Below are 58,396 nucleotides of genomic sequence, written 5' to 3'. Positions count from 1 at the left end.
AAAATTACTGTGAATATAAAATACAAATTTTGGAATTAACAAAACTCTTCAAACTTCTTTTAGTTTTAAATCTTCTATATCTAGTAGAAAATTAAAAAATATGCCATGAATAAAACAAGAAGTAGATACAAAGCAATTATATATTTTCAATTTTTTATCATGCAATTTGAGAAGAGATGTCTTCTTGAGTAAATAGAAGTGAATTCAAAATTCGTTCAATGTTGATTTACACTTTTGTCTATTTCATTTTTTCCGTTGGTTGTTATACCAATTACTAATTGAGTAAAGGGGTATAATGTAAATCAGATAGCTTAAGATCATACATCGTCAGCAAAAACTGATGAGATCTCGATCTTTTCATCAATTTTGCTTCAACCAAAGTTGTTGCATATAATTTAAAAGTGGTTAAAGGTTTCTTCAACTTTATCAAAGACAAATCTGGTATAAAACAGTCAGGTATTATCAACAGTCGATGTTTTTTTGGTCTGTAGTAAAATTGAACTGCAGTAGGTTATCCCTTTTCCGGTGATTTCTGCTCTGTTTTTGCTTTGGTTTTTCTCTGTTTTCTTTTTTTTGGCTGCGCGACATTTGCACAGCGATTGTAATCCGATTGGAGTTGGGCAAAAGGTTTGAGGTAAGCTAAAAAGCAAACGAGTCGTATGCATGGTTCCAGAACGTCATCATCATCATCGAGGGCATCTGATGAAACCAAATCATTTGAGTGCCACACTGCTGCAATATAGAGAGTCTGTTTGACCATGAAATTAAAAACGTCAGCCATTCGCGCTCGGCAGCTGTCACAAATTAAGAGATAGTTTCAAAATCAATAAGCAAGTCCTATTACATGACAGCAGCACAACTGATAGATAAGAGAAACCTCAATTGAAAACTAGTGAATACAAAAATCTAGTTTGTGTTAAAGTAGCCTCAGAGTCAGCTGGAAGATAGGTAATAATAGGTGACCCCAGCAAAATGCCGCACAAGATATTTGCCAAACAATATTGTTGCTTTTCCTCTGCTGCTGCTCTTATTGCTGTTGTTGTCGACGTTGTTGTTGTCGACGTTGTTGTTGTCGTGCGCCTCTTAATACCGACACGTTCTTGCGGTCTGCGGCAGGCTGAGAAGGCGGCAGGATATCCGGCATTCATTTCGCAACAGCAGCATGCTTTTTATGTGTGTTTGGTTGGTGATAAGATGCATCCAGCTGGCGGTGAGGACAGTCGACAGCCGACAGTAGGCAGTAGGCAGCAGTGGCATACGGTGGCCAATTCAAATGGGAAATGAAAGAGATTTTTATCGCCTAACGACGCCGAGGATAACGGAAAAACATAAAGAATGCTCTCACGGAAATCCACTTTATCAACTTATTATAAGAACATCTGTCTGCGCTCGTCTTTGTGTGTTGTGCCTGTATTTTCTTCTAGCCGTAGGGCAAAATAAAAAAAAAAAAAATGGAGAAAAAAACAAAATTAAATCTCCAAAGATTACAATTATTATCAAGGGAGATCCGGTTTTTCACTTTACTTTCCTAATCGCATAAGTAGGTGCTAGCATTTTATTTTTGTCATCCGGATTAATAAAAAGCATAAAAAAGTGTATTGGCTGACGGTAAAAAAAGAAAACTGCCGGTGGATATGTGAACCAGAAATTGTTTTTCTTTTTCAGAGCAAGTTGCGGGTCTATTTCTAGTCGTAAGGAATTGCATTAATAAAGTTCTAGTTATTTAAAGCTGCCTTGTCGTGGGTTGCGGAATATTAATTTAATCAAGAAGAAATTGTATAAATCGAAAATAAATTGAAGGAATAAAAATAAGCAATAAAGATGCAGTCGAGTGTGCTTGATACCCGCTACGCATTTTTAATAAAAGCAAAACTGTCTGATACTATTTTAAAAATATACTAAATTAGTGTACCCAAAATGCTAAAAACTATACCGAAAGCTATATTGGTATATCGGTATAATACTATTATCGCTTTTATTCTAAAAATGTATCAAATTAGTCTGCCCACAAAATGTCAAAATATATACCACAAGCTACTATTGGTATATCCATATGTTACTACGTAGTCTACTATTGTATAAAGAATATGCCACAAAATGTTGAAATATATCAAAAGCTACAAATATGTTGATATAATAGTACACAGTCTGGTATTATAATAAAAGCATACCAAATGAGTGTAGCCACAAAATGTCGAAATATACTGAAAGCTACCGCATTAAAAATATACCATAGAGTATAAATCCAATAGTTGAACACCTGAAAGTATGCTACAATTTGCAGTCAGTGTCAGTGACAGACAATTGCAAAGCCAGGCCAATTACTTTTAGCGCCCATCATCACTCGCGGCTCAAGTGTTTACCATAAAATTTAATTTTAGCCTCTGGCAAAGACTGCGCACACAATAATAGCCCCACACAATCATACTAATCATCAAGCAAGGCAGCGACAACTTGGCACATAAACAGTTTGCTTTATATTTTGCTGGTTGGTTGGTTGCTGCGTCGTGGGAGGAGCAGGGTAACAAATCGACGAAGGTGTGACAGTTTCAGTTGCATGTCAATTGTCATTGACGCTGGCGCAGTTTTTTTATGGCAACCAAAAAGAAAAAAAAAAAGCTTGAACTGAAGAAGAAAAAAGATAAATAATAATAATAATAATGCGAAAGCGGAAAACATGCAAGTGTCGTATTCACATTCGTATTCGTATTACCCGACCTGAACCGAGATGATATTGAAAAAAGTGTGGAACTAATGGCGTTACTTTTTTTTGTTGTCACACCCCAAAAATACGACAATAACAGCGACGTTAATCGCTCATATGTGACATAGCCAAGGAGCGAAGAGGGAGAAATGTGGAGCGTAAAGAAAACAAAACAAAAGTAAAGAAAAGAAACGAAATAAAACTGGCATGACAACCGTGTGTGCTGCTGCTTCTTCTTTCATTTCTTCTTATTCTTGAATGAAGCAAGAAGCAGAAAGCACCCAAGCCAAGTTTTCTTTCATGTGTGCATGCTAAGCACTAAGCACTTGATGAGTTTATTTGCCAAAAAGTATAAGCCGAAATCGTCAACATTGTCGAGCTGCTTGCTCACAGTGGGCGTGACAGCAATCAGGAACAACAACAACAACAACAACTCGACAGAGATAATCAATGTGTGTGCCAATTAGCGAAACTTTAAAAAAAAAAGTTGCCAACTCCTGATTTTTTTGTGTCTTCATGTGACAGCAGCATATTGGCAAATTGGTTTCATTGAGCAATCGAGCATGCTATTAAATCGCTTCTCCCTCTCACTATGAAATGCATCGCGAATTAAGTGTCACTTAAACCGATTAATGATTATCTTCGATTGCACTTCATTATTAATGTCAAGTTTAACCCTTTCTTGCCCATGTTTTCGCAGCCTTAACAGAGCTGCGCGAATTTTTAAATCTATCGCTTATTTTAATAATAACAACCTATTTTTTATATTCAACATAGAAATTCAACTGCTATTTTCACTAAAATATTTAAAATTGGTACTTTGCATTTTAGAACGCTGACCCTAAAAATATAAAAGATATAAAAAAAAATTTATTGTATTTTAATGGGCATTGCGAAGTTTTTAACCAATTAAATATTAAAAGTTGTACCACATTTTAAAATAGATTATTGCAATTTCTATTATTCGAAATGGGTATCATATATCCCACCGTCGAGCACACTCGTCTGTAGCTTACATATTTGTTTATTAGAACAATTTATTATCTTAAAGATGTATGCAAATATAGTATATGTCTGAATTAGTTGGGTAATTTTTGGTGCAAAGGGTAAATGATTTTTCGAATTTAAAAGGAAGAATGGCCAGAATTTAAAATGGTTTCTCATAATTTGATGACAAAACAAAATATTCGAAAAAAAATTGAATTTTTTAACATGGGTGGAACAACATATTTTAATAACCAAATTCGAGGCAAATTTTTCACACTAACCTTCGCCAATTTTTTAAACTAAATATGATTTAAAAGCAAATTATGTAAATATAAAATTTTGTTTATATGATCTGATTCTATTAGCATTTTTACTTGTTTATTTCTTGATGCTACGAAATAGCGTATTATGATTTATTATGCTGATATGAAGGGATTCTTTTGAAGCTTTACGACTGTCCATGGATTCGTCCACATAAAAGTATCACATGCTGGGACAATTTGGCCATTTTCCGGTCGCTAATATACGAGTAATCAAATTTTAGCCTAGGCACAGTTGATGAAATGAAATTTAATTTTATGACTCATTATTTTTCACGCGCGCACACAACAATATCAACACGGTAGTAGTATTCTGTATGTGTGTGTGAGAGGGGAACCTTGGTAAAATACTCTTTGAAGGCACGTTAAATAAGCTTTGTCACACTCTTCGGGGTGCGTTTGTTTGACTTTTTTTTTTTTTTTGGACGATGTCAATATGCCGGCGTGGCAGCAACATCCTCAAAGGCTCAAATGCCTTCTGCGCCTTCCAAGGTTGCAGCTACTAGAGGCTCGTAGCTCTAAACGCAAAAGAACACTTGAAACACTCTCATTCCACTGTTTATTTGGCTTATTTATTTCCCGTCGTTGCCGACGTCGTTTTTACGTTTACTTTCAATACAATTGCCGTTTGGCGTTTGCCGTTTGTCGTTCCCATTGCCATTGCCGTGTGCCAAAGACACCCATGCGGCTTTTGACGCCACACTCACACACACACACACACACACACCCAACACACACACTATATGGCAACAACAATAGAATGCTAAGAGGAACATTGGGACCGCGGCTGTGGCTGGGGTAAGGGCACATGACCCAGGGAACTGGCATGTCTATTTAAATCGGTGAGAAATCAATTTTGGCATTCGAGTTTTATGCAGACAGAAAACATAAAATGTGCGCATGAAATGCGTTATCCTATTTAAAAAGCCGATTGGAGCAAAGGAATAAACACAACGAAACGCAACCAGAGAAAAAAAAAAAAAAAAAAAAAAAAAAATCAGCTACTGGCTTCATGCTGATGCATACACATTAAGCACTGAACTCATATGGCGAAACATATTGTAGGGAATTGAACAGCGAGTTGTGTGTGCGCTCGTGTGTATTTCTCCCCCTAAGCAAAGGCGTATCTCGAGAGGGATTTAATGAACGTGACGAACCCTCTCTTGCTGTTACTAAGAACAATAATGTGAATGCTCCACAATTGACAAGTTTTCACTCAATACCTTATCTACCCAACAGTTTTAAGCAAATCTTTGCCAGAAGTATTTCAATTGAATTAGAAAAGTACAGAAAACGAATCGCTTTTTTGCAAATACTTACAAAAATGTGAATTCTGGGACTTCAAAATTAAATGTAGATGTTAAATAAAATATAAGTATGTAGAAAGTTTTTTTTGAATTTGTCTATCTTTAAATATTTTTGTCAATGTAATGTTCTATTGAAAAGCGTTGTGAATCGGTTGCCAATTTTTCCGTTTAGTTATTGACCTCATCCACATATTATCCTATTATCATATTTAAATCGATGCTAAACGGTTAAAGTTACAATCTTCAGATATGACAGCGAAGTCAGTTTCAACTGAGCCTCTGACAATTTCAAAAGTAACTGATGACACTCAGCGTGAGTGTGCATGTTTGCGTGAGTGTGTGAGTGTGTGTGCAAATGTGCATGTGTGTGTGTGTCTGTGCATGTGTAAACAAAAATAATCACATTTCCGATATGTGATTAGCGTGCGATAAAATTGTTGCAGGTTGCTTAGTGGAGATTCTGTGATTCCTTTTGGTTCGCCCCCGATGTCGTTATTGTATAGGACTTCGCTTCTCCCTCTATGAAACAGACATAACACACTTGTTAGAGTATGTGTGTGTATTGTTCATGTGAGTGGGTGCTTGAGTGGTGGATTATCCAAAGAGTTTCTTGCCGCTGTGTACTCATGTATGAATACAGCAATTTTCATTCAACTGAATTGGAAACTTCTATATACAGTTATTTATTTAGCTTGAGCATTTTTCTCACCTTCAATGCACACGCGATAAAAAAATGATTTCACTTCTCTTTTGTTCAGTAAATAGTACTTATGGCACTTTTGAATTTTGATGTTCACATCCCCAGATTTCTATGCAGTAAATGTATTTCATTCGTTTCAATTAAAAAGTTTTACTGCAGCCACTTCTGTGGCAGCAATGACTGGGCCCCTGCGTTCCTGAATTATTATTCAAAAGCCTGAATAAATGCTAAGATTGCAAAGTCCAAGACCGATGACATACCCATTGTGCAAGAAATTGTACAATTGTCACGGTACATTTTATCAATGCTCGTTGTTGGCTTTTTCCATTCCTATTTTACTATATATATTTCCTCCTTCTTCCGCCTCTCTTTTTGTGTATGTGTGTTGGGAAGTCAAGAAAGGACTGTGCAGCTGGTCTGTTAAAGGCATTGGTCAGAGTCTGATGCTACTACTGACAGTGTCCCGGAGCCAAACAGGCGACAACATTATCGCCAGTAACATTATTCATTATCGCTGCCAACGCCTCTTTCACCCGCCCCACAAGTTGCAAGTTGGTGACATTGCAACAGATACTTCTGCTTGGACTCGAATGCTGCCGTTTCTGCTGTTTCTGTTGCTGCTACTGCTGCTGTTACTGCTGCTGGTGCTGCTTCAAGTTCTGCATTATCTTTTGCTAGGTGCCCCAAGAAATCAATGAATCTACACGGTGGCCAACGCAGCCTGCTCCTTCTCTCTTTACCCCAATTCTCTACCCTTTTTTGTTGGCCCCCTTGCATCTCTGCCCACTGTGCACTGCAAACGCCTTTGAGCCATATGAAAGTTAAACTCTGGACAAAGTTTTGCGGTGTAAAATAAAAAGGAAAGGCAACAGGAAAAGCAATGCCAACATCGCACAGTGACTCGTTTAGCTAAAAACTTGAATGCACTTGATTTAATTTGTGAACGAAACAATTTCCTTAAAGATTTGATTGCATTTGGAACTTTGACACATGGTTTCTTTGCATTGATGATTAAATTACCGAATAAATTGTTAAAGTTAATAAACCAACTTGGACATATTTCTTCAAATTCAATTTGACATTATTACAATAAAAGTCTAGTTTTGATATTATGCTAAATATGAATGTTTTAGATTTAATGAATTTAAAAACGTTCTCCACTGTAAGACATCCACAACTTATTAAAAAAGAAAAATATACTACATTGCTTTTTTGGTACTTTGATATACAAGTAAGTTAAAAATATACCATACTTTTAAACAAAGCGTCTAAGACTCGGATGTCGTTTTCTGTTTATTGAATTATTTCTTAAAAACCTTCAAAGATTTTTCTGTGATCGCAACTAATATAAATTATTCTATCTCACCCTTTTCTTTTCCAGTGCCTGGCATAACAAATTAAGAAATTAACGCTTCATGTTGACATTGTGAGTGCAAATTGAAAATCGATATCAATGTTTAGTAGAATAGCAATTTCGAACTGCACTGAGACACTGTGCGACGTGAAGCAGCAACGTCTAGTCGGCTGCCGGCTCAGAAACTTCCGCTTCAACTTGTGCGCCAGCAATTGCCACCTCCTGTTGTTATATCCTGCCAGCTGAGAAGCTAAGAGACAACCAAAATGGTCATTAGGCTGGCACTGCCGCGCCCAATTTACGCCCAGTCTAATGGGAAATGCACGCATTTTCCCACAAATGTGATAAACTAAAGTTCACGTATTTTGTTGAGAACTTATCAAAATTCTATCACATCATCCATCTTATCGAATTATTGCAAACATTTCTCACTCTTCAACTTTACTCACTTATAAGAGTTCATTGCAAGTCAAATATTAAAATTAATTGTATTGCATAGGGAATTAAATTGTAATTACAATTATTTTCGATAACTTATATTTAAGAGTAAAGAGAAGCAACAATAAACGATCGATTTTTCTTTATAAGCTGTTAAAATAATTCTTCAAGCTGTAGAGTTTAGTGTCGGTCAAAGAAATAATAATTTCACAATAATTTGTCTTGTACATTATTATTATAAACTTTAAAAAATGTTTTATATACTATTTTTATTATTAAAAGAAAATCTGAGTGCTCAGTAAAGATAAACAAATTTAATAAATAATTAAGACCACAGCATAAAAAATGATATATACAAAATTACATTTAAAAATGCGTTTAATTTTACATATAAAATTTAATGTCTGCACTTAACAATTAACAATTTTAAAATATTTATTAAAATCTATAAGGAAAAAAAATTAAGATAAAAATGACTAATAAACATCTACATTCCTTTAAACCAAGTGAAGGAATTAATAATTTTTCGGTGATCAAAGAAACAAACTTCAAGTTGAAGATGGAAACTGTTTAGAGAAAGTAAGACATTAAAGTCAGAAGTCATCATAAACTTAATTTTCCCTGTGTGAAAGAGTCTTACACTCAATCACAATATGTAAGCATCATATATCTTATGTTATGCTCGTGCTTAACTTTTGTGTATCGCTTGACCACATACGTAACATATAGTATACGAAGTGTAGTACATATGTTCGCATATATATTTTTGATCAGTATCAAGAGTGGAGAGTCGATTAATCTCTGTCTGCCCGTCATAGTCATAGTCCCAACACTCACCTCAACATTGTATACAGAAGCAAGCACTACTTTGATGTTCATCTCGGCAACAGCGCAACGCAAAGTGATGTAAGAGCGGACCAACGTTTTCATCCGGTACGGAAATTGAGTAAAGGGAGACAGAAGGACTCAACGCTGAAGATGTCCATCCACAATACGACGTATGCAAGCAAGCAAGCAAGCAACAATGCAAGCAAGCGCTGCCCTTGGCCATTGACCCAAATGCACTTTTCAACTGGCAGCAACACGTTGCGACGTTGGTAAACATGCGTGTGTATGTGATTGTGTATTGGTATGTGTGTGTGTGTGCAAATTTCATGGGATCATGTTGCTACGAACGAGCAGAGTAAAAAAGATTTTTGACAATGGCGGGCGGGCGTTCCACAACTGGGAAATTTCGAAGCATGTACTTACGAGTACACTGCACATACTATGGCACAACTTTATGTCCGTTAAGTATGTACATATATACATACTTACCATATATATCGATGGAAGGCATATTGCGAACGACCTGATTACATTTGGGCGAATTAAATGAGTTGCCGTTCAATCTGTCTATACTATCTGACAATTCCAAATAAAGTGTCATTTAATATAATATATGTATATATACGCTGACTTTCTATAGTTCGACAAGTCAATGGATAAGGGCAAGATTTAAAGAAACCATTGCTTGGGATCGACTTCTATATACTCATTAATTATGTGGTAAAAGCAGATGCAAAATGAATTACATTTTTCAAAGAATTGAAAGTTGAAAGATCTCAATCCTGTACAACTTACGCTCTAAATAAATGTTGTTGATTGATCCAAGACAACTTTTTAAATAAGTGGCAATTTCAGATCGAGAATGAGTGCTACAAAAGGTATTGTATATATATATTATACAATATTATATCATATAAAGAATTTATATACACACGCTGTTGATGAATCATAAGTATTATGAAAATACTTTACAATTTTATTATTATATTATATTTTTGCAATTTTAAAATCCTTTTTTTTTTTTTTCTTTTTTTTACCTTTTTTCTCACCTTTTTATAAAAAAAAAACACGTTAATAATGATGATTAATTTTTGTAAATTAGAAATTTCGTAATATTACAGAAAAAATTGTCGCAAAATATTGTTGTCAGCTTAATTAAATCTGTTTGCTGGCAATTTCTAATTATACTAAAGCTTTGCACAAAAGTAAATAAGCTCGTTGTATAATATTAATTTCATTCAAAAGAATATCCTAAAGTGCAATAAAAACTTTATTCTTGATGTCTTGTTGCCAATTGTTGGCCATTGCCTTTGCTGCGACCTTAGTTGTTGTTCTTGTTGCCATGGGAAGTAAGCAAAATTTAAAATCTCGAATCCTGCATATGGACATATGCCGGCACACGCCCACCGCCCACTGTCCACTGGACTGAGTCCAGCATATTCATTTCCCCTTTTGTTCCCCGTCGTTCATTTCTCTTTCTCTCTCTCTTTCTCACTCTCTTTCACTTTCGCTCCTCGCTCTTCTCTTCACTTCTCTTCTCGCCGCTGACAGCTCTAACAGACAGTTGCTTTCGGTTGGCTTCAGATTTTCATGGCTCGCATAGTTTGAGCCTTGCATATATTTTGCATTTATGCAAAGGCGCTGGCCTCTGCGTCCTGTTCCCTGTTGTCATACTCTCCATACAAAAAGCTAAATGGAGCGCAGCTTGCAGCACACACACATACACACACACACAGACAAAACGACGAAAAGAAAAAAAAGGGGGCGCAACTACCACACCCACTGAAAAAGTTTAAACTTTTGTGTTGAGTGCGGTTTTTTTGTGACATTTTCGTAGATTTTGCTTTGGGCCAATATCCCCCCTTCAACCCGCCTTGCCGACCGAATGCCCAATCTCCTCCCTCTGCGCCCTCTTTTCAGTCCCCACCAGCAAGCGCAACAACTTCTCCAACAGCATCCAGCTGGTCTCGTGTGTTCTTTGCCTGGCTTTATGAAATTCTTGGATGTCTGTCGCCTTTTTTGAGGTCGCCGCCGCTCGCCGAGCATTTGTGGTTAATGAATATTTCTTGAAAGCCAAACGAAACTTGTATTTTTAATAGTCCAATTTATAAAGGCAGTCGACTCGAGTCGACGGCATGGAAACCAACGAACTTGTCCCTCAAAAAAACTGAAAAAAAAAGAAGATGTCTCTCTTCTCTATGTGCAATCTTGTGAGATTCAATATATCAAATGCTTTGACTGAGGACAAAAATAAAGTAAGGATTATACCAAGTCCCAAAGCAACTAACAAGTAAGTGAAAATTACGTAAAGACCATGTACTTAAAGCTTACAAAGTATCTGCTAAGAGGAAGTGATTACTGCACCTTCAACTCTACAACTTAATTGAAATACGAAATATTAATTTTTTTTTTAATTGTTAAAGATCTTGTTAGCTTAATAAGTACAAAACTAATTTGATTTTTAATTTAACATTATTTCATTAATTTGAATATTCCTTGTTTGTTAAGAATTAAGGCATGATAAAGTCACGGAAGAGTCGCGGGAGAGTTTTCAGAAAGAGTTTCAGAAGAATCTTTTGGAAGAGTTGCGGAAGAGTCTTCTGAAAGAGTCACAAGTCTACTGGATGAATCGCGGAAGAGTCTTCTGCAAAAGTTGTGGAAGAGTCTTTGATCATTGGTCGATTTTCTGGTATCTTGCGATGTAAATATTCATTAAATTTATTATCTAATTTGACAAATCCTGTGGCCTAAAATATATAAAATTTAAATTTATACTTCGGCATCCCCTGAATTCTGGTTAAGAATATACTTACACTAGTTATTTTACTTAACATACTTGATGCTATGCTGAGAGCGTTTCGTTATTTTATTCTTATAAAATATTTAATACTTTCTGATAAATTCAATTGAAATCAAACCTGAGGCGAAGAAGATAAGACTATCAAATTATACATTGATGATCTTCCTCAATTGCAGCTTTTGTTTTTTGTTATTATAAATAATATAATATAAGTTTGCTTGGTCCGCAATCGTCTTCCGCCTTATGAACGCTTCGACTGGAACTGTGCAGTGGCAATGGGAAAAAGCTTTAATTTGTGATTGCGAGTGCAATAGCAGCGGGTTTTTCCTGTAATGCTATGTGGAATCGAGCTATTGCAAATGCTAATCACAAAGTATGAGAGTCAGCCCACCTTTAGGTCGAATTAATAGAGATCGATTGAGCAGTCGAGAGCAAGTTTTAGTTCGAATCGGATGTGTAGTTGCATTGTCAATTAGTACGAGTTGAATACTATTGGCAATTCAAGCGGCTGGCTGTGCAAACGAGTTTCATTGTTTCATAGCAAAGCTTTTAAACTAACGCCAGCAAAATCGTAATACTATAATTAGTTACTGAAGATGACACCCATCTCGTTGTTGTTCGTTGTCGTTGTTTTTTCGCTGGCAACTCTGTGGCAATTACTCCTTGCTGCACCCAATCCAGATAGTCGAGGTAAGTGCGTTACGATTGCTCATTCATACATAGTTTTGCTCTAGTCTTTGCCAATTTTCTTTCATAGCAGCACAGACACACTATGGCAACTGTTACACCGCAGACTTTGGGCATGGTCGCTGTCTCTTGCGCAGCAACTGTGATTTCTACGATACGAATGTTCTGGATGCAACGAGCAAGCGGCATTGCAACTCACAACAGAGACCCAATTTGGTAAGTAGACTTCTTCTTTGACCTAGCAGAAATTGTTTAAATTTAGTCAGAATATGTGATTGGTGTATAAGCAGATGCAATACTTACTTGACTATTTGAATACTGAGTGTACTATATATATATGTTGTGTACGAGATGATTTAGCACAAAAATTATTGAAGACAATTAGGAATGTCGACAGAACAATCAATATAAAATGTCTCAAATATTATATTGTATAGAAAAGTATGTTGTGCAGTATATTGGAGGCTATAATATGTAATAATATGAATGTTTATGTAATGTGAGAGTTTGCTTATAAATTTTGTAGACCTGTTTAAGAAATAATATTAATTTTTTACGTAAAATATGATATGCCTAGAATAGTATTTATAAATATAAAATTTGTTCATAATTTTTAAAGTTTCCAAAATTGTAACTAAAAGAATTCGTTCTTTAGTTACAATTATGGAGGCTATTAAAATTATTTCAAAAAAATCATGCTGAATACGAAAAAGAATATATTTAGTTACAAAGATTCATATATTGATTAATACTGAGGGAAACACAGACGAGATATTAGCTTGACTGACGCTGATTAAACATTAAAGTCTTTTGAGGTTTCTGTTCGACTTTAGACTTTCTTCTTAGAAATAAATAAACTCGAATAATCATTGCTACGAAATTGTCATACAATTCCGTGTAAGTGTAAGGCAGGCACAGGCGTATTGAAAATGGAAATTAGTAATGCTTTAATTATAGGTCTGCTGTCCACGCGAAAAGAATGCGTTGCCTCTGGTCGCACCGCGTATCGATAACAACACAAAGCTAAGCACAAGTGAAGTAACTGCTGCTGCCTCCCATGTGGCAGGCAATTTCAACGGCGATCAGCTGCCCAAGCATCCGAACTGTGGCACATCGTTTGCCTTTAAGGTGTACGGCGGCAACAACACCGGCCTTAATGAATTCCCCTGGACAACGTTGCTAGAGTACACGGTACAGGCAACGGGTCAAACGCAGCGTATTTGTGGCGCCTCCTTTATTGCCGGACGCTGGCTGCTCACAGCGGCCCATTGTGTGCATCAAAGTTTTCTGGGCAGTGGCCGCAAGTTAAGCGGCGCTAGGCTCGGTGAATGGAATCAGACAAGCAATCCGGATTGCATCACGAATTGGAATGGCAGACGGGAATGTGCACCACCGTTTATTCAGGCCAGCTTTGATCGCACAATTATCCATCCACAATTCGAGCTCGAGAACTGGACCAATGACATTGCTCTGCTGCGGCTCACCAGCGCCGTCGATTGGAGTCAGCATCACCCCTTGGAGCCTGTCTGCCTGCCGCCGTCGTCAGGAGCTGGCGGAGCAGCTGGCAGTGATCAACTTGAGGGCAGTGCCGTTGATGTCTCGGGCTGGGGTCTCACTGAGAAAAACAACGAGCCGAGCGCGGTTAAACGCAAAGCGGTGCTTCTCGTGCAGTCGCAAAGTCAATGCCAGGCCACATATAGGAATGAGGGTTATTCTATCATTGATAGTCAGATTTGCGCTAGTGGCGGTCGTAATGTCGACTCGTGTTCCGGTGATTCCGGTGGTCCGCTCACTCTCGAGACTTATACGGCCGATAGGAATCTTTATGTGTATCAGGCTGGCATCGTGTCGTATGGCAAAAAGCGTTGCGGCCAAGCGAATTTTCCGGGTGTTTACACCAGAGTCAGCAGCTTTATGGACTGGATTGAGCAGACCATACGCAACAACAGTGATGGGTAGTGACGTCTGAGCGGTGACATTTAGTGACGGCATTGTGTCAGTCTCTGTCTGGGACTTCACCGAGAGTTGTGTGTGTCCATAGTTCAGCGTAATCGTTGTGAGGTTTTTCCTTTTTCTTCTGTTGTTATATTCCCCCGCTGTCCATTGACGTCACTGTCACTGTATGTGTGTTGTCTTGTCTTGTCTTGTCTTGTCTTGGTCATGATATCCGTACAATTAGGTAACCATGTTGTGCAGCTTAGGAATCTAAGACACAATCAAATATGATTAAATGTAAATTCGAATTTATAGCTAGCACTTGTTATCGTACCTTCATTTACACAGTAGTAGTAGGCAGCTAGATAGAGAAAATGATCGTCAAATAAGTACTAAATTAAGTAAAGTACATTTTTATGTTTACTTATTATTGAGTGCAAAGAGTGCGAAAAGTTCCATGTTCTATATTTGTCGCTTGCATAATTTAATCGCATCTATACGGTTTTACGACCAGTGTAAAGAGCAGAGGAAAACATTTTCTATACTTGTTGATTACGCAGAGAGCACAGAGCATTGTATAGTCGAGTACTTTTGTTTTCAATATGTAATTTTAATTTTTACTATGTGCAGCTTGTTTACGACAATATTTCTTTTCTATTTATGTATTTACTATATTTTTTTTTTGTGTTTTTCTATTGTAAAGATTAGACGTCATAAATTTGCATACTAGCAATAATTTAGCATTGACTTTCGTGCTTGTCTAGATTGTAGATTGCAGTTGCTAACATATTTTGTTCAGAGAGCAACACCGACTGCATTTGCACACTTATTTAACAAACATAAATGAGAAACAAATATATGATGTAGTATAAAGTATAGAAGTGTTTTTCTATTTAATGTGTATCCAATTATATAAATTACAAATATTAATAAATAATAACTTTACATGACTACAGCCACAATTGGCAATAAATTATCGCTTAGATCTAGGAAAATCCCACCTCGCAGAAAAAGCGAAGTGGCGGTTTTTTTGTTTTTTCTCTTGCTTTTTGGTTCGTCATCACTTGGGACGTGCAAAGATGACCGCACGACGACAACGATCACGATGATCGCGCATCCTGCCGGCTGGACAGGGACGCTTAACACGATGAGAGATGAGCAGTTGGCCAGTTAAAGTTTTGCTCTGCGGATTGTAGAAGATGAGTCGACGCGCCTCTATCGTTTGGCTGCATTGCGCCAACAGCACTGTTAGAATGCAGCCCACCAATAGAATTATTCGTTGCAGTTGCATCTTGATGTGTGTTTTGTGTCTTTGCGGTTTTTTGCGTTTTACGTTTTACGTTTGAGTTATTATTCGATCGATCTTTTATTCGCGTTGCGTTGACACGCGTGCTTCTTCGATGGCCGATGGATTCGGTTTGCGCTCGCTTTTATGACTGTGACCGCTTGGCAATGTTGTTGCCATAGTCGTTGTCTCGATGTCGTCGCAGTCATCGCCGCCGCTGGGCTGGAGGTGCCGTTGGCAAATATCGCGGCGTGTTTCGATTAGATAACGTCTACAGGCCTATGCATTCCATAGCAAGCGAGCCATCGTAAGATAAGATAGCCGTCGTTTCATACCCGGCATCCGAAACAGTTACGCGGGTTGACTACAGAATAACCATGTTGCTCCGTCCGTCCGTCTATCCATTCATCCGTCTGTCTGTCTGATTGTCCGTTCAAATGAGTATCTCGGTAGAACTCGGTAAGTGCACAACAGCTTGATCAAGCAAATTTTGGTGGTCATAAACTTCTATTGCCAACAAATTGATTTGCCATACTTGCCACACCCATTTTCATTTACAAAAAAGCAATCAAAGTCGCGCACACTGAGTTGAAATTTGCTTTTGACACGCGTCGTGTCAATGCTGTCGCGACTGCTGGTAATTGGCAATAAAAATTCATATTTATATTCACTTTATTTATTTATTAGTCAATTTTTAGTGCTGCTCAGGTTTAAGTTTTTAAAATAGTACACTATTGATAAAGTGTTATTGACATATTAGAATATTTAATAGAATGCAAATATTATTATTGTTCAAAAAGTTTTAGAATTAGTTACTTCAAATATATTAGCCATTATTAAATTATGTTAACAAATTTTATTTTTATTATATTTAATTCAATTATATATTTAGCTCATATTATAAATATTTATATTATTAAAATAAAATGTGTGATTGGTGTATGTTATTTGAAATATTTATGTATTGTCTTTGAACTTATTTAAATTATTTTGATATTTTGTATTCTAATAATTTCAGTTTTTTAAAAGTAGCTTAGGATTTATTTCATCCAAATAATTATATAGAGATATCAGGTATTTTTTAGTGTGCCATCTTGATAGAACTTTTTTCTGCTTGGCGATAGGGAGAGGCGGACTGGGCATGGAAAACCTAGATTATTGGCATTACGTTGGAGGGGGTTAGGGATTCAATTTTGGTTCTTTACCATTGGTAGGTGAGCGATCGAGGTCGAACCGGGTTCGTGACGAAAGCGAGCTGGAATTTAACGAAAATTCCGCGGCAATGCGTTGCCGACGCGAGTCGACGACGCGACGGTGCCAATGACATCGTCATAAATAATAGATCACTCACCAACCAGTCCAGTCGCTAATCGGAGACGCCACTTCCGGACTCACTTCCTCTTTGGCGTGAAGAATTTTTCGAAGAGCGCCTCAAATTATACTTTAAAACCGAAAAGTACGCTGGCTATAGTAAATAGTCAATTTTATTACCTTTTAGCATTCCATGAGCGAGTGCTCAACACTGGAATGAGTTTACGATATAAATAAAGTCTACGCAGTGTGTAGCTTCATTAATCTTATCGTGTGGCATTATCAATTGAGGAGACTTACAAATCGAATTTAATTGGAATATAGGAAATGTTCTAACTGGTGGTAGTTGCATTTAGAGTCATGGATAATAATACATTATCAGAAATGCAAATCCAAATACATACAATTATAAAATATTGATCGTAGCATTAGGTTATGTTGGGATCATTTTCAAAATAATTGTAGAAAGCTATATAATTTAGTGTCTACTACAAATTTATAAAAGCCTCTAGTCCGTGAAAATTTATTTAAAGATCGGAATTAAAATTTAATTGAAAATATACCATCTGATAGCATCTGCGACAGGCTACAAATTCTAAGTCATTAGACAAAATACCAGGTACCAGGTAACATAAGTAGGCAACAAGCTGAATCACCTGAAATTCCGTTACTCTAAGTAGATGAAATTGTTGCTGTTGTTACTTCAATTTGCCATGAACGGTTAAACACTGTCATATCGGCAAGTAAAATACCAGGGGAACATAAATCAGCAACAAGCAAAACTAGAAAAAGTCAATTGCTCACTGAGTCGCGCCATCTATTGCTTGTTTTTCTGTCGTTTGCTTTCAAATGTTAAATTTTAAATTGATACGCGTCATGACGCGTCAGCTAAAAAATGATCTAGTTTTGTTGCATAATTTTAGGTTGAGCTAATTTAATTCGTCATTCGCAGTAAACACGATAGATGGCGCCACACCTTAAGTAAGTGATTTGCTGTAATTTTGCTTGCTGCTAATTTATGATCGCCTGGTATTTTATCTACCCACATTTTCCTATTTAGAAATTCATCAAAAATTTAAGTGACCAACAATAACAATAACTGCATCCGTTTCAAGTTAGCGAATAATAGATGATTCTATATGCTACTCACTTATGTTCGCCTGGTATTTCACTAGCCAAATCATAATTTGAAATACCGTTCAAACATAAATCAGCAGTAAGCAGAAATGCAGTATATTAGTTCCTTATTGAGTGGCGAGGTCTATTATTTGTTCAATCTCAATAAAATGTAGTCACAAAAAAAATATATATTTTTTTAAATTTTGACGGAATTGTTTTTTGATCGATTGTCTTCAAATTTAAAATTGGCGCAAGTTCAAAAATGTGAAATTTTGTGGCATACTTTGACGCTGTACTAATTTAATTCGTCATTTGCAGTAAAACCGATAGATGGCGCCACTGTTCAACAATTGACTTTTAGCATTTCTGCTTGCTGCTGAGTTATGTTCGCCTGGCATTTCATCTACCGACATTGCCATTTTTTAGCCTTGGCGATGCCACGAGAAGTAACTAAATAACAGATTATTCTGCTTGCAGTTCTTACTTATGCCTGCTATTTCATTTTATAAATTGACACTTTTTGCATTTCATCGCATCAGTAGCACACAGAAGTATTGTAATTAAGAAACCTCTTGAGTATTGCCTTCTGCCCAATATTTATTATTGCCACAAAGTTATAAAACCCTTATAGTTTATAGGTAGCGGTTATACGAAACAAAACTAATCTTTGACAACTTCGAAAAACGGAATCATATGACATAGCAACAGCATTTCCGATAATCTCAAATTGGACTTTGACATAAACATTTTCTGTTGAAATTCAATGGAATTCAATTATGCGGACAATTTAGCACCTACATAAATCATCTTAGCAACGAATATTTCTTCATGCAGAGTTTTTTTTGCGTATCATTTTCATAACAATGCTTTGAACAATTAAGCAAATTAGTTAAATGACACTTCTTACTCAACAATGTATAAAATATATTTCATTTGAAACATTTACTTTGCAATGTGCTTAAATATTTCTAAAAATTGGGATCTACTTGGAATAAGATAGTTTTTAAAAACACTTGTATTAGTTTGATAATAATATAATGAATATAATATATCATGCAATATTTTATATAAAAAATAATCATAAATTATACACAACTAAGTTGTGCATAGTATTTATTTGTTATTATATGACTCAGGCGCAACATGTGACTCAGTTTGATTTGATGTCACATTACCTTTGAACTAAGTTCTAATGACACATCAGCGAGCTTGACGAATGGCAATTTCTCCTTAAATTTTATAAAAGGACAGACAGTCAAATAAATAACTTACGCAATTGGAAATCATTTTTCGGACTGGCCACCAAATTTTTAGAAGTGCAGAATTGCTTTGCGAAAGTACCAAAACTTTGTTCAAAATATTAATGTAGCCTACTTTTAGGGGTATCTAAATATGTATGTTTCTATGTGTGTAAGTCCGACACGAGCTGTTTAAATGCTAAAAATTGGATAGCAATAGTTGTAGAGCTTGTTCAGTAGAAACTATTTGAACTTCACTACAAATTATGTGAGAAGAGATGCCTGATAATAACTGCATGCAAATAAGTTTTCGAAAAATGCTGTTATAATTCGAGTGAAACTACATGAAATATCAAATCAAATTAATGGATTAAATCTTGATTGATTAATTGCCAGGCATTTATATTAAAAATACATTTCAACATTTATTTCAATTTAAGTATAAGGTCAAGTATATAACAAATGATTCATTAAAATAGCACATGATTCTGAATTTTGCTCTAGTCCATGACTGAGCTAAAAGTTCATTTAAATTATTCATAACACAAATAATAAATTAATAAAAAAAATTGACCATAAACTATTAAATAAGTAGTGTCTCTTGAATGTCCGAATCTTGTGTCTTGTTTATATTTTTAATAGCATTAAGTTATTAAGTAATTTATATTCTTTTATATTTGAATTTCTGGCACTTTCACACGTTTAATGCGTTTAATACCTATTTCTGCCGAGTGTCACGGCAATCGAATCGCACAAGTTATAACGAAATATTTAACAGAGATAAATCAGTATGTCTGTTAACTCAATTTGGTATTGAGCCGGATATATGAGCACTTCTAATTGTCAGGCACAATCACTTTCACAATCTTAACTTGGCAAGATAATAAATACACTTTTGTGGTAATTTCTGGAGACCGTTAAAAAAAAAACGAAGCAAATTTAGAAAGCAAAGCAATTTAAAATGCTTGCAATGAATGTCATAATTTAATTACGAGACACATAAAAATTGGTGTGAAACTAAAATGTAATAAATAATTTATCGAAAGCGAATAAATAGTCGATTAATGATGCGCTTTTGTTGTGGTAGGTTTCTGATAGAGATTCGGGTTGATAGTCTCCGACCTTCATGTCAACACTTTGCGCCATCTACAAAAATAAAAAAAGAAAGAAAGCAAAATAGAAACTTAGTAGGAGAAAATAAAAAATATCAGCATGATTTGAAACTTACCGGAACTATATGAAATGATGCGCCGACAATTGCCACGATGATCTCGCATATGGCATTTCTGGCAGGGCTTCTCCAGGCCATGTGTGGCCAGTATTTGTCCACGATGAATGCCCGGGGGTGCCATGAAGATCACGCGTCGTGATTCACTCGGTGCCGGAGCACAGAACACAACGAGGGCCAGCAGACAGAAGGCGTATAAAAGTAACTGATGGATACGTTGCAGCATCAACATTTCTCCCTCTCTCACTCTCGCACTGTGTGATTTGTGGAATGCGCAAATTTCGTGGCTACTTGAAATTGTGTAATCGAAATTGTGACTGCTCAACAACTTGATTCTCCTGCTAACTGGCGTGCTCAAAATCTGGCGTTTAACTGATTATATATGATTTGGACAAACAGTTCTAGTCGAGCATTGGCAACCTCTTTAAAATTGATAAACTATACAGGATGCACCAGCGATTTGAGTGTCGAAATCACTCGGCGCCCTATTAAATGGCCTAAAGGGCACCCTGTATTCACGAATCTTATCTAGGCCCCGCCACTATGTCACCCGCAATCTGTGTAATTGAATGTCTTGCTTTGGTTTTTGCCGCCCGCTCTCTCTTTCTTACCTCTTACCTCGCTGGATCCCATTGAAAAACAAACCCCATACGGGCGCAATCAGCGGACAAACCCGAAAACATTTTAGATATTAATATAATTGATATTTAGGTAGTCGAGGGCTACTGTAGAGATCTGTTTTATAGCGTGGACGATTGCAAGTGAACAGTGAAATTAAAAATAACAAATATATTATTTACACACTTCAAGTGTGTAATATACTATATTTTAAGTAAAAAACATATAATTATCATATAGCCTATATTCGATTGATATAAATGTGACGCATATTTTATTATTTTGTTATATTGTAATTCATTTTTGATTAGCTTTGGACATTGATAGGCTAGAGTCGGGGGTCCAAAGGTTGGTGGCACACACCTCTTGAAAAATGTAATAGACTCGTTTTTCGAAATGTGCTAACTCTAAAAATACCTTCACACTTGTCATAAATGCTAATGTGCCTGACTGCAACGTGGGACAACTCACATCTGACGTGTTTCGTGTGTTGTGCTGTCTCGAACGCAATGTCATTAGCATTAACAAAGCTTAAGGAACGATTAAAAAATTAATTGATATACATGTTTTTTTTTGTGCTAGTTCTTAGAACTGTGAATCCAAAGCGTGTGAGCCGGACAATCTTTGGAATTTCCACAATTATTAAAGAAGATCCCCTTAAATATTCGAATTACCTAAGGTCATCAGTTTTACAGAAAAGTAATATCAAAGCAAGGGACTTTTGTATAATGCACGCGTGCTTATATGCTTAACAAATTTTCTTATTGAACAATGGTTTAAATGAGAAATAGAAGCTTGGAAATTGCTAATCAAAATTGAATCTCGATGGTGAAAGAAGAATTATATTAAAGTTGAATTTAAATAAAAATAAATATGAAAGCTACATTACTCATTTAAATCAAAACAAAAGATTGCGGTATTAATTTTTAAATACCACAAAAATAATACAAATATACCGAAGGCTATATTTGGCGTGATATTATTTTTAAAATATAACAAATATACCGCAAAAATACTGAAAATTACCTAAAATTAGTATTTTGAAATATACTTCATGCAAAATATACCATAGAATGCAAAATATGCTACATTGTCTGCTAAAGCTAATAAGACTCATAGTAAGAGTTATTTCCCATATAAAAGAATTTATTGAATTACTTCTAAAATTTTTATCTGATCGCAGCAAAATTTTTAGGGATCATAAAGACTATAGTTGTTATTGTATGTACCAAAAATCTCAAGCATGAAAGTAGAATTATATTTGATTAAAATTTGCTGTTTTGAAATAAATGTACTTTAATTAACTCATAAACAAATAAATTCTTTAATGAGCATTTAAGTATCTATTATAGAAATTTGTTGCAGTTGAGCAGCTTTTAATGATCACACCTAATTAAATAAATTCTTTAATGGGCATTTAAATATCTATCATACAAATTTGTTGTTAAGCAGCTTATAATGATCATTTAGTTGTCAGTGGTCAGGTGCTCGGTATCTTGGCATCATATATTCTGAGTTGTTGACAAATTAAAGCTCTTTCAAGTGTCAGAGCAGAGCAATAAATATAGAATTTTTAAAAATAACTAGTTACTTTGGCAATTCGTATGGTGGAGCTACCAATCTTAAGCATCATATGTTCAGTTATTTCCCAAGCAAAGAGAGGGAAATTATAATGTGATAGTCGAGGGGATGTCCATTGACAGTTATAGGCTATTTATAATGTTTACCGTTTCCTATTAAAAAGACAATCGTACTGTGAGTCGATGATCCAAATTCCCGAAAGCAAGCGACAACGAAAAAAAAAAAAACATAATAATAATCAGCTGGTTTGTGCCATCTCATGGCTTTCCCATGAAACCTTTGGCTACGTCACATGTTGGCCACGAGCGCGACGGTGGCTCCGCACACAATACCGAGTATTACTAAATACGATGATATCGAGGCGAAAATATAGGGGTTGAGTCAGCGCGCCCCGATGACGTCTTTATCTTAGAAATTGGTGTAGTGTTGTCATGTACAAATATTGAGTTGCGGCACATCTTGTGTAGTATCTGAAACATTCTCGCAGTTGCTATTTGTTCACTTCGCTCTTGTTGTATATTTTTTATCTACTAATGTCATTTAATGTTCAGAAAGTTTCAAAATAATTTCATCATGACACATAATTAGAGTTCAGTAGTCGATTCTACATATACTATAACATACAATAAAGCCTTAATGAATTTATGAGCCCGACAACCGGAGTGTCACACAACCTGCAATGCAAATCAATTGAATTTAATTTCAGTTTATCAGTTTATCAGTTTTATAATTTGTTGAAAATGAACTACTTACTCGACGGCACCGATTGCGATGGTCGTACATATAACCGTGTTTGCAATGGGCACGATTAACAGCTAAAAGCATGCTCTTCTCCACTGATGTTTGGCTGGCCTCATTGGCAGCCACGCTTTGAGTATTGTTTTGATCTTTGTAGTATATCACACGCCCACAATTTGTTTGCATTACAAGTGCGAAAAAAACGCATAGTAATATTTGCAGTTTTAAGCCACATCCACTGCACGCTTGCATCTTTGCATCCGGCACTCGATGTTAACACGCTGCTGTTCGACTACCGATTGTCAATCGCAATCACGACCGAATTTATAATTAATCTAACACATAAATGGCGTCGCAGTCGTTAGCCTAATCCGTCGTCTGTTCCGCTACGCGTTATGCCCCTCATTCGGACAACATCAACAGTTCGCCAGTCGCTTATCAGTGTGTTTACACACAAGACTCGATTTAATACTCTACTCTTCGCAGAGTCATTAGCGCAAAAGATGGATTTAAAGCACGAAATATTCTTTGGATATTATTTAAAGGAAATCTAATTTTATTTAAGAGGAGAAATCTACAATCTAAACACCTATCAAATTAAAAAATGTAATTATTATCACAAGATAGATTGTTAATTTTCATTTACATTTCATACGTTATAAGAAAGTTCATTTTATTACTCTTTATAGATTGGTGATGTGCTACAACATTCTGGAATTTCAGTTAAATATTATTAGGTTCATATATCAAATATGTTCTACAACATTCGAGAATTTTAGATTCATATGATGAGCTTTTTCTTAAATGTAGAGCATAAAAATTACCATTTTTATTTAGCTTCTTCATTGCTTGTTTTGCTGAGTGCTCTGTCGTCAGCATCTTGTGAGTTCCCCCATTCTAGATTAGTGATTTCTGTTTATTCATTCGCATCTAAAGCTAATGAATTTTATTTCTCAAAATTGTAGCATAATTTTTGGCTGCATTGGAAAAAGCGGCAGACAAAAATATTTTTAATATCCGCTGATTTGACTGGTATATTTTGCATATTATGGTATATTTTTTATGTATCAATATACCTTAAATAGCATTTAGTAGTTAGTTTTTTTGTGGTTTATTAATTTGGTATATTTTGAAATTAATATCGCACTTTTTAATTTTTATTCAAAATGGTTAACGAGTTTCTCACAGTTGAGCACACTCGACTTATTTGTTCGAATCGAGCTATGAAAAGTTAGCATTTATTTCTGCAATTTGCGGGTCAAGGGCTTTTGATGTTAGTTCAAAAATCTATCTCATTGGGGAGCCATTTTATTTATATTTTGTTTACTTTTTAGAATCAATATGCATATATTTTAAGCACTTTTGCTTTCTGTCTAATGCCATACATATATCTCTCGATAAATGTATTCCAAAATACTAAAGTTTTATATAGGTCAAATAAATTTGATGCTTTCCAAAGAATTAGAAATTTCTGATTTTATGCATGAAAACAATTAAATCGAAACAACAACAAAAAAAACAAATATAATGTACGGTGTCGCAGATTAACCCCAAATACATTTTGCGCACATCATCATGAAAGTTATTGTATGTGCTTTGTAAAAAAAAAACCTAAATTAATATCAATTATTCACTAATTACACTGAAAGCACAGAGAGATGAACAACAAATAGCTAATGTGTGTAATTTAATGTTATATAATACAATTGGCTACTTCCATCTATTGTTGACACTCTGTTTATTTGCAAATAATAAACTAGTGTTAATTGACAAATAATTTATCTTTTGATACATCGCACTAGGTGTATGCTTTTCATTAATATTATTCTGAAAATGGCATAATACGAATTGTATTGTTTGAAAATAAACAATAAGAGAACGACTTGAATAAATATCTTTGAGCTTTGTGCTTCTAAATGAATGTACTAAATAAGTGAAATAAATACCTTAATTAGAAATTGTTTGGTCTTGCTTGAGTTCTCAATGATAATGAAATGTAAAGAATGCAACAAAAAGAACAACCTAATTAATGAATTGATGCATTGAATAAACTCTTACAGTTAAATCAATTACTATTAATTATGTAATGTGAATTAAACCCTAAATAATTTTAATATATCCAAAGTGCCGATGTCATTGCACAGCAAAACAATAGAAATATTTTTTATTTGTAGGTAGATCCTTTTATATGGAAAGTAGTTCAATTCAAATCCCGTTTGTAGCACTGATTTAAATTAAAATTCGCGTTTTAGTCATAATAGTACATTTAATGGTTTATTCAGAAGTGGCATTTTGATGCCGCAAGCACTGTCAACAATAAATCATTGTAGTACGCGCAGATATATCTTTCAAATGTATTCACAGATATCCATATATACACACACTTGCAGTGACGTCATCATTAACTATGAGGTTCACATTCTCTAGCGCGCTGTTGCGCCAGACGATGCTCGATATACACAATTGCCGGGATCCACAGTGATAAGTTCTAAACATTGAAGAAAATATATTAAAATGAGTGAAATCATTTTTGAAGTTAGCGAGACATATCGATTGCTTATAGCAAACAAATTATCGAGCAGCTTTTTCGGATGAATTTCTTTTTGAACTTTAAAAGAGCTTAATACAATTTTCTTCTAATTTTTTATAAATATTAAATACAAAATGCAATAACACTATTTAGCATGAAATTTCAAATACTATCACATTCGATTTTATGAAGAGATTAAATAATTTTTAAAAGATGTTCATCTATAATTTTAAATACAATCACCTTCATTTTAATTAACAGATTAAATTATTTTCAAATACATATAATCCTATAAAAATATCAGCTACCTGTTAATCTCTAAATGCATGGTTTCGAAAGCATAATAAAAAACATACTCACTAAAATTAAACATCTTATTCAATTCATATTTGGTGAATATAGTTTTATTATGCATTTGAAAACATCCATTTAGATATTAAAATTTATTATTTTGAATACTCCGTTGAGTGACTAGTAATGTTTTAATAATTTGTATAATTTTTTCAATATAGTTATATGTTTTGGATACCAATCGAATGAATGCACTTAATTTCAATACTGAATAAATAATTTTTTCCAACTACATATATTATACTATAGCCTTAAGGCCTTAAACGATCTGGCTCATCTCATTGTAATAAGGAATTGTGTTCGTAATTTCAATAAAGTAAAAGATTTAATGAATATTATTGACTCTGAAAAGGAAAAAATACGAATGAGCTTATATCTTTACAGCCATATGAAATTTAAAGTTACAATTTGTCTACTATTAGAGGTAAGTTTGCATCCATAACTAGAATTCTTAAAAACTCTGGCTACGATATAAGTGACTGCTTTGCATCCATAACTAAAAAATGTTACACACGCTAATTTGTTCTGGAAAGTAATCAATATGTAAATAAGATTACACACGATAGTTGGTTCTCGATAGTAATCGATAAATAATCCGATAGTATAGTTACCTGACGCTGCCACGTCCTTGCAGCCATTGCGCTGAGTGCGTCGACTGCGCGCTTGCCTCGCCGTTGCTCGCATCCTCGACGACTGCGCCTCATCCTCGGAGGTGGAGAGCAGCGGCTCGCGACCGCGCTGCGGCTGAAGACGCTGCTGATGGTGCTGCTGGTGCATCGACGACGTGACCGGCACGGCGACAACGCTCTCCGCGGGACTCTGCCCCGTAACGATGGCGGTGGCGGTGGCGGTGGCCTGTGGCTGCAACAGATTGTCGCTGGACGAGTGCGGTTTGTGCCGGCGACGGCGCTGCCGCACACGGCTGAAACTCTCGTCCTTGATGACCAGCGTGCCCGCTTTGCTGGTGCGCAGAAAGTAGCGCGGGACCTTCTCCAGCGTTTGCTCCTGCACGTACTCGGGCGACGAGTGGCGACCGCGCGACATGCTGAAACGCTCCAGTATCGAACGCTGGCCGGAGCTGTGCGATCGGCGATAGCGACGCTTTTCACGTGAGGCGCCCGAGCAGGATTCCCCAGGCGTTGTCAATGTGGAGGTGGACGGTGGCGTTGGATACGCCAGCTCAGGTCTGCTATCCACCTCCGTCGCCTCCAGCTGATCCTCGAAACGTATCCCACGCACTGAGCCGGAACTGCTCGTTGCGGCTTGTGGCCGCCAATCAGGCAGCTCGTGTGTGCTAAAGTCAATGCAATGCTTGTTCGACATGCTGCTCGCCTTGCTCGAGCGGCAACTGGGCGTCGCCTCGCCAATGCGCAGACCGTGCAACTCATGCGGCAGCTGTGCCTGTTGCAAGCTCTGCGCCAAGTTTGCGGTCGCCGCACGTTTCCGCCTCCGATGTGGATCGGGCACACTGCTGGGCCGGGGGCGGTATGTCTGCTCGCGGCTGCCGTCGGCATCGAGGAGCAGCGATCCCTGGTGATCGTAGAGCAGTATGCGTGGCAGTGCAATGTTGCTGCAGCTGCGCGACGTGCTCAGCTCCCAGTTCCAGTGTGCGGGCTTGTGCAGCTGCAGACTAAGCAGATTGGCCAGCGGATCGAAGGGTTCTTCCGGCTCGCCACTGCTTCTCCCATTGTGATGATCTTCGGTTGTGGTTGTGGTTGTGCTTGTGGCTGTGGCTGTGGAATTCTTTGGCTGCCAATGATGCTTTGACATTGCTCTTGGCTGAGTCGTTGCGCTGCTTCCACCTGTTTGCTATATGTTGTGTGGATGCTTGGATGGATGGTTCCCAGTTGCCTGCCTTCGTTATCTGCTCTGCTCTGCTCTGCTCCTCTGTGCTCCTGGCCTCTTGCCAATTTATTGTTTATATCAATTATGTATGTATAGATGTGTCTATGTATAGCATTAATCTATGTGTATTTGTAACATCTATATATTTGCTATATACATATGTAGTATTTATGTACACACACTTTCTTTCCGGTGCTTTTGTGTTTTCTTTCAGTCTTTGCGTCTATTTATAGTTGTCTCTTCGTTGCTCTGCAGCTCCTCCCGTCTCGCGCTCTCTCTCACTCACTTTCGCTCTCTCTCTCTCTCAGTCTCCTGTTCTAGTATTTAAGTGCGCCACTGTGCTAGTTTTACAATTTATCAATAACACAATTACAGCAATGCGAATGCCAGCGCAAAAGCAAGAGCAAAAGCAAAAGAAAAACCAAAAACAAAGCAGAGCAGCAGCAACTGTTGCATTTGCCTTTCAAACAGTTCGATATCGCAGCGCGCACCACACACAGTTGTCATACAGAGTAGAGCAGTGCGAACAGCTCTCTCACCTCTCACTCACTCACTCTCGCTCACGGAGTAATCGCGTATACTACGTATTGCTTTGCCGCTCACACACACGCTGCAGCTGCTGCTGCTGCTGTCTCGTTTGTTTCTATGCAATCGATGATCAGCTGCTCTGGCATTTACCATTTGGCTTTCTCTTACGCGTCCGCCCGCCACCGAGCACCGTGGCCAACTGTTTTTTCGCCAGCGACTTTTGGGACTTAAGAATTGTGTTGTGTGAGGCACTTGCGTCGTCGGCCCGATGTTTTATGTCTACCTTGCCACACACACACACCGACACACATACATACATAGACACAAAATGTGGGCGCAGATACATCTCAAATGGGGTCTGGGGCTTTCAAATTCAATAATGCCCCACGACTTTGCATAATTTACGCTCTCGCGCAATGCCAAAAAGCAAAAAGCAAAAAGCTGCTGCAACACCAACAGCAACATTATCGACAACAAAAGAGTCCGTTCTCAACAAACAGATTTTCTGATTATTTATGTTTTGCTTTTGTTTATTTTGTGTCTATCACAATGCGAAGCGAAGAAAATCTTGAAATCTATTTTGTGGTCGAAACATTCGCATGACAATTTCTTTCTTATTGCTAAAATAACGAGAATGCAATTTCGATATCTTTTATTTTGAATCGTAATAATTATGTTTGTGGTCTATTGAGTGTGTAATTAAATTATAATAGATAGTTTTCAGCAAAATCTTGAAACTAATTGCATTCAAGAAATAAAGGAAAAACAGAATTACGAGTGAAATACTCCCGTCTGAATGTATCGAATAATTAAGGTATTCTACATTATTTCATAGAAAAGTTGAAGAAAAAAGTCTGTCTATTAAGTAATACATTAAAATAATATTGATTGATACATCAATAATTTATGTATTTATTATATTTAATAACAAAGGTAACTGTAGTCTTTTCATAGAATATGTTGAGCTTTTCATTGAGCATCTCATAAAAAAGTGAGCCGAAGGCCTGCCAATCTAATCAAAATGGTTAAGTTGCATTTTTCCTTTTTATTCGCAAGTTGGCATTTCCTATATTTGATTACTAGAGTAGCCAATAAACTTTGCAATTGTATATTAAAATGATATAGGCAGCTTACGATATCTAAATAAATTCTAAACAATTTATAGAGTCTTTATTAGTTAATGAATTTTCCAAAATCTTTTTAAAATAAGTACAGCAGCTGTACAATTTAATAGCATTAACATAAGGTTAATTAATACAATAAAAGTTTGAAAACATAATTTTAAACATTCGAAAGAAAAACGTAATACTGATATTATTATTATTTCTTTAATTTTCCAAATCGTTAAGTGCAGCAGCATAAGATTAATTAATATATTAAAAGAATTTTCAAAACATAGTTTTCAATATTTGAAAAAGGAAAAAACATATTACTGAAAGTCATTAATTGTTGTTGATCTTGGCACTTGGTTGTTACATCTCCGAGAATAGGTTCGATGCTATCCAACAATGGGATACCCGATGCAAATATATATTATCTGATAAAATTGCCAAGACAACATTAAATAATTAACACTTTCGACTGCAGAAAAATTTTTAAATTTTATTTTATTATTTTTGTATTATGGATTATTACTATTCACAATTTGTATTTGTAAAAACTTAGAAACTAAACTTAGAAAACATTCCAAAGTGTTTTATATTAAGAAAAGATAAATGCATAAAAGAGATCGTCAACTTGATCAGCATTGCAATAATATCGTCCTCCTAAAAGTATGCAATGCTTGCGCTGAAGCTTCTAATCAATCGATTGGTTGGGGTCACATTGGGTTATCGAATTTCGGGCATGAGCCATGAGCGCCATTGAATGAGCAGGGAAATGAATGCCGACGACAACCAATACTAGAGACCATTCGGCATGCGGGTTTCGCTAAACCGAAACTAAATATCAGTCTCGCAAACACACCGCAAACGACAGTGATGCAAAAACTAACAACAGCTTTCAGCCTTGCCGCACTGGCCGTGCTGGTTTGTTGCATTGAATTGCTGCAAGCGGCACCAGCATCTGCGCCACCAGCCGATGTCCCCAGTAATCCTGTGTACTTCAAGCGCTATCATCGCATTCGCCCCTCAAAGCGTTATCCCCACCTCGATGTGTTCGAGGTCAGAGAGCTTTACTATGTGCGACGCGCGACGCCAAAGCCAAAGCCTCCGCCGCTGACCAGCGAGCAGCTGGATCAACTCATTCGCTGTGACTTTGATCCAACATTGCCCGAATGTAAGTGAGCTGATAGACTACTTCTGAGTACCATTATCTTATCTGAATATCTTCTCTGTGTAGGTGCACACTTATCGACATCGACCAGCAAGCCATTGACCACATCAACTACAACAACCACAAGCACAACCACGACAACAACAACACCAGCTCCAACAACAAGCACAACAACAACAGAGAGAGAAATCATTGAGGATATACCAATTCTGCCAGTTCTGCCAGTGGAACCGGAAGAAGAGAACACGGAGACTGAGACAATCATACCCGAGGAGGAAGAAGAGATTCCAATGGAGCCCGATGATGAGACCGATGATGATCAGGATTACGATATCGAAAACATTGATAATGCCAACGACGATGACACTGCGTCAGCTGAGAAATTGTTTACAAATAACGGTAGCATTGGCGGAAACGATGTGACCGAATTTAATTCTAATGAACTTAAGAAATCACTCTAAAGCTTTTGAAATGTCAATTCAAATTATTTCAAATAATAATGAAACCTGTGTGTCGTTTCGTATCTTACAACAAAGTTCAATTTCATCTTTATTTTCACCGATATCTTATTATTAACATTCTTCACAATATCTACATTTTTACCGAGTCGCAATGTGATCAAAATGCACTCGACTCAACGCAATTTGACACAAAGTGCGTAAATTGAATAGTTTTCTTTATGCGTCTAGGCGTCTCTCTGATCAAATTGCCTTATCAGGTATTGTGAACAGCCTTGACCAGCACACAGACGACAACTGACACTTTGCTAAGCAGTCTACGCAGTATTCGAGTATGCTCTATAAACTTGTGCAGTGAGAAAAAAATACAGACCAATAGAGAATCTTGAAGAATGCAGAGAAATGCTAGAATGAAAATACAAATAAGATTTCAAAAATTACTTGTAAATAAATTACTTGGTATTTTATTATTATTTTGTATTATTTTGTAAGAATATGTGAAAGGAAATAAAATTAGCAAGATCCGCAAAATAAAAGCAATAATAATAATAAATCCAACTTCGAGCAGAAAATAAATTGTTTCAGGAATATTTTCTTCATAAATAGAGTTTTCATTTTAACAAATTTTCCTATTAATTCAGATTATTTAAATTAGCATACTGCCATCGATGTGAGAGCTAAACCCAATTATACATTAAATAATTATGAGCATGTGTACATCACACATTGAACTTAGAGATAATTTAATTTTCTGCGGCTTCAATCTTTTTACTCTTGTATCTCATGAGACATTGAACAAACACATTCATTAAATATTATGAATAGAATATTATATATTATGAATAGAACATAAAATAATTACGGATTGGTATAAGAATCTTATAAAAGCTTTCTTTATTAAAATAGAGTATTCACTGAAGGCAACTCACTCAAAAATAATATTATATATTGAAAGCTTTCTTTATTCAAATAAACTATTCCATGTAAGCGTCTCACTTAAAACAATATTTTAATGTTAATGAAAGAAACACTTAATTTTTAATGTTGCAAAACTTAATTTTAATTATTATTTCAAGCAATAAAATGTATTCAATTCTATTGAGCTCCATTCCATACGAAGGGATTATTTCTCACGGTGTAAAGTATTTGTATCTGTATCTGTATGTATTTAGAGAATTGAGATTAGCGCACAGCACGGAATCAATTGGCATTTGTTCTTTGTTGATGTGGCTTTTGTTGCCGTTGTTGTTCTTATGATGATCGTAAATTGAATTTGTACTTACGAATAAAGAAAAGCAGGAAAAAACAAGTGCGTCACCACTGTCGTTGCCGTTGTCGTTGACTTCGTCGACTTGAGGAGGCAGCCGACAAATTGAATTAAGCGAAAAGCCAAAAGGCATTGAAGCACAGCAAAAGCAACAACAAACAAACAAAACGCCAAATGACGACAATTTTTCACAAATAACGAAACGAGGCTGGCTTTTTTTTGTGTTTGTTTGTTTGTGATCGCATTGCAATGTTGTTGTTGTTTTTGTTGTTGTTAGTGTTTCCCGTTATTGTTGCTGTTGTGCCTTGGCTGCCCAGGGAGAGTGTAAAACTCTTGCGACATTTCTCGCCCAAAGTCAGTTAAGCGAAGACAACGTGCAGGTGCAGTTTGGAAGTCAGTCAGCTAAAGGATTTAAGTTCAACTCGCACTCGTATCCTTCACTTTGGAATATATCATTCATTCAACATGCGACACTTGTGCAGCACTTTGATGTTTGTGGCCGTGATGCTGCTGCATGCATCCTGCTCTCAGGCAGATCTCTTGGACTGTGAGGAGACGGTGCCATCTGTCATCTCAGATATTGGCGACAAGATGTCCGAGATAACCGGCAGCAGCAGCAGTTCGGAGCATGAGGTGCGTGATTTCTTCAAGAGTGTCGGCTGTCAGATCAAGAACGGTGCCAAGAAGCTAAAAGAGAAGGCCAAAGATCTTGGCACCGAGATCAAGGAGGGCGCCAAGAAGCTAGGCGAACGTGCCAAGGACTTGGGCAGCGATATCAAAGATCGTTTCGATGATTTTCGCGATAAGCTCGCCAAGGAATCGGCAGAGGAAATGAGCAAGGATCGAGGATTCTTGGCCAACGTTGAGATCATCAATCCGGACATACTAAAGGGTGAGCACCAGTGCGGACATGGTCACATCCTCGATGCCTTGGGCAATTGCAGCCGATTGAGGAAATGAGGCGGCTTCTGAAAGTGTGTCTGTGCTTTGTTTATTATTTTTTTTTTATTTGTTAACTTTACTTTATGCTTGTTTACTCTAATGTCTCGATTTCGTTTTGCTATGTAACATAATTCTGCTGAAAAAAATAATGAAATAAAGTAGTCTTTGTATTATATCCAGCACTCTGACAAATCGTTAGAAATTTGATAAACTCGACAAACCGAATTAAAGTTTCATTAAATGACAGGTTCTAAAAATTCAAATAAAACCATTAAGGAAAGTCTTGACTAAATATTAGAAATGTAGATAGCCGTATTCGATTGCTGCAGCCAAATATTCTTTTAAAATTATAAATCAATAATTGAAAAAATGCAATATCGTCTCTTTTAACAAAAACTGAAAATTTTGTAAAATTTGTTTGTCCAAAGTTATTGAATTTTCTTTCTTAAGTGTTATATGAAATATTTTGAATGACAACTACTTAAAATTATTTTAAGCGTGACCAAATAATACAGTGCATAAGTTTAATCACAGATGAACATTTTGTTTCCACCCTTGTAGAAGAATCACATAGGATAATAGATAGAAAAGAGTGTGCCGAACATTGATAATAATATCAATATGAAATTACTTTTGTACTAAAACAATTTTCACGTAAAATAACATTACTTCCCAAGAATAACGTAACATTGCTTAATCCATGTGGCGTGCGTGCTTTGAATGTTTATTTTGTTTTCGATTTTTGGTATTATGTTTTGTTTTTGCGTTAATCCGTTCGTCAGGTTTGCTTTGAGTTTTATTTTCTTAGGTCAGCTCGAGTGCAAAAACAGGTTATCATCTACCTGTCTAGTATTTGCTTTAATTAAAAAAGTTTCAATGATTGAATAGCTGATACAATTCGCACTTGAATACCGCAATAAAAGTAGAGTATATTTTTTCGCAAGACTGATTAATTTCAAATATTGCATAGATTAGGCAATACTTATTGTATACAATTAAAAAATTTAAAAGAATTTGCGACTCGACTCGATTCACTTCTTTTGTTGACACTCACTTTTAAGTTCATTGAACTTTTGATCTTTCCGAACTCAACAATCAGTCAATGAATTTAAATATAAAACTTCACGATGCTAAAATTTATAATCAAAAAGTCGAAAACTATCCCTAATTTTTCGATACAATTGAGATGTTGTATTTATGCATACAAAGTTGCATTTTGTATATATTAATTATCAATATTTAAAAATTAATTTTTGATTAAATTTGCAACACTCTTCAAATAAATTAAGTAAGAAAGATCGTGTGATCGACTGTAAGATAATCTCATTTCCAATAAGAGGATATTCTACAAACATACCAAAAATATATCGCAAAATATGGATATGGATATAGTACAAAATATACCAGATTTTCAACCAGCTGCAGTTACTGTTTTTTGGCATAACTTCAACAATATTTATTGAATCGCAACCAAATGCTTAACCAAATTTTGAAAAGTGATGTCAAATACGTTCATCATATTTTTTATGTTTTATAGTCTCTGAGATACATTGTTTTATACCGACAGATGGACAGACAGTCGAACAGACATACAAACGGATAGATGGACAGATGGACTTGACTATATGGTCTCGGCTGTTGACCCTTATCGAGAATATATTTACTTCTTGGTCGGAGATGTCTCTTTGTGCCTGTTACATACATTTCCTGCAGACACAAAGTTATATTATTATAGTTTATATTATTTGTTTAATTAATATTTACAAATATTTAGCTTGATAGCATATACATATATTCAAAAGAAACGTTTATTCTATAAAGAATAATGCTTCAAAATGCTATCAAGTCTGCTATATATATTAATTAATTCGAAGTTTATTTTGTATAGATTGCGATTAAATCACATTTTACGTTTTCCTGGAAATTCGCTAGACAGAGCGACATTTAGAAACATGTATTAACACGTCTACAGTGCAACTGCAATCTACGTTTTACTATAAAAGTTTAAGTGTACAAATATAATGCAGTGTTTTCCGGGCTTTGCCCTCTGTCAAGTGAAATTCACATAGAGCGAAGTGTGGAAGAGAGAGCGAGAGATAAAGAGAATTGAGACTATTTTCATTTGTAACTAACATCAATATCAACTCAATCAGAATTATCATACTCGTATTAAAGGGAATCACTGTTGCTCCGATTCACTTGAAAACCGGTTTCATTTTGTTGAGCATAGCTTCAGTTTCAGGTTCAGCTTCAGGGGCGCTCACGTTCTACGACTAGACGTAAATTGACTTTTGCTCAGTCGCATTTGCAATCTCGAAGTGAATAGTCGTTCATCAAAAAAATTCTCGTTCGCTCTCTTTTTTTCTCAACGCTCAATATGAAATCCATTGTGATTCTTTGCTCAATTGTGCTTGGCCTCATGCTGCTGAGCTGTGAGACACACGCCGCTGACTGTGATGCGTCCAGGGATCCCGAGGACAGTGACTTCAAGAACTTCTTCAAGAACATTGGCTGCAAGGTGTCCCAGGGCGCCGAGCAAGTCGTTGAGGCAGCCAAGCCCTATGCCGAGAAAATCGGTGAGGGCGCCAAAGACTTTGGCAGCACCGTTGCCCACAAATACGATGAACTGAAGCATCGTCTCACCGATGATGCATCCACACCCAAGGCCACAGTGACCTACGATGCGCCCACCGAGCGTGTTCCTCTGGCTCCAATTGCTCCCGGCATTCCAGCAGAGCTGGCCAACCCTCAACCAACTGGTAAATATATGACTTCTTGTAAAGAGTTTATTCGCAATCTGATTTTGTTTCTTTGTTCTTTTTTGCAGCTGGCTAAATCGTCTTTAAATTCGTCGCTCCAAGACTTAAAACGAATTTTAGTTTTGTGCTTCGCATCTTTGTATTATTTGTTGCCCAATAAATTCGAGTGATCTTGAAAGTTGTAAATTGATGCGGCATGTTTTTTGGTTTTTTCTTTTCTATTTTTTTCTTGTGGTGACAAATGACAATCTTCAGAATATTGACAGAAGAATCAAATTATCTTATCGTCGAATTCAAACACAAAGCAATCAATGAGAGATTGATCATCATGATTCATCGATTCTATGGAAATGTAGCAGGAAACAAACCTACTAAAAATATTATTCTATTCAGAGTGAGAAGTGTCAACGGGCACTTGCTTTTGGTTTTTTGAACTAGTGAAAAAGTCAGTTTTATGTGTTAAAGTCACGGCAATTAAATCAATTAAATAACTTATTTATGTCAACACATTAGTCACATCCTCCTAATTAAGAGTAGCAATTTACGTTTTTCGAAGCGGGTTATATTCCAATTCATTCTGCAAATTTGCTAACGTGTTGGGATCATTAAAACGTATCTAGAAGTTTAATAAAACTGTTAGCTAAAATGAAATTTATTGACTCATTAGCAAATGGTATTTTGAAATATTCCGAATGAATGCAATTAAAATATACCTTAATTAATTTAGAGTTCTGTGTTCTACTGTTAAAGATGAGAAGGAGTATTCTTCTAGTCTACTCCTAGTCTACTTCAAATAAGCTTGGCACTTCTAATATCATATCGAGCTCAAAGGATGCAAAAGCTAGAACTATAAAAACTACAAAAGGTAGAATTACCAAACTGGGTAATAAAATCAAGAGTGTATTTAAAAAGATTGTACATTAAGTGACACTACTTCAGTTCTATATTTTTGAGCTGAGTTGAGTTGGGTATGATGTCAATATAAAGAATTATGCAAGATGGCCCTTTATATTATAATACATTCGTCTGTTTATACATTTTAGTTTAAATCTCAAATATTATAATATAAATTATAATTATAATTTAAGTTGAGACTAAAGTATTTCCAAAGCACTGGCTGCAAAGGTCTTCGGCTTGATTATAATTATTTTATTTGATTCAATTTTGTCTATATATAATATTGTATTAAAATTTTGTTAAGATCGCAAATTCATGAATTTATTGAATACTCCTTATAAACTTCGCAGTTTTGAAACGTGCAACAAAGCAATAAAATGTTCCCGGAACATCTTGTGAGAAGCTCTCAAAATACTGAAATATACCGAATACTTATTTAAGATATTTATAAAGTACAACATTCAAGTTATAATACGCTTCTATACTATAGGTAGCGGGTATGATTATTTCGTACCCATTGCACATTGGGTATCTCGGGGGTCGAGCACTCGTAGTTCGATCGTGTTTATTTGTTCTAGTTAGCCATCAGATAGCATGACAAATGTGCGGTATTTTGCGAGAGACTTGTATGAGTGTGCGAGTGTGTGTGAGAGTGTTTGTGTGTAGTATTTATAATTGCTATAATCATTTCAAATATATGTGTGTACGTGTGCGAGTTTGTATGATGTCGAATAATACTAATTGAAGGCTGACAGCATCAAATGCTGAAGCTAGACAATAACAACAATGAGAAAGTTCACAAAAACAATTAATGCAATCAAAAAAGCCTCAATCAGAGTTTTAAACAAAATAGTAGCAACAAAAGCCTGAGCATCAGCATCACCATCAGAATCAGAATCATCATCAGCATCAGCATCAACACATTTATGCAATCAACCTTTCAAATTAAAAGCACAAAAATACACTAAATCCAATTTTCACAATTGCTTTCTGAATTTTAAATAGAATTGTGTGTATTTTTTTTTTGTCTTTATTCCCCATTTTGGATTCTATTATTATTGTTATATTTTTTTCCTTTTTTTTTTTGCCAGCTAAGCTGCTCAGAGTTTTGGAATTGTTTGGCCTCTAGCTCTAAGTTCAGGGGTTATCATGCATAGATTAAATATAAATATAAAAACACTATAGTCCAAAGTGTCTGTGTGTCAGCTACTTACTACATTCTTCTACGCATAGCATAGACACAAATTGTAAATAAATTATTAGCACACAGCTGAAGCAAATACATGTGCTCTTAGGCTGCATTTATTACAACATGTTTCCCGCGCTCTTAACATGTGTCGTGTGGATGGGAGGAGTGTTAACGTAAACGACAATCTGAAGTCATCTTCGTGACCTTTATGTGTTTATTCTATACTCGTAATACAGTTTAGAACATGCGATCTTGGGGGTCAGCTTATTGCATTGTAATTGTTTTATATGGAAACATGATTTAGATACACAAAAAATACAGTAATCAGGAGTAATGACAGTGATATTTATATTAATTGCTTTGCTGCTGCTTCCGTTTCGAGTGAATAAATAAAGTTGAATAAAGCCTGAGCGACAAAGGTTGCGCACTTCAACTCTAATAATATGTAATAAAAACAAAAGTAGCTAGCTTTCATATTTAGACCTAAAGATACCCAGTAGAAATCGATAAAAAAAAGTATTAATTGAAAAATATATTTAAATAATAAAAAAGTTTTCTACATATGTTTCCTAAATATTGTAAAGGAAATTATTTGCCTTTTATTTGGTAGATCGATATAAAAATAAAGTTTACATTTGGAAATCAATATATTTCAAATATTTAAAAGTTTTTTTCACGTATTATGTTGTAAATGTTGAAGACGAATTTTAGATTTTAATGCTGTCTGCAAGATACTCACTTCATATGGGAAGATCGATACCAAATCTAAGAACTAACCGTGAAATAAATATATTTAAGATATTTAAAAGTGCACAAATTGTGCTTAAGACAAGTATAAAAAATTTACAAACATGCCTTTTAAGGCTGATTACAAAATACCCAGATCACATTAAAAGATCAGTATACAAATTAAAGGTTGCATAAAAAGCATAAAATAAATGTTTTGTTATAGACTTTCTTATCTATTGTATAGGTAATATACGGATCCACCTTTCGATGCTGAATTTTGATGTACATTAACTTCAGCTAATAAAATTTTCCGCATGAAAATTTATACTAATCATCACTTTATTTTAACTATAGTATGTAAATGAGAAGACCAGCTACACAGTAAAATAAAATTGATTTATGGTAATAGTGTGAATGTTTTTATTGCTTGGGAATTAAGAAGATTGTGATTGGCATTGTTCAAACAAAATAAGCAAGCTGCAAAACGTAATCTGCTTTAATTTTTGTGCTTATATAACTGAGTTTTCATATCTCTAAAGCCAATTGATTTATCTAAGCCATGCGAAAGATGCTTTGACAAAGTCTAAATGAAGCTATGTGCTGACTCAAAACAAATAACATCAAACAATATTTGACTCAATTTTGTGAAATTTTAATTGTAGTGAAGCAGCTAAACAGCACACCTTCAAAGAGAAAAGATTCGTTCAGCGGATGAAACAATTGTTGGTGGCAGTTGTTTGTGCAACTTTGGAGACCCTGCAACCTGCAACCTACAGACTGCAGACTGCAGACAGTAGACATTGGATAAAACCGGAAGGGAGATGACTGCGGTCTGGTACAATGTCATTCATATATATAGAGTATGGAGTATAGAGTATGGTAACTATAAAAGTCGGAGTTGGGGTTTATTCTCATACGCGCTGGAAGTTCGAAGTTGGAAGAACAACAGCCACAGCCTGGCATTCATTACCGCCGCAAAAGTTTTTGGCCGACGTACTTTCGAGACAGGCATCTCATGGGCATCGAATTATGACACTTTTAGTGGTTTTTGCTATGTGTTTGTTGCATGCAGTTGCCACAAGGGCTGTCTTTGTGTTGTCACTTTGCTTTATGAATTTGTTTGCAACTTTACTTCGATTTCAGAAGTAACTTGCGAGTAGTGTGTGCGAGGTGTGTGTGTCGCTGTATGTGTGCGTTTATCGCTGTTGTGTTTGTTTGCGTCAAGATATTTTGAAAAACAATTTTTATATTTCTTTACAACTTTTCCCTAGGACACTTTTCCTATTGGCTGTCTGTTTTCTTTCTGTTTTCTGTTTTCTATTCTCCATTTTCTGCTTTCAGTTTTCATCTTTCTTGACATTTGGTTACATTTTTTTTTTGTTTTGTTTTGTTGGCTTTGTTGCCCCGTGTTTTAAGACTTTTATTGTATTCCTGATGCTATTATATGTATTTATAAGTTTATCAATAAAATTAAGTATTACTGAAAACTTTTTAATTTGACGCAAAATAGTAGAAAGTAACGACAAGTGTCAAATGAAATGAAATCTTTACCACATCTAACTTTCAGCGTACTTTATTCGTCACCAAACAAAATGTATTTTGTACACGTAAAAAAACTATACAGACTAAGCTTAAATTACAAAAGTAATGCATTAATTTTCCAACATATCACAATGATTATAAAATAGTTGAAGTGGTAGTAAAATCAAGAGTCAATCGCCCTTCAGCCCTTTAGACTTTTTAGAGTTTTTTTCTTCTCCACTGCCAAACTATTAGCAAATTGTTTATCGGCCTCTGCTTTGTATTCTTTTAAATTATAGTGTGTTGCCTGCAATTAAAAATAGAGTGTTGTAATTTTGATTGACAGCTCAAAAGTCGATCAGAGATAATTACATTGAGCGCCTCTTGAAATTCGGTCTGTGCCAAGCGTTGGATGCCACGGAAATTGCGACCCAGAATACGTCCGAGTTCATAGCGGGAAATGCTGAAACCCTCAGTCGTAGATGAAGGCTGATCGTTGCCCTCTTCGTCGCTGGAAGACTGTGAAATAGAACGTAGTTAAACAGATGATTATACTTGGAATCCGAAACTTCAGAAATAGTTTAAGCCTTCCTTAGACTTTTATCTGCCGTCAAAAACATATTTAGAGTGGATAAGTACAAGTTTAAAAAATTAGTTAGAGGTGTGTCTGTCTAATAAAAGTGTGTCAAGTTTATCAAAATATTTTATCAAAGTGCACAAGCATAAGGTAAAAAAAAAGTACAAAAGATTTTGTGAATATTTTAAAAGTGTTTTTGGGTCTATAACTGCCTTTAGTTCAATCTGTATAATACTAATATAATAATGTATAATAAATTTCATATAATACTTACCACTCTTTCTGTTGTTGATCTTGGTTGAGAAGTCGGTTTCATTGGCCCCGGATCGCTAAACTGTTCGTTCACCGTATTGTAGATGTCATTTAAAGTATTCCGTGTGTCTGCATATTGCTAAAATGCATTAGAAATCGACACTAAAGAAAAAAACAGGGAAGTAAATATGCTCAAAATACTCACATCGGTAATTAGGTTTTTGGTTATGGCTATCTTTTGAAAAAAGTCCCAAAAGAAGCCTCTCTTGTGTCGCACATGTGGCACATCTGATTCTTTTCGATCGCTGCCAGAATCCTTCGCCGTCGCAACACTCAGTTGCAATAACGAAATGCCGATTAAAAGCAGTCCCAACAATTGTTTCGATCTTAAAATTTGCATTCTTTTTGGTTGTACTGTAAGTAAATCGAAGTGGAACAAAGCTATTATTAGCTTATATTGTAGAAAACTTTAAATTATCATATTTTATATTGAAATAATAATATACTATTTTTTATATTACATTCCAATTAAGAGAATTTCAACACCGAAATTTAAATACAAAAGATTTTGAATGGTAAGTCTTTATTTAGATATTTGACTAACTTATTCAAATCGACTTAAGTACACGAATTATGAACCCCAATTATATATTAATGTAGTAGGATTAAAGTATGCTTATTGCCCAATTAAATAATTTCAGTTTTCTAACAACAATTACTGAAATAATTTAAATTGTTAACAACAATTATGAATTTAAATTGAGATTTGATATTTATTTTTATTGTATATGATGTAATGTAATAAAAATAATGAAAAGCCAAATTATGGAGAATACAAAAAATTTGTTTTATGTTAACATTGGACTAACAAATAAATAAAGATGATATTACTCTTAAATGCTGCATCAAATTAGCTGTTCAAAAAACTTCAATGTTCTTTTACCAACTAGTGAAGCGAATTGTTTTCTTAGATTTTAAATTTATTAAGTAATCGAACCAGTACAGCATTCTAGGAAAAACTCATTCAGGTCAAACCTCATACGCATATCATAAGGACGTAAGTGAAGCAAATTAAAACAAAATAGGGAAAAACTTGAGACTTTCTCGTCAATGCATCTGTTTTCATTCTTTAGCTGCAATTCACTTGGATGAATTGCTCTTTGAGTTGCGTATAAATATAGACTACGTAATTAGATAGACAATGTTGTATTTAAAGAAGTTTTGCTTATGGGCCAAATATGTAAACATGGCCAAGACTCTTCGAGTTGCCGAGTCTGCTGTGCAGTCAGTATCTCTCTCTCTCGCTCTATTGCTCTGTCTCTCTATACAAACAAAATCCAGGTGTTTCAGTTTCCACGACAATGTGGGCACTGTTGACAACCGCAAGCTAAAGACTAAACCAAGTTGGTCATCGCCCGTCTACCTCCCAGCTTCCCCCTTCCCCCTTTCCGCTATCCGTTTTCTCCTTCGACCCCTTTTGGCTTGCAGTGTGCAATAGCAACTATGTTGTCGCTTTCGTATCTGTCGCACTTCTTCTTCACTGTAGTTGCTGCTGCTTCTGTTGCCGTTGCTGCCGTTGCTGCTGTTGGCGCTGCCGCTGCTGTGCAACTTGAGCATTTTAATTATGCCCTAATGGCACATAATAGCTACCCCTGAATCAGCCTCCTTCTCTCCTTTCTCTCTCACCCTTCACTCTTCACTCTCTCGCTCGCCGTCCGCAGTCTATTCGAAGCAAATCCCTAGCTCGGACAGCGTCGAGGTCCTCATTACGACCCGGCGAACTTCATTTTCGGTATTGGATTCCGGATTCCGCTGGCTCTCTCACCAACTTTAGCTATTTTTCGATTATCTATCTGCTTGGCCATCTGTCCTGCTCATTGTCTTCAGGTAAATTTGCACTAGCGCACTGTTTGCCAAACACTTTTTCGACACTGCTTTCCGCTAGGGAACTTTCCTATAAGGTATGCCGAGAGACCATGAATGGTGTTAAAGAGAGGAGCGCACAAAAAATATTAAGAAATATTTTGAAACTCGATTCAGAGCAACTTTTTGTTATATTAAATCCTCGTATATTATATTATTTATATATATAATAGATTTAATATAGACTTAATAAAATAAAGAGATAACAAAGGACATTAAAGACCAAAATATTTTATTCTTAAGTCATATTAATAATTGGGACTTAAAGAAACAGCGAGAGGCAAAATAGAGAACAAAAAAGAAACTTGAATTATTAATTGCGATTTATCAATAAAAGTTCACTTTATTTAGTAATCGAAATCCTACAATTTTATCATCAATAAATATATTTTATTTTCCCCTAAAGTAAGTGTATCTGAGTGCCGAGCATTAAGCTGGCTTTTTTTGCGTTGCTGACTTTTGCTTTTTCTTTTCCTGCAATTTTTTGGTTTTTTTTTTTTTAGTTGCTAGTTTTTCGGCAATTCTCGTTGCACTTTTGTGCACGCTTTGACTATTTTATTGCCACCCCCATCTAGAGAAGCCTTCGCCGAGCATTGAAACAAACTTCATTTTGAAATTAAAACTTTTTGGCCAAACGGCAAACGGAAAAGCGGCCATGGCAATCGCATTCTTGATTTTGTTTTCCAACTGGCTCATCAACTGGCCAACAAAACTTTGTAATTATATCAATGAGTGGCTGCTCCTGCCGCTCTTCTGGTCCTCTGCTCTTCTGCTCTAACTACGAGCGAGAACTACTAGAGCTGCTCCTACTCTGCTGCTGCTGCTGCTGCTGCTGCTGCTGGTGTCCAGACACAGTCCTGATGCCTGCAGGACACGACTTCCTTTTTAGAACGGGTTGAGAGCGTGTATGTGTGTGTGTGTGTGTGAGTGTGAGTGTGTGTGTGTCATACTCGTATGCATTCTATGCCCGGCAATAGTCAAAAATCAATCAATTCTCCAATGGTGGCATAAATTTCTTCATGGCATTTCAATTAAATTTGATTTGATTGCGGCCAAGACAATAGCATACACACTCAAGTGAGACCGAAGCCGTCTGTGCCCAGTCAACCAAATGGCAACCCCCTCTTCAAAGTCTAATACTGAGAATGAAATATTACGTATACGTAATGTGCATATAATTGTAGAGTAATTCATTTCTCATTTTTTATGCAAGCGCATTTTAGAATAATTCGATGCAATTTGAAAAGAAATATAAATACAAAATATATAAAGTAATGCAGCGAATGAAATATTACGTATACGTAATGTGCACCATTTTATCATTTTAGAATAATTCACACGTTTTTTAATGCAAGATAAGTTAGAATAATTCATGGTTATTAAAAAAATACATAATCACAAAATCTATAAACTATTCGAAATTTAAACTTCAGTCTTATTAATGTATATATCATAAGTTTATGTTGCTGTTATCATTTATGAATCATGATTTTGTATGTAGTGCCATAAAAATATAATAAGAATAGATTTGATCACATGAATCTGGGTAAAAGACAGAAACGAGATGCATACAAATTATTTCATGATTACACAAATTGTTAATGATTATTTATAAGTGTTCCGATAATAAACTTGAAAAGAGTGGAAGAAATAATGTTCAAATTTTAAATTTCATAGAACAGCTTTAGATAGAAAATCTCTAATTTGAGTAGTGGAATTGTTAATTGACATCATATGGCAACCGGTAACATTGATTGCTAATTTTTTCAGCATCGCATCGAATGACTTCAAAAATGTATGAAGTCCTTTTAATAATAACATGAAATTAAATTTAATACTAACTACTAAATTTATTTTTATAATTGAGAAATGGCAAATATATTGTTTTCAGGAGAAAGCATTAATCATCAATGCAGGATGAACTCATCCTAATGTGACTTCTATCCTCGCGCGGTTTTTACTTTTGACCAAAGCCCAAGTCAGCTGTTTCAAAAATAAAAAATTAAACGTTTTGATAACAAAACGATGACCAAAATGTTGTGAATACTGATGCACCTAAAAACGAACACGTACTTTTTGGTCCTAAATCGAAGAATGAAAACCGGAGTACGCCTTTATACAATACTTTGATAAAATGCATAGCCAAGAACAATTGACTAAAGTAAATAGAAGAAAAGATTTTGCATTTAACCAGCATCACTTCCGAAGTAGTTAAACTTAACTGATTATAATAAGTATGCATTTTATAAAGTTTTAAAGTTGTCGTTTAAAAACTGTGATAAGTATCACACACACAACACAGCGTTCAATCTTCACTGTTCATTGTTTAGGAGCTGTCCAAAGATTTATTCATGCATTAAGCACACACATACACACACACACAGGCATACACACGCATACACGCCCATGTAATCACTTGTTACACAGAGAGACGCATCAAAAGCGTTAGAAGAAGATAGAGCACGTCGCGACAATTGCCGTCTCAGATCCTCGCCTCATTTGGAATTTGCATGTTAAGTACCAATTAAACGAGACTTAAGAGCGCTTTAAATGTTGACGATATGTTCCGACACCAACACCAACAGAAGCAGCAGCAGCAGTAGCTTCTTTCAGTCTATTCTGTGGACCATATTCTTGTGTGCAAGTTATCTTACATTTAACAGGTAACTATGTAGTATAATACTCATATGTGGCAGATAGTTGACTGTGCTTAACAATGCCCAAAAAAGAAAAAGTTTAAAAGTAGAGAAGAAAAGTAAAAGCAATTTCATAATCTGCAATAATGTAAATGATGTCTTGCAATTCCGTTTTTAAAACCCAGTGCATAAAAAGTACAATGGGACTAACAAGTTTGCGTCCATAGATAATATGAAACAGGCATAAAGCAGCATCTGTGAGAGCACACATAAAATATACAAAAGTGTAAGTCCTACACATACGAGTATATACGAACATGTGTTTTATATGTTGGCCTAACCGTTTCTACAAAAAAAAAGTGAAGACTATAAAAGTTAGCAGCCCAAGCACAGCGCACACACATCGAGTTTGTGGTAAATTCGCATGCAAATCAATAAATATAAATATTTTGGAGCAATTTTGGAAGGTATTGCCTTGAGGCTTACCACAACATTTGCTTTAGGCTTCAACGTTGTTCAGCACTCTCCATTGCTTGTGCTTCCAAATTGGCTTCAAACTATACAATATGTTATACAATATATACAATTCATCCTGCTAGCTTAAATATAACATAAATTAAATTTTGTGATAAAAACAAGTAAGAAAGCTAGAGTCGAGTGTGCTCGACTGTGAGATATCCGCTGCCCATTTTGAACAAATGCAAAACAGTGCGGTATTCATTTTAAAGTACACCAAAGTAATACAAAGTAATAATAAATTCTGAAAATATACCAAAGACTATATATGGTATATTCATATAGGAGTACATTCAAAATTTACCAAAGCGTACAAAATGAGCAAGATTTTTCGGTATTCAATTCAAAATATACCAAAGAATACTTAATATACCAGATTGTCAACCAAAGCAGCCAAGACCTTGTTGCAGCAGTCGTAATTTGTTAAACAAATTTCTTAAATAATTTCGACAATTTTTATCTGATGGCAAATATATTTTTAGGAATCAAGCTTCAAAATTACGCTTCTTATTCGATCTTTTATCGATTTGCTGGGGCAAAACTGGGCGTGACACAAATTTGAAAAAACTTCAACTGCGTGCAAAAATAACAAGTGCTTTACAAGGTCAGAGATGCTTTCTTCTGCTTGTTAGATTAATTTTCTGCAGGGACAAAGATATAATACCCTTCTACCCTATGGGTAGAGTGTATAAAAAGCATCGACAAAACGAATATTATTTTTAATATTTGTCTTTCACGCCTAACATTTCGGCTCGTCATCAAATTTTAGTACCTCTCGTTATTATTTTTTCATATTTTTTAATTGCATGTTGTAAACTAAAGTTTTGTGTTCAAATAAACAAATGCACTACCAATACACAAAATATGAGCACATTTTTAGTACTCCATATATTTATGTATTTTAGTTTTTGGAGAATATAATTTTAGTCTACAGCAAGCTACAAAAATGGAAGAAAAAAAGAGCCTTTAGGGAATTAAAACTTTTAGTTTTTTTTTGTTTGTTTCTTACTTTTGAATTGCTTGTTGCATGCTAAAATTATATTTGCAATAAATAAATACATGACCAATAATACAAGCACTTCTTTGCAGCACTTTCGCTCTTGGGCATTTAACATTTTTCAGCACTGTTCTATAGGTTGACGCTTTTATCTTTTTATGCGACATATGAGGTATTGATACGGACCGAAATAATATATTACAGAGCGCCACATAACCAATTTAACCGCTTTTACACAATTCGCCATGAACACATGGAATTTATTCATCTATTTGTTGGTTTTTTTTTTCGTTTTTCGTATTTTACAAGTTGCGATAATAACAAAAGCGTTTGATGTGGCACTCGAACGCTGGAAGCCCTTTTGGTCAATTTCAATAAGAATAAATAGTAGGTGAAATTGGTATTTATTTCCCTTATTTTTTTGAGATTTTTTTTTGCTTTTTGTTTTGTCACTCGAAAACAATTGTTACACACTCGTCGTAATAGTTGTTGTTGCTGTGTATGTGCAATGATAGTGGCTCGAGGATAAATGCGACGATAAAGTACAAAATACAAACGCATGTATGTTATGTCTGTGTGTTTGGTATTTGCGCTTTTGTTTGTTTAACGTAAGCGCTTAAAGGTGACCAGACTATTTGATATGTCATTTATTTTCAAGGCAACGCGCGCTTTCCAACCGGAAAATTGACTTTCTCAGCGCGCGCGCAGCGCAGCGAGCATTATTGCTGCCACAAGCATCCTCCATCGGCTCATCCCTTTTGTTTTTGACTTATGTTCACAGCTTTAATGGTCGACAAAAAGAGAGTGAGAGAAAGGGCGGTAGCTAACTATTGTAGTATATCCTAAGCAACAATTGCTCTTTGCTTGAATTGTTTTTCTCTCTCTCTTTTTCTTTTGGACAGTTAACTGCAATACACAAAATTGTTTGAGGGCGGTGTATACAATTTAATCGTTACGAGCAACATTAACATTATTTCATATTGACATAGCCATGGCCAAAGATGGCAACGGCACGTGATCAGCGTGTCGCGCTAATAACTCATACACACAACGTTGCTACGCTTACACCTACTCCAGCCTGTCCTACTCCCTCTGCTCTGCTTTGCTCCATATCCTGCTACCGCAAATGGCATTACGTATGGGTCGACTGACTTGCATTGGACGCAATTTTGTCCTTCACGTCGACCCAGCCGTCTCAGCTACGTGCCAACTGTCAGAGGCAACGAAGAGAAGCCAACACAAAAAAGTAGAAAAAAAAAATATAGTATAAGAAATTGAACTCAAGTTGCAAACTTAACCGTCAGGCCAAGAGCAAAATCAACTCAATAAATAAAACATAGTATCTATGGGAGTATATTGATATGACTCTGTACAGAAGTAGGTAAGTGTGTGTGTGTGTGTGCGGTGAGTATGTGTGTGTGTGTGTGTGTGTGTGTGTGCGGTGTGCCTTTATGAATAGCTGAGGAATAGTAAATATAATTGTATCCTTCACAGACCGCTTGTCCGTGCCATTAATTCCGTTAAAGTTGATCAGTAAATGACTCGCCCGTTATTGATGTTGTGTCCGAGGACTGACTTTGCTTTCCTACGCTCATTTCGAATATTTTAATTAAATAACATGCGGCCCAACGAGCACGACTACCAAATACCCTGGGACCATCAAGAAGGAAAGCTGCAGGTAACTTGAACTGAATTCAACTAACAGAAAATACAAAAAAAAAACGTTTAAACTTAACAAGAATTTGTTTATCTATACACTGCTGGTTTTACAAGTTGTTTAATATTTATTACTTTAATGATAATTGAAAAGTAGATGATAAGCATTTGGTATTTGATAATACTTTTATATGAAACTTATTATACAAGTATAGCAAAATTGTGTGATTCAAACAAAAATATTTTCTTAATGGTCACTGCCTCTTTTGTTAGAAATAACTTCATATATCTGGTTCTTCATAAAATTAAACAAGGAGTCTATGTAGTTCAAGGAAATCTCCGCCAAGTACGTTTATTAACTTCAATTAAAATTTTCTTATCTTCGTATTGCTTTCCCCTTCGTATTCCTTCCGTTTAAGCCAGCCACAAACATTTTCAGCATTTTCTAGAGAATATGCTTGCCATGTCATGATATTAAAGTATATGTACAAATATATTATATAATAATAAGTTGGCGTCAAAAGAATTCCCAACCTTTTCGATTTGGGCCTTGGCAAAAAAAAAACTGATTTTGCAAATTATTGTTGTTATATTTTTTGTGACAAAACTTAAAAAAAATCTCTCTCTTGGTAAAAACCAAATTATAAACTCAATAAAAAGCGCAGTAGTTACCGCTTTTTTTGCACACATGAAATAAACCCCGACGTTTTTTAGTAAAGTGGTTTACGCAACAATTAAATATATATAATAGAGTGCTTGCTTGAAACTATTAAAAATAATTATACAACTGCTACAAACAACATTTTATTATCTTTATTTAGAATTAGAATTTTAATAGCCATTGGTTAGGCGACTAAAGTTTCAATCCCAAATCGATTATCGAAAGCAACAACAACATGGAGCTCTGCGCTTAAATGAAAAACATTTTGATTGTCACTCTTTTAGTTTTTGCGGAGTACGTATTAATTTGTGCACATTAAATTAATAAATACAAATAAAGTAAAGCAAGTAAGTAAATGAAAAAATGCCGCTTAATTGAGAATTAATTATATTCATTTTTTTTTGTAATATTAATAAATCATTTGATATTCAATTTGTGACTTTGATATATAAATTTAAATAAATAATTAGATTTTCAACTTGCGAAGCTAATTTGGAAATTTAATGCATGTATTTATTTTAATAAAAAGTTTGTTGGTTAATTTGTGACGCTTTATTTGAAAGGTAATGCATGTATTTGGGTTTGAAAACATTTATATGCCTAATTTGCGGCGTTTAAATGCAAATGTATTAGATTTTTTCAGTTATATATATTTTGTTTCTTTGTTTATTTAATGTATAAATTAAATAAATAATTTGATGTTCAATTTGTGGCATTAATGTAATAATTTTTGTACATAGTTTTATGTTTAATATTTAAGTTGCACAGCTTGGAAGCTTATTAAAAATATAAATTGAAAATCAGTACTTTAAATTTGAATTCTTTGCTTATTTAATATGTTAATTCAATTTAATAATTTTTTGTTTAATTTGTGAAAAGTTCATAATAAAATTGATAGTCGAAGATTATTCGTATTTGACTATTCCTCCCATAAGAAAGTCTCAGTGTGTGATGTGATATCTGGTTAATAGGTTTATCACAGTCGGGCATCAAAATGGGATTCCCTAGGTCGTATGGTTTGTTGTCAAAATGTTCGAAGCAACGCCATAAACAAGCACAGCTAATGGCTATATCACAATCACAATCGCATGCCTGACCTTGACTTGAACGTGGCCAAAATGAAAACAACAACACAGACATTGGATAATGTATGAGTCGGACGGCGCTAAATATGTCAATGTCAATTGGATTTTTTTTTTTTGGGGACCAGGCAATAAAAACAAAACAATAAAGAAAGCAACAAACAAGTGCGCTCAACTCGGAGATACTCAGTATTGAAACTATTTAAAAGCCGGAACTAATATTAAAGTCAATAAATAACTTGCAAGTTAATTGGCTGATCAAAATATTGATATTATTATCGGTGTTTATTTATGCTTCGTGGTCAGTTGGCAATAGGTGATAATCTTTGTTTGCCGGGTGTTTAAAATGACCACAATAGTTGTTAACTTGTAATCCATACTTGCACTTGATTGACACTCCACAGAAATTGATCAACTAGCAGACACTTGATTCACACACTCGGAGAGTCCCAAGACGTCATTGCAATTATGTAAATTTTCATGTTCAGCATTGTTACTGGACTCGGTTATTGTTGATTATAGCTTTTTTTTGTTGCTTTACCCAAGAGGCGGCTGTAGAAGCTGCAGCGGCAGACTCTGAAGGCAAACACGTCAATTAAAGCTTGTTAAAGTGGGTCAGCATTGTTTACACGCTGTTGCGCATGCTCTGAAGTCGCTGAAGTCGCTGCGTTGAAATAAGATTAAATGTTAAAGCAAACGAATTTCAAATTTCGATTTCAAATATCTATAACCAACGTTTTGAAGGCCATTTAAATATGAACGACGCACTCAACAACAAATAAACACACACTCGAAGCGATGTATTATAACTAACTTAGTCGACACTAAAGATTTCAAGATTATTTCTTGCCTATGACCAACAGTTTTTGTTTTGAGAGAGGGTATGAGGGCATGACTGCGCCCAACTCTTAAATATGTAAGGTCATTAAGATCCATTTAAATACCCATGTGAAGTCATTAAAGCAACACACAACACAACGAAACTGAATACTCTAAAAAAAGAAGTAATCTGCAATGTTTCAGCGAGCTTTTAAAATTAAATCAAATGTAATTGCATCTCGCGCATGGAATGCAAATATATCTGAGCACATTTGAGTAGAACATTAACGTAACAGTTGACACAATTGACAATTATTTTTAATTACAGCGATTAGTTTGTTGCACAATTCAATGCAATTCACATTAATCCACATTGTTGTGAACATTTTGTATGCTTCACTTAATTCCTAAAACATGTGTTGTAATGTGCCAATACGATTTTAGCGAAAGTTTATTGCACAAAATACACAAATCAAAAACTCACTTTTTTGCAATTGTTCACTTAAAAAAAAAAAAATACAATTAAATTGTAGCACAAAAACAAAAAAGCAAATAAAATAAATAAATAAAGTAAAAAAAGTTCGAAGCTGCACTGAACAAAATATTTTTGGTTACTTGATTTAGGCGCACGCTAAAGAGAACTAAACGGCGACGGCGGACAAATTATTCAAGCCAAATAAATATAAGCCAAAAACTAGCCGACAAATGCGTCCGAACCGGCTGATACAGTGGTCTCAAGTCTATGAATACGCATTCAAAATGAAGAAACATACAAATAAAACGTTTTCATTAAAAACGTGTTAAAGTGTGGGAACCAACGATCAGAGGAGAAATTTATTATTCGATATAAGAAATATCTTTTCTTTCTTTGTTTTATTTTTATAAATTCTTCAGTTTATTAAACAGATTTTTTGATATTTTTTAACTTATATTCTCTTTTTTATTTTATATATTCTTCAGCTTAGTCAACCGTTTTTTGGTCTGCTTTTTAGTACTATCAAATTATCGTATAGTATTAGTAATATAAATATTTCCATATAATTTATAATATAACATAGCCTTAACATTTTCTTAAGCTCCTAAAATCTTATTTGTTCAGCAAAAGTTGAAAGCAAAGAATTATAGAGTAAAAAACGTAAAAAATAAATTTTTTAAAGTTAAATATATATTGTTTTGTAGTAATTAAATAAATTTGTAATATACTAAAAAGTAAGTTTATAGTTAATTTAATTTATAATATATCATATATATAGTACGTATGTATGTACATATATAATAATAATAATATCTATAATAACATATCATTAATCATTCATTATTCGGTTTTTAATTTCCGTGGATTGTAGTTCATATAAACGCTCTTTTGGAAGACCGAATGAAAAATTAGTAATACACATTTTCACAACTGTTCCACTGTGCCTACGATGACGACGTCGACGTCGACGCGTTGGCTGGCAGCAACGACGCGTCGCGTTGAGTCGCGTCGCATGAAGCTACCCAAAATGCAGCTACGCAAACAGCTGACCAATCGGTCGACTGCGCAGTTAACATACAATATGTTACTCTACAGCGACGAAGCGAAGCACTTCGTCGTTCCACAGTGCCGTAAAGTATTCGCTTCAAGCGGCACTTGCTGCAAATGCTGCGACTGCGACTTCGACTGCGGCTGCGCGACGGCGTCTTAAAGCTGGTTTTTGTTTATTTTGTGCTCTTACACAAGAGCTGTCGGCGAGCATTACATTATTACTATGTATTACTGCAGCCCAGCCATACTATGGACACACATATTTATAAATATCTGTATGTAAATCGTAAAGTACACACATGGATTGTGAGGCAATAATTTGCAATTGCCTACATCGGTAATTACTATACTATACTTACTTACAGAAGCATGTTGTACTTATGGCTATTTCCTGGGCTTTAGATGTTTTTTCTTAGCTCACAGTTACCACACAAAATAATGGATTGTTTGATGGGTAAATAGAATATACGAAGATAAAAAAAAACGAATTTAAATAAATTTAAAAAAGAGAAAATGAAAAATATAAAAATATATAGTATAATTCTTTATATAATGCTAATCCTCTGTTAGTCAAATTTAAAATTTCAGAAATTATTTTGTATGACAGATTTTTATTTGTATGTTTACCTTTCAAATACCAAAGTATGTTCATACTTAAAAGATGCAATTATTGATTTCGACTTTTAAAGAACTCTAGATTGAACCTAAGCTAAACGCTGTGATCAAGTAGTGTACCAATCTTTTCACACTGCCTTAGCTTAATTGCAACTTCAGCTGTTTTATAAAATAAAAATAAACTAGCATTCTTCTCTGTTTAACGTTTGCGTTTCATTGTGTGGTAGCAACAACTTCTAATATATGTACTTAAATGAACTAGCAACTGCTTCCGTTAAACTAACAGCAACGTCTTCTGTTTCACTTGCTCCTTTAGGTCGTCTTGCATTCAAGCTATTTTCTTACAATGCATCCGAATGCGTTGTTGATGCGCTGATTTCTGCCAAAAGCTTCTCTCTCGCTCTTTCACAGCAGCAAATAAAGTAAGCGAAAACCGTCACTAAAAATTCAAAAGCATGCTGAACATCTACTCTAATATGGCTGTATGATAGAGACGATCAGCAAATGCTTTGACACTCAACTATCGCGCTCTCGCTTATACTCGTATCCCAACTTGGAATTGTTCGAGCTTAGTAGCAACTTCTTCCGCTAGACATAATCAAACTGTTGCTGCTGCTTTTTGTTTTCAGCTTCGCTCTCACTTTATGGCAAGGCAAGTGCAAAAAACCACCCCCAAAATTCGTCTAAGCATTCTCTCTTATATGTCCGTGTGATAGACACGATCAGCGCACTCACTTGATAATCGCGCACTCACTCGCACTTTTATATAAACAGGGAGCTGCTTAAGCTTAGTAGCAACTTCTTCCATTAGACATACTCCGCAACTAGCATCCTTCTCCCTTTAACATTGCGCCTTCTTCTGTACTAGCAACGCCTTCCGTTAGACTTGTAGCGCACTAGCAACTGCAACAGTAATAGCAACGGTTTCTGCTATACTTTCAAGAAACTAGCAACTTCTTCCGTTTAATAGCCACGGCTACCACTACTTTGTCCTGTACTGAAGTAAATGCATACAAATGCGTGTTGTTATTTCTTCGCGCACTCGCCTTAAGACTTCAACTAGGCAAGTGCAAAAAAACCACCCCCAAAATTTGTTTGAAAATCTTCTCCAATGTGATAGACACGATCAGCGAACGTTTGCTTGGGCAATAGACTATCGCGCTCTCGCTCGCTCTTGCATACAATTTTGCAGATGCTGCAGCTTAGTAGCAACTTCTTCCGCTAGACGTACTCCGCAACTAGCATCCTTTTCCCTTTAACGTTTGTGTCCTCTTTTATACTTGCAATGTCTTCCGTTAGACTTGTAGCGAACTATTAATCGCTTCTATTTAGATAATAGCAATCTCTTCTGCTAGATTTTGGAGAACTAGCAACTGCTTCCGTTAGAGTAATAGCATCGTCTTCTATTATAAATTCTTCGCAACTAGCATCCTTTTCTGTTTAATGCTTGCTTTTTCTTGTATACTAGCAATGTCTTCTATTTTATTTGTGGCGAAGTAGCAACTTCTTCCGTTTTGCAATAGGAAGTTAACTAACTACAGCTTTCGTTTAACTAGTAGCAACCTTCTCTGGTATACTTTGAAAGAATTCCCGACTACTTCTGCTTATTTAATAGCACCTTCTTCTGGTTAGCGTGATCTTTTGGCTTAATATATACATATATTTCGCATATTCGCAACATATTCTTTCGCTTAGGTGCAAACTGAGGTTCTTCGGTTTTACTATTAGCGATGAATACTACTTTAACTTAATAATTAGCAAATTCTTTTGTTTTGCTTAGCCATTAACTTGAATATTTACAGTAGAAAAGTTCTTACTTCGATAATAAATGAATTGTGTAAAAATCCTTTTACATTTAATAAGAGAAATCTACTAATTTGAAACGAACTAATAATGTGTTTTTGTATGCAGACATGCAGAAATGAGCTTTTAATGGAAGATAATAAAAAGTGTCATACTATCTACATAGCTGGAGTTGATTACATAAGGATACATATGTAAAGCTCGTCAATTGAATAAATTAACAGAGTAACAGGAATGAAAACTTTTAAGACCTCAAAAGCTGAGGGAAATATGTTGGCAAATAAATGAAAATTTTGTTGAAATAGCATAACAACTAGCAACTAACATACATACATATTTACTAAAAATGTATGTATGTTTATGGCCGTGAACTGGACATGTTAATTATAATTATTTTCGCAACATTTTAATTGGCTTAAGCGTTGGGTTCAACGTGCTAATTAAGAGTTAGTTTCAATTTTGTTTTCGTTTGTGGCGGACAATAGCTCCAATTATGGCAATTATATTGCACAACACAGCAGTAACTGCAATATTCCTGTAAAATTGTTTTCAGCTGTAACGACCACTCCAATGTTTAGAACAGTCCTCGTTATGGTTGCATATATTCATGCTACGCTATATGTACTATACAACCAAGGTGGCGGCAATTCTATCCAATGCACAAGTACGTGCTCCAATACATCTGCTCAAATAAATGCCGGAGCACGGTGGTGTAAGAGTTTGCAACAATGTTTTAGCTTCAGAATACAAATAATCTATTTATTTTATTATCAATTTGAATGCGAGTTTCCAAATTTACTCACAAGCTATTCAAAGTATTATACCCATTAAAAGTTGTCAAATAATTGTGATTATTCATTGTCATTTATTTATTAAGAGTACAATTAAAATCCTGTAATTAAAACAAACTAAATTTTCAATTAATTTTATTTGTTATTTAATTCATAATAATTACATTAAACAGATTAAATTTCCAATTTATTTAAATTGTTATAGTTTCTTTTCGAACAATTTGGTTGACTTAATCGAAGAATATTTTCCACTACAGGGCAGTTCTTGGTCGCGTTTTTTTTTGTTGCGTTTAAATACTGAAAAATCTGCAGCCGACAAAATTCTTTTGCAAATTCCAAAAAGCAAAAATTTTGCCAAATGCATATTCAATAAACATTCTGCACTTGTGTCCAAAACAAATGCTGTATGCCAAGAGGCAGCAAAAAACTAACTTCAGGCCGAATGAAAAGGCTTTGCTAGTGCACTGAATATAACAACAACAATAACAAAACGAATTTTTTAAGCCAAAACATTTGTCAATATATTGCTACAAATATTTACTATACAATATTATATTTTTGTAGCAATTGTTGTCTACTGATTACGTACGAACCACATTTGAAATTATTTTCGGGCTATGAATAGATTATGTTGACATTTTTGTCAGCAAATGACTTGACCATTTTTTTTTTTTTGGTGACAAATATTTGGTATTTGATTTGCTAAGTTCTTTTTAATTTTCCTTTTATTATAAATGCAATTTATGTATTTACATAGAAACATAAGAAAGAAATAAATAGTCGAAACTAATCAAAGGTTGACATTGAAGTTAAATATGATAAATAATTTTATTCAATAAATTAATTTACCAGTCAAATAAATAACTTTGAATATTAAAGAGATATGCTTCATTTATTTCTTTTCTTTACTTGTACGAAGTTTCGTACTTTTGTACTTTTCACTTCTATACTCTTTGGTGATAAAAAGAAGAATGCTCAACACAAAAACGAGAGAAAAAGAATCCGATAGCTTCCATGTGGCTTTTGTATATATAATACATGGATATTTCAAAGTGTTTCAACAACCTATTGATAGTAATATTCATGTTTTCGCAGCAGTATTTCTATTTCTTAAAAAGGTAATTGATAATTATGCTTAAACTATGTTCATAATATTTCTGTGTTATATTCTGACTGCATAGTGTTTCCAATTTCGTAGTATTGATTTTAGAAATCATGGGTATTACCAATTTTATTAGTTAACATTTGCATATATGCAGAGAATATGTGGAATATGAAACTTCATACCTTAAAATTATCTATATCGAATCAAACATTTGTTTGTTCACTCTTGTTGTACACTCTTGTTGTACACACCTGCGGTCAGTCGTCGACGCCCTAATGATACTCGAAAATACACAAGAATTTAATTACAATAGGATTTATCTATTTACATTCATTTATCCCTTTACACCTTTGCATATATAATTTAAATGTGTGTATTGTCAAACATTAAAATCCAATGGATATTTCTAGTTATGTTTGCAAATGAGCAAAATTCACCAAAATAAATACTTGAATTATATCGCTTGTGGGTGTCATAAGTGAGGACGAGCTATGCCACAAATGTGAATTATTCTCTAAAAAAGTAGCAACTAAGAATGGAACTTTTTCACACTTTACTATTTCGTTGAAAGTTGCAGCTTCCATATTTTAAAGAATACGAAGAATAGATTCTCAAATAGTCGGACAGAGATATTAAAATAACTAAGGATCGAAAATTTAGATCTTGGTAAGTTATTTTTATCACGATTCCTTGTTTTAAGTTTAAAAAAGTATTTGTTACCAATTTTATTATTGGTATTTATTTCTTATTTATTACTATATTCAATTAAATTCTATTTAAGAATAGAAAACTTTTATCTTTCATTGAAATTCTTCAAAAAAGATTATTATTGATCACAGTGTTTCGTCAGTAAAGATCTTGGCGGAAGCGTTAATAAAACGTCAATCTTCTTTGACTTTAATCGTCATTATTATAACAATCTTAACATAATTTGCGCAGTCCAAATGTTAATGTTAATGTACAAGTAGCA

At 35.0% G+C, this 58,396-nt stretch overlaps 9 protein-coding genes across 12 annotated transcripts; 4 read left to right on the top strand and 5 right to left on the bottom strand.

Moving 5' to 3' along the window:
* Positions 1-11,856: 11,856 nt before the first annotated feature.
* LOC132796355 (serine protease easter) lies at positions 11,857-14,786 on the top strand. Of its 2 annotated transcripts, none has more exons than XM_060807502.1 (3): positions 11,857-12,128; positions 12,199-12,341; positions 13,083-14,786. In XM_060807502.1, the coding sequence occupies exons 1-3, from the start codon at positions 12,035-12,037 to the stop codon at positions 14,082-14,084; spliced, it is 1,239 nt and encodes a 412-aa protein (XP_060663485.1). In that variant the 5' UTR covers positions 11,857-12,034; the 3' UTR covers positions 14,085-14,786. The 2 variants fall into 2 exon arrangements, with proteins under 2 accessions (XP_060663485.1, XP_060663484.1); XM_060807501.1 differs by having other exon boundaries at positions 12,196-12,341.
* Positions 14,787-15,008: 222 nt separating this feature from the next.
* Positions 15,009-15,506, bottom strand: LOC132796357 (uncharacterized). The gene has a single exon (XM_060807504.1). It carries the CDS (start codon positions 15,349-15,351, stop codon positions 15,121-15,123), a length of 231 nt encoding a protein of 76 aa, XP_060663487.1. The 5' UTR covers positions 15,352-15,506; the 3' UTR covers positions 15,009-15,120.
* A 3,954-nt stretch (positions 15,507-19,460) lies between these two features.
* LOC132796356 (uncharacterized) lies at positions 19,461-21,651 on the bottom strand. The gene is made up of 2 exons (XM_060807503.1): positions 20,242-21,651; positions 19,461-20,159 (listed from the first exon to the last, which is right to left on the bottom strand). The coding sequence occupies exons 1-2, from the start codon at positions 20,471-20,473 to the stop codon at positions 20,143-20,145; spliced, it is 249 nt and encodes an 82-aa protein (XP_060663486.1). The 5' UTR covers positions 20,474-21,651; the 3' UTR covers positions 19,461-20,142.
* Positions 21,652-22,947: 1,296 nt separating this feature from the next.
* Positions 22,948-23,494, bottom strand: LOC132795778 (uncharacterized). The gene is made up of 2 exons (XM_060806663.1): positions 23,194-23,494; positions 22,948-23,114 (listed from the first exon to the last, which is right to left on the bottom strand). The coding sequence occupies exons 1-2, from the start codon at positions 23,428-23,430 to the stop codon at positions 23,106-23,108; spliced, it is 246 nt and encodes an 81-aa protein (XP_060662646.1). The 5' UTR covers positions 23,431-23,494; the 3' UTR covers positions 22,948-23,105.
* A 1,909-nt stretch (positions 23,495-25,403) lies between these two features.
* LOC132796761 (uncharacterized) lies at positions 25,404-28,634 on the bottom strand. Of its 3 annotated transcripts, XM_060808031.1 has the most exons (3): positions 28,583-28,598; positions 26,671-28,245; positions 25,404-25,666 (listed from the first exon to the last, which is right to left on the bottom strand). In XM_060808031.1, exons 2-3 carry the CDS (start codon positions 27,827-27,829, stop codon positions 25,602-25,604), a joined length of 1,224 nt encoding a protein of 407 aa, XP_060664014.1. In that variant the 5' UTR covers positions 27,830-28,245; positions 28,583-28,598; the 3' UTR covers positions 25,404-25,601. The 3 variants fall into 3 exon arrangements, with proteins under 3 accessions (XP_060664014.1, XP_060664013.1, XP_060664015.1); XM_060808030.1 differs by having other exon boundaries at positions 26,671-28,634; XM_060808032.1 differs by lacking the exon at positions 25,404-25,666 and adding an exon at positions 26,485-26,584 and having other exon boundaries at positions 26,671-28,634.
* A 1,721-nt stretch (positions 28,635-30,355) lies between these two features.
* LOC132795968 (ataxin-2 homolog) lies at positions 30,356-31,241 on the top strand. Its single transcript, XM_060806952.1, has 2 exons — positions 30,356-30,709; positions 30,773-31,241. The coding sequence occupies exons 1-2, from the start codon at positions 30,412-30,414 to the stop codon at positions 31,165-31,167; spliced, it is 693 nt and encodes a 230-aa protein (XP_060662935.1). The 5' UTR covers positions 30,356-30,411; the 3' UTR covers positions 31,168-31,241.
* A 1,530-nt stretch (positions 31,242-32,771) lies between these two features.
* On the top strand, positions 32,772-33,555 carry LOC132795969 (uncharacterized). Its single transcript, XM_060806953.1, has one exon. It carries the CDS (start codon positions 32,897-32,899, stop codon positions 33,389-33,391), a length of 495 nt encoding a protein of 164 aa, XP_060662936.1. The 5' UTR covers positions 32,772-32,896; the 3' UTR covers positions 33,392-33,555.
* A 2,064-nt stretch (positions 33,556-35,619) lies between these two features.
* Positions 35,620-36,322, top strand: LOC132795970 (uncharacterized). The gene is made up of 2 exons (XM_060806954.1): positions 35,620-36,132; positions 36,201-36,322. The coding sequence occupies exons 1-2, from the start codon at positions 35,751-35,753 to the stop codon at positions 36,206-36,208; spliced, it is 390 nt and encodes a 129-aa protein (XP_060662937.1). The 5' UTR covers positions 35,620-35,750; the 3' UTR covers positions 36,209-36,322.
* A 4,197-nt stretch (positions 36,323-40,519) lies between these two features.
* LOC132796902 (uncharacterized) lies at positions 40,520-41,700 on the bottom strand. Its single transcript, XM_060808251.1, has 4 exons — positions 41,503-41,700; positions 41,320-41,436; positions 40,841-40,987; positions 40,520-40,775 (listed from the first exon to the last, which is right to left on the bottom strand). The coding sequence occupies exons 1-4, from the start codon at positions 41,695-41,697 to the stop codon at positions 40,671-40,673; spliced, it is 564 nt and encodes a 187-aa protein (XP_060664234.1). The 5' UTR covers positions 41,698-41,700; the 3' UTR covers positions 40,520-40,670.
* Positions 41,701-58,396: the final 16,696 nt, after the last annotated feature.

This window comes from Drosophila nasuta, chromosome X (assembly GCF_023558535.2).
Source record: "Drosophila nasuta strain 15112-1781.00 chromosome X, ASM2355853v1, whole genome shotgun sequence".
In the NCBI taxonomy this organism is placed as follows: domain Eukaryota; kingdom Metazoa; phylum Arthropoda; class Insecta; order Diptera; family Drosophilidae; genus Drosophila; species Drosophila nasuta.
Note: the sequence above shows the minus strand (reverse complement) of the source record. Positions and strands in the feature narration are given on the sequence as shown.

Excerpts from the sequence above, each read along its gene's own strand:
- LOC132795969 (XM_060806953.1), top strand. The coding sequence starts at position 32,897 with ATGCGACACTTGTGCAGCACTTTGATGTTTGTGGCCGTGATGCTGCTG.
- LOC132795778 (XM_060806663.1), bottom strand. The coding sequence starts at position 23,430 with ATGCAAGCGTGCAGTGGATGTGGCTTAAAACTGCAAATATTACTATGC.
- LOC132795968 (XM_060806952.1), top strand. The coding sequence starts at position 30,412 with ATGCAAAAACTAACAACAGCTTTCAGCCTTGCCGCACTGGCCGTGCTG. Across the intron at positions 30,710-30,772 it reads TGATCCAACATTGCCCGAAT|GTGCACACTTATCGACATCG; the intron begins GTAAGTGAGCTG and ends TTCTCTGTGTAG.
- LOC132796902 (XM_060808251.1), bottom strand. The coding sequence starts at position 41,697 with ATGCAAATTTTAAGATCGAAACAATTGTTGGGACTGCTTTTAATCGGC. Across the intron at positions 41,437-41,502 it reads CCAAAAACCTAATTACCGAT|CAATATGCAGACACACGGAA; the intron begins GTGAGTATTTTG and ends AATGCATTTTAG. Across the intron at positions 40,988-41,319 it reads GATCAACAACAGAAAGAGTG|TCTTCCAGCGACGAAGAGGG; the intron begins GTAAGTATTATA and ends TCTATTTCACAG.
- LOC132796356 (XM_060807503.1), bottom strand. The coding sequence starts at position 20,473 with ATGTTGATGCTGCAACGTATCCATCAGTTACTTTTATACGCCTTCTGT.
- LOC132796357 (XM_060807504.1), bottom strand. The coding sequence starts at position 15,351 with ATGCAACTGCAACGAATAATTCTATTGGTGGGCTGCATTCTAACAGTG.
- LOC132795970 (XM_060806954.1), top strand. The coding sequence starts at position 35,751 with ATGAAATCCATTGTGATTCTTTGCTCAATTGTGCTTGGCCTCATGCTG.
- LOC132796761 (XM_060808030.1), bottom strand. The coding sequence starts at position 27,829 with ATGTCAAAGCATCATTGGCAGCCAAAGAATTCCACAGCCACAGCCACA. Across the intron at positions 25,667-26,670 it reads CAAGGACGTGGCAGCGTCAG|AACTTATCACTGTGGATCCC; the intron begins GTAACTATACTA and ends TTCAATGTTTAG.
- LOC132796355 (XM_060807501.1), top strand. The coding sequence starts at position 12,035 with ATGACACCCATCTCGTTGTTGTTCGTTGTCGTTGTTTTTTCGCTGGCA. Across the intron at positions 12,129-12,195 it reads ACCCAATCCAGATAGTCGAG|CAGCACAGACACACTATGGC; the intron begins GTAAGTGCGTTA and ends TTTCTTTCATAG. Across the intron at positions 12,342-13,082 it reads CACAACAGAGACCCAATTTG|GTCTGCTGTCCACGCGAAAA; the intron begins GTAAGTAGACTT and ends CTTTAATTATAG.